Source organism: Larus michahellis, chromosome 11, assembly GCF_964199755.1.
Source record: "Larus michahellis chromosome 11, bLarMic1.1, whole genome shotgun sequence".
In the NCBI taxonomy this organism is placed as follows: Eukaryota; Metazoa; Chordata; class Aves; order Charadriiformes; family Laridae; genus Larus; species Larus michahellis.
This window is the reverse complement of record NC_133906.1, coordinates 12205889-12277068: the sequence shown is the minus strand read 5'-3', so window position 1 is coordinate 12277068 and position 71180 is coordinate 12205889. Positions and strand designations below refer to the sequence as shown.

Below are 71180 nucleotides of genomic sequence, written 5' to 3'. Positions count from 1 at the left end.
CTGAGAAGTTCTGCAAAGAATGTTTTTTTTTCCTTCTTACAGCACACAAATAAGAGCACACAGCCCCCCTCTTGGATGGATCTATTCTGGATCCAGTCCGGACTAACACCCCCAGATAATTGCAAGGCTGCACTTCACTCCCGATCGCCCTCCAGAAAGCCCTTGCAGGCACACTGGACGCTCACAAACCACTGTCACCCCACGGCCACTGGCCCGCAGCTGAGGGCACCCCCGTGCTGGGACAGACCCTCAGCTGCACAGACCACGGCAGCCAGGGCATCCCGGACACTGGCATCAGCAGAGGAGCCACAGGGGAGTTCACCACAAAAGAGTTCGCCTCTCATCTCTGGCATGACACGAGCGTCACTCTCGAGCAGCTTGATTAACTGCCGCGGCGGTGACAATCTGCACGCCACGGGCAAGGGTAAGAGAGAGACTGCTAAAATGGTGCCAAGAGAAATAACAGTGATGGGTTTCAGCTGACGGTCCATATCCATCTAGAACATATGGTATGGAGGTGTACCAACGAGACCACGCTATTCTCTGAGGATGGAGAGACTTCAACTGTCAGCTAAAGCCTTTTGCTTACGCACACGCAGAAGGAAACAAACAGCTCTGGTGAGGACGGGGCAGGCAGTGCCGCCCCAGGAGGCACCCGTGTCTCCCTCCACCCTGGAGTCACCTCCCCCTGCAGCCACCGGAGAGCCCTGCCCTGCGGGGTCACAGCCTGGCGCCAGCAGCGGGGTGGGAGATGCCATGGGACGGGGAAACGCTCACTCCCCCCATGTGGAAATTGTCCGAAACAGAAGAATCTGGGACTCAGCAGCTGCTAACACTTCCTATACCTCGACTCTTGGAATACAGCCCGAAAAGTAAGAGACAGTGTTTAAAAATGGTTTAACAGCTGTAAAGTAAAGAATGGATTAGACAGGGCAAAGATCCTCAAAGTTACACAAATGTCATTTTCTCCAGTGTAAAATCTAACAGGAAAATATCGTGTCATTATAAAAAGCTCCCAAGGAACAGAACACGATGCACCTCAGGTAGAACTGAAATCCACTTTCTTCCCCAGACAGCTGGCAAGTTTATTCACAGAAGGTGACATTCACACTCTGCAAAGGACCAGAAAAATAGAGGATAAGTGGCATGGAGCAACGCTAATGATTTCTGCAGACCCCCAATTTTCACCCAAACAAAAGAAACTGCAAACAAGACACGGGGATAGGTTGGTACAATGGCTCCACGCGGTTATCCGCGAACTGCGGCAACTGATAGTTATTTCTGCAGGGAGCAAACGCGTTCATGACATTGAAAGCCTGGATACTGGCGTGCCATGATTCCTTCTTCCTCCCTTGCACCTGCAATATTTGGACTTTTACCAAAGTCTGCTTTTGTTGGAGTTTGGAAGAGGGTTAATTTCACTTTTTTTTCCTCCACTGAAAGTTACATTCCCCTCCTCCCCTTCTCAAAACCAAAAGATTAATTAAAGCAGCATTGGTTTTCCATTCCCTGTGTTAGCTCCTATTTGATCTGAAAGCTTAATAAACTATTTCTGGCATACAATGAAATACCGGGAGTTAAATTCAGATGAGAGTTTGCAAGCAGTGTCTTTCTTAATTATAATCAAAATTGCTTACATAGGAAAACACTGGAGTCGGCATATAATTTCAGTATTAGTGAAGAGTGTGTGGAAATAAGAGAGGCTACCTGGATTGCCAGGGTGGCAACCCACTCACCCACCAGCCTTTCTGCGCTAGTGGGGAAATGCCATCCCCCGTGGAGCCCATAAAACGGTGATGTTCTGCATTTCACCGGCTGCTTCCCAACTCGAGGCACCTCCTTTCATTGGAGATTCCCCGTTTTTCACCTTTTCCATCAAGGGCCCACCATGGCAGGTCTGAGAGGACGCGGCACCAGGCACCGTGCTCCACGGCTGCAGGATCCTCCGCTTCCTCCTCCCACTGCCCCCCGACACCACCAAAAGCCCTTACGGTTAATCAGTGCGGTTAATCATTATGGATTCGTTCCAAAATAAAAAAGAATTCACAGTTTGTACCTCATTATAACGCTCAGGTTCATCTGTATCCAGGTTTTAATCTGAAAGCAACTAATGTAGAAAGAAATCCCTATCAGAAACACAATACATACCTAAACGTGTGCTATAGCTAAAGAAACATTAAAAAATAGAAAATGCCAATTCAAGATATATTTATAAGTAATTTTTTAGTGGGAAAAAATAGTAATTCTTTAATCTATATTTGATCCCTAAATGTTTTTTTGAAAGTGAGCACAAAAGAAACAGGAATATAGCGAAGCTGAAGCTTGATTTTCAATTTGAAAGTACTTCAGGGAACAATTGTCCCACTATCTGCTGCAGCTTCGGGCGTGTTATTTTGTTATCAGTTCAGGAATGTCTTTTTTTTGTTTTTACGCATGTGACTGTTCAGCAAATTACAGTATTTTAAGTTGTCACCCGAAGCTCCGGGTAGGCTGGTTCCGGCTGTGCTGACTCTCCCAGCCCTTCCCCACACCCCAGCCCCGTTCCGCGGCTGCTCTACGAGGCGCGCAGGAGCTCTCAGCTCACCGCGCGGGGCTACATCGGCTGCGGTGACGATGCCCACAGAACCCCTAGAAACAGACCCTGCTGATGCAGCAGGTGACACCAGCCGTCCCCAACGCCCCAGCCCCGCCGGGGCAGCACAAGGGGACAGGGCGGGGGGTCGGAACCCCCAGCCAAGGGTGACACCGGCGGGTAGGGCAGCTCCTGTCCGGGGAGGTTTGTTCTCCAGGCAGGGCTGGCACGCGGTGATGCCTCCCCACCCCAGCAGTCTCATTTCCCTTTGTCAATCTCCTGTTTCCCTTATTTAGGAGTCCCTTCAACTTTTCCACATCAAACATGGGCCTTTCTTGCTCGCCACGCTGCGCTGTCTTCTCATCAGCATGACAGTTTTTGAAGCTTTGTAGAGGATATGTAAGAGGAATATTATGATCTCACCTTTTTATACTTGCTGAATATTTAAAGGTTTTTAGCTCCCTTAAAATAAATCTTTTCCAATCGGAAGGACAGAGGGCTACTGTTTCCATAACAACCGCTGCTCAGAAAATTTTCTTTTGGTAAATACGGCAGAATTAACTGTGTCGCTTTAATGTTTAATCATATTCTGTTAGACATGTATGAAAAAAGGTAAACTTTAGTTCACCTTGCCTCTCTACCGTCTGTCTCATTGACCAAAATATAGCTCCTTTCAAACCAGCGAAAGACAGTAAAAGAGAAACACCTGTGAACTCATTCATTATGCCGTTAAGCAAGCCGATAGGCCCGACTGGAAAAGAAATAAGATTGAAAATTGCTGATGCATCTTCCATCACTGCAATTTCCACAAGGTTAGAAAAAGTCACATTGGATAAAATCTTGGGAGTGCTAAGGCAATGCTCCGGGTAATAAATGCAAAAAGGCATTCTCCGTTTTGCATTAGGTGCGGAGAAACTCAGAGTGCTGCTGGCAGAAAACCTAAAATGAAGGTGTGATTTCCCCAATTTGGATAGGAGAGGAGAGCGGGCAGCCGAGGGGCAGCGTACAGCCCGGCCAGCGGGCGTGAAAAACATTTGTGCCCTTCTCCTGCCAGATAAATGGCACAGCTCGTCACAGGAATGACTGAGGGGTGAGGGTATCTCACCCGACGCATGGAGCGCCGGGCGGTGTGATCGACCGGGGGAGTTTGGGAAGACGCGGCTGACCCTCGGAGCAGCCGGAGCCCGGGTGCATTCCCAGCACCAACTCCGCGAGGCCCCGAAGAAATGATGCCGTGGAGAGCCACCATCGTGGCTGCTCACCACCGCCACCACGGAGACTGTGTCCCTCCTTCCCCATTTCATACAGCAGCAAAAAAAGGTTTTGTCAATAGTCTTTTTCAATCAGCCCAGCTCATTTCTAGGGTGTTCCCGTGTCTTTGTGCATTCGCTCCCATGCCTACTCCATCGAGCAGTTCATTGGCAGAAATGCCTACGTGTAAGAAAAACATTTTTAGAGGTTCCCCATAGAAACCAGCGTGGAACACCGGCCTGAGCGTTCCCACCTGCCGGAACCCAGCGCCAGATCTCAGTTCCTCCAGCCAGAGATGGGAGAGCACCGGACCTGCCGATCAGATCAAAACTGCTCACATCTCAAATTAAGTTCCCACGTACGAATGAACTATGAAATTGAAATTCGCAGGTTAAAAGGTTTCACACAAAACTCAGTAAACATTTCTCACCAACTACAGTTGGAAAAAAACACCTTTAAATTGATCTTAAGCTGCTTTTTGCCCTGCTTTAAGCTATCTAACATATTAGACCTTATGCATTTCTGCCCGTTTTTAATAAGAAGAGCTCAGCACAAACTGCAGTACATGGAGCAGGTAGAATATATTTACCATATGTAAATACATTTGTATGGGCTTTTAATAAAATTCACTGCAATGCTATTCTGACTATTTTTCTACTACAAAAAAGCCTTTGGTTTTAGGCTTAGAAAAGATAAAAAAGCATCTCTCTCCTTACCAAGTAGAGAGAGTACTGCATAATGACCTGAGAAGAAAGAATATTACAATTCATCTATTTTTTAACCTCTCAGAATAATAAATTTGAAGGTCTGACTTGCAACCTCAACTAAAAAGCTTCTTTGAAGCTCTTGATAAAGAAAACATTTCATAAAGGCCATTTCTTCCTCAAGATGCCTCAGTACCACTTATGGAACCTCAGACACAATTCAGGTTGTGTCAGAACATCACTGACCATTACCCTGGGCCGCGCAGCTTGAGTGGAGCCCAGGGGCTTTAAATCTCCATGCATACACCCGCGCTGCCGCGTTATCGCAGAGAAAAGGGAGCCGAGAAAAAAGAAATCAAGAGGCAGGTACCCACTGAAAGAAACGCAGTGAAGTAATTAGGCTCTCTGAAGTTAAAAGCCATTATTATGGCGAATGCTGATAAACCATAAAACGAGATCAAAGGATGTGCCCATCGTATTGAAAGCAGCCAAAAGGAAGAATAAAAACCGTTGTAAGAGCAGGTTCCTTCATGCTGCTTTTGGAGTACATCACCGACAACTACCCAGCTTGTTCTAGGACATGCTGTTAAACCCTGGTTTAAAAGGACCCGGCCTTCCCGAGCCATTGCTTTATGAAACAGCTCATGTAGCTGAGGGTAGTTATTTTCCTAGAAGTTTTCATTGAGAGAGATCTTGCCAGGAGGTTTTTCTCTGATATCAACAGGTCCCTGTGCATAGCCGGGACACAGTCCCTGAGAAGCGAGGGACCTTGGGCATCTTCCAGCTGTACCCCCTCGGAGGTACCTCTGCAGCTAATTAAGCTATCAACTTTTCAGCATTTGAATGAGCTCATACATCTCTGTACAGCATCACCATATGTTGTTTAGACAGACCATTACTGTTCCTTCATTCCGGGCCAAAAAGCTGAAATTAAAAGATATCCCTCTGGAAACACTTAAGCAATTTGGTTCCCGTGAAAACGCGGACAGGTTGTCTCAAGGCCATCAAGCTTCAGGAACTTTCCCTCCCTCCTGAAAAGCGACTCTGCCGCTGGCCGCCCCCTGCCGGGCTCGGCGCTGTGCCCATCCCCGCTTCCCAGGTGGAAAACCAGACAATGTTTCGCCCCATGCAAGTCGGACCACGGCAGCAGACATCGGTCCCACTTCTATATGACACTGAATCTGTAGGACATCAGACAACTCCCAAAGGATCTGCTGACTGAGGATTTCCTTCCTCCCCGCTGAGTCCATCACAGGTGCTTCAAAAATCACTATTCATCAAAAGTCTTAGTCCTGCCTTGACCTCCCCATACCCTCGTGTGCTCACCTCATACCTGCACCCCAAACGGATGGATCCTTCATCCTCCACACACCTGCCTTTACCAAAGATCAAAGTCTTACTCATCTAGTTTGCATTATACACTCCCTCATTGCCCTTGTGCAATTCAGCCTACAGCGGCATTGCAAACCCTCCTAAAGCCTTCGAGACCGCCCACGTTCAACCCACATCCAAGACTGATAGGAGCTTCTGCTGGTGGCAACCCAGCGGTGATGGTGAGGAGGGGCTCACTCAGCCCTGCCTGGGGAAGGGACGGCTCCATCCCCTCGCCCAACAGCTGCCAAAGGTCCCTGCAAAGGAGAGCTACAATTTTACCGAATCACACCTTTCTCGTGGCGCACGTTGACAGAGCAAACGGCCACCAACGGTGTGAAGGGGCAGAAATTGCGCCAGCTGCCCAAGGCTCTCCCGTCCCGCCCCGTCCTGCTCACGGGAGGTGGGGAAATCTCTTCTGGAAAGAGGTGAAAACAAAACCCCGTTCTTTCCTCTCCAGCAGCACCTTTTTGCTGCAGCTTCTCCTTCCAAGCATTAAGTGCGCTTTTCACGTCAAAGGCAAGCAGCCGATCTGGCTGCATTTGACAGCGAAGGGCTTTTTATTTTAACAGGCAGCGCGGGAGGGCTCAGAGGGTACTGCAATCAGGGAAATCCCAACACACCGGCTCCCTCGGTGGAAGCCGCCTGTGTGTAGCGATACCTTGTGGTGCCTGCAAAGTAATAAGCAGTGGAAAGAATTGTTCAAGCTAAGAGAAATGTAAATTGCTGAATGTGGAATTATTGTGCAGTAAAGCAAACCTCAGCAGAGCAGACGAGCAGGGAAGAAAAAGCCTCATCAAAAGTTACAAGACAGGCAAGAGCGAGCCGTGCTGCTCCGTGCTCCTGGAGGCTGACACGTTTCCCAGCCAGCGGTAGCTTTGCACTCAGTTTAGATATCAAGGCGTGCAATGCTTTTCTGTCACTTGAGCACCTTAAAACACCTCCCAGTAATTATAAGCAAATAAAGTCTCATGCAAGGAAAGGATCTGTCATTTCTAGAGGATTCCAGCACTCCCTTTGCCCAGACAGGGGCCAAGCAGCCATTCAAAGTATCGGGAGGAAAAAGAAACCACCCCCAGAAACCAGCACCTCTGTCCCACCCTGGCCTCGTCCCTCTGCCATCGCAGGCATCGCAGCCTGTGAGCACCATGGTCGCTCCCGCGTTCCTTCCCACCCTCCAGGGACACGACCCCCATGGGCACGACGCCAGCCTGTGCCCGATGACCTGAGTAAGAGAAGCCCCTGGTTATGAAGGTGACACAGGGCAAGAGAAGAGGGAGCATCCCAAAGAGCAGTTTCTTCTCCAGATTCACTTTGCCAAGGTGAATTAGACAAAACACATCAATACGCACCATCAAAAGAAAACAATCATTTCACAGGTGTTACCAGTCCTATTTACATGGCTCGCTAACGGAGAAAAATGTGAATTAAGAGGGCGACGCAGAGGGCAGGGGAACGTGTCCTACCCTGGTCCCATGTCATTGCATCACATTGAACTGCTCATTCAAATTCCCCACTCAAAAAAAAAAAAAAAAAGTGTTTGTAAGGCCCTTTAAACAGCAACTTCCAAAAACAAGGGCTCCACAGCCACTTCCCAAACAACTGCAGCGTGACGCAAAAAACAACCGAGATTTTACCTGTGTGTGACATTACAGATGAATGATGAGATTCACGTCAGTTCGGGGCTGTTTCTTTTGGAAGCAAAAAGCTGAGGAAATAACAGCAGAAACAATCTCGTGGCTTACCCCAAAACTGCCCATACAATCCAGCCAAGACTCTGAGGAAGCCGGTAGCAAATGTGTTACTGAAAAGGTTAGACAGGGCCCTGAGGTCAAAGGGAAGGAACCGGAGCCTGGTTTCTGGCTGGGAAGGGGGAAACGTTTAAGGAATAACCATCAGAACCATTAAGGAGCTACAAGAAAAAACACTTTTTAAAAGGCGTCAGTGTAATAACTCCCTGGCACAACACGAGTGGCAGCGGGGCTTCTCACAAGGCAACATTTGGGGACAAAAAGGAAAGGGTTAATGCTAAGGAAGGGAGCCCGAATTCTGCAAAATAGACAAAACAATCTCTTGGGAAGTGCTGCCATCCCTTGAGGAACTGAATTCCTCCCACTTTTCATACCACAGATGCAAATTAAAAATAACTAAGTGTGTGTAAAGAGTTTGATTTATCAAGGGTCTAGGAAGTGGGGAACAGCAGTGAACCAGAGAGGCTGTAAGTCAGCTGTCACAAACTTGGCTCCAGCCATCGATGAGAAATTCAATTCCAGTTTGCTAATGCCATTATTAAGTAGTTTGGCAACACGATGTTACAGGGATCGAAAACGCGTTGTGTAATTGATGATTTTACACCGCCGATACATCAAAGCAGCGGGGACGGGGAAGGCTTCGCAGCAGGGTTCCCCCTTCGCTCTGCCCAGCAGCGAGCGCCGGTGGCAGCGCTGGGAGGCATCGCATCTGCCGGACACCGCCTGAGCGAGAGGAAGCGTCACAACTCTTACACTAACACAAAGGCAGCGATAAGAAGCCAAAAGCACATCCCCCAACCCGATGGCTTCATTAAACTGAAAGGTTGGGTATCTATTCCTACCGATACAGTCGTAAATTTTACTGGTGTTTCATTGCATCCATCCCATTGCAGGCTACATTTTGTGTCAATTCAGTTACACACCTAGCAGAAAGGAGAGGGCTTGGACTTTCTAATTCTGTTTCGATAGAGGATCCAGCTGTGGTGCTTTGCGTCTCCATTTTGGGCTTTCTGTCACACACGAATTGTTTCCCAGGAATGCCATCGCTTTCAGCAATATCCGTGGACAAAGTCACACCAAGATAACAACCTGGGGTAGCGAACGCCTTTTGAGCGCTCCAGCGATGGGGACCTGTTTGTTTGAGCAACACAGGCCCCGTTATTCCAGCAAAACCAGCAGGGTGGATGATACCATTTCACTATGGAACAGTCAACAAGGAAAGAAAGGTTGTTGGGTCTGTGAAAAACGCCTTCTACCCTCAGCATCCCTAAACTCTGCCATAAGTAAAAGCTATCCTGTACCGGGGGTGGGGTGGTGGGGGCTGTCTAGCATAAAAACTGCAAACTTTGCAGATTTTTCCTTTCTCTTCAAAATTTTTCCTGCTTGTGGAGCGTGATGAGGACAGACCACACATGCAGAAGGATTTTTCACACGCGGGCAGAGGGTCAGTTATTCCTCGGGGATGGACCCATACCTGGGACACACTCCTCAACCAGGGCCATCGAGTCAAGCACCAGCCCCGTCCACAGCCAGCGATGGAACGGGACTGGCTTTCAACGCAAGAAGGAAAATTTCATTATGGACCAAGGCACGGTTTGAGCTGCTCACGTGGGTCTTTCCTCTACTTGACCCAGGGGCTCCTGCCTGGCACAGGGGGACGAAAGCCGGCACCCGGGAAAGCCCCATTCCTGTGGAGTGTCACAGGGGACCAAGTGGAGCAGCTCCACTTGTCCGCTGGTGCCACTTACTCTGGGCTTTCTGCAACAGTAAATTTCCAATTTAAAAGATTAAGAAGAATTGGGCTGTGAGGAGATCTGCCTAAAGGGCTTTTTTTCTGTGACTCACTCGCTCCGTTTCCTGACATGATCACTAAGGACTGGGAGATGTCAGATCTGAAGAATTCAAGCCAATACTGAAAATGGCTGAAAACTGGGGGTAGCAGAAGTATGAGCACGGGCAGGAATTCTGCAATTTCAGCATTTCAGCATATTGATGTTTAACTAAAATTATTCAGAGATAATTTTAGAAGCCAAAACTTTCTCCCAGCACTGCGGTTCCTCATTCTCTCCCAAAGACAGAAAAATAAAGAGAAAACGCACATTATGGAGGAAAGTTCTGCAGCACAAACCACGCGCTGGTGCTTTAGAGAGTCCATTGAAGACGCGCCTTGCTGAACGGTGCCAGCAGCTCATGCATAGCATTAATAACTACAGCAAAAACCAGGCTGCCAGTTGTATGTTCTACACCCAAACTGTTGGCCCATATTAAGAGTTCTGGAATCTGATAAAATGTCCAGACATAGAAAATTAAGACAGATTTAATGTCGCCTTGTAAAGTCACTTGCAATGTTTTCTCTTAAACAAGTGTGTGCTTCCAAAATCCTCATTTAGACTGTTTTCAAGTTTTAGTATAAGTTCAAGAGACTTCCGTCATAAAATTAATTGCAAATGATTTGACTTAATTTTCTGTATGCTGCAGTCCTGAAAAGAGATGCAATATCTTTGGTTTAGAAAATCAGTAAATGCTATCGTGCATGATTACAGGCTAACAAACACGGTGACCAGTTGCCTGTCAACATCTTGCAGTTATTTATAACACATAAACAGGAATATGCTTAAGGTAAACTCAAAGTTATTACTACATTATTATGGCATAGAAGGCCTAGAAGTAACACAGATGATATCATGCTGCATTAAGCAGTTAAGGTCATATTAATGGCAACAGTTTCCTTCCTAGGAGCCATGGAATACTTGACACGAAACAGAATGATCCAGTGAGAGAAGAACTTGTGCCTTATGGATGCGGGAAACTGCGTGCTCCAGCTATTTTTTCTTCTTTATTTGTTCTCCTTTATGGGAGGATTTTGTAGACTACTGTTCGCTTGACTGACAAGTATATATGCACAGTTAACCTTCTTATTAGTTAAACATCTCCTTGGGGAAGTCTAAAATCCTTCAATAATGACCAGTATGTATACTTTCTAATGCAGTTGACGGGTTCTGCCTTAAGAAAGGCTTAGGGCTAAAGTGAGCTCAAGTAGTATATTACTTAAAAATCCGCCTTTGCTTTACAAGCACAGGCTTAAAAAAGGTTTTAGTGAGCTCAGACTTAACCGTCTCGCTGGCAAAAATGGGCACATCCACTGTGATGTCCTCAATGGCAAACGGGTGAATATTGCACAGTAAAAATACCAACATAGGGTATTTATGTAGGCGTCTAAATTTGTACTCTGAGCCAATTTGGCTTGCTAAGTCACAAATGCACCATGAAGCAAAAGCGGTTTGACAACGTGAGTTTTAAATATATCCAGGATACAATTTCCAGATCCCGTTTTTCAAACAAATGAAGAAAACACGAGGCAGCGAGGTTTGAAAACTTCACACGTCTTGAATTGCGATGGGAAATATGGCCATTCGTTCAGAGAGCTGCAAGACGCCTTCTCATGAAAAATTCAAAATGCGGTTTATTTAGAAAACAGCCTCTATCATATATCTTTTGTTGTCTGGTTTTCATTGCTTTTCATTATAATTATTCCTTTGACTGAAAACAGAGGACCAGACTTGAGCCTCCGGATTCAGCATCAAGAAATAGGTGTACTATGTATTATTTAACACATATTTAAGTATCTGTGACAAGCAAGTAAGGACAAAATATATTGATGAAAGATATAGAAACTGATCCTGGTTTAGAGCTAAACTGGAAGGTTGTTATGTGGGAGGTGAAGGTAGGTTTTGATTTTGTTGTCTGGGAAATCCGTTCATACTATTTCAGACAACGTGAAGAAGCGAGAATCTCTCTGGATAGTGACTGTGGAAAGCGAAGCGGTACCACAAGCAACGGTACAGGTTCAAGATAAGGAATCAGCACAAGATGAAGGTTTCAGAAAAAAAAAAAAGTACTAGTGATTTATCAAATGTAGTCAAGGTCAAGACTTCATAGCACTTGCCCTCAGTATAGAACAGGGAGTTGTTTTCGCTGGTTGACACATCAGTGATTCCCTCACTTGATCTTAAACTCTACGTACGCAAATTAAAGAGTTCTTTTTAATCTAAGGATTGATTACCTGCATCACGTACGAAAGAATAAAAGCTAGTTATGCCTAAAAGGGAACAGGAAGATGACAGATTGTTCAGAAGATTTCCAACTCTGCCATATAGCATTGGGAATAGAAGACAGACGCCGCAGTGACAGGTCTGTACGCCATGGGAACAAAGGGTTTCTTCCAGGCTGACTGCCTGAGGAACGCCGGGGTTTGTGCATGTTGCAGAATATACAACAGAGGGAAAGAAAAATGGAGGTAACACAATTAGGGTCAAGCATGCAAGAAGGTATTTTAATTTTGCTATCTCTTATGTTCAATTCAAGGTCCAGTAGGAAGATAACACTACCAGATACAGTGCCTAATACAATCACAGGAACTCGCTCTCCGTCCTTTTAAGAGGCCATAAGAATCAGTTTTCTTCACAATTAATTGCACTGGGCTGTGCTCGTATTTACAACCTATTTGGGAGGAAAAATGTTGAGAGGAAGGAAGGTGTCTTTGACCTTCATCTTCTCAGAGGGATGGAGATGGCGCAGCTGTCTGTTTCCTGTTCCGTCCTAATTTCCATGGCATTGCACCGCTCATTTGGGAAACATGAAAAATATGGTTGAGTCAATTCCTCTGAGTTATTCTGGAGGAGTCAGGCTCTTGGTAAGGCAGAAAGTGATTGAAATTCTACGGCTCCCCTTTTTAAGTTATTGAAAACAGAAAACTGTCAGCTGCATAGTACTGAAAACAGTAGAGTATCCTGGCAGAATACATTAGACCCCATTATTTTGCTGCTATTACTTATTGTGTTTTTTTAACCCTTCATATTCACGCAGGAGATGGTTCCACGGTCAGAGCGTACGTGAGCGCGCGTGCACAAAGCCAGCCCTGCAGAGCCGCCCCACCCCTCCACTAGCAGCAGCCACACCGCATCTCACGTCACCTTGGTGTTCCTCACAACTGAAACTACAGGGGCAAACTACGAAAGTTTGGGGCATCCAGGCCCTACAGATGTTATCATAATTGCCAAGCTGCCTTGGCAACCCCTCACAGAAGCAGTCAGACACGATTTCAGATATTTCACATCTCACACAGCTCCTATCTAGAAGGAAAAGCCGGCTGGAGGAAGGGTCCCGTGCTCCATGCTTGGAAAAAGGCTTTAAAACACAAAAAGCCTGGAGGGTAGTAACAAGACAGAAAACAGTGGTCGGGGCTGAGATCAGAGCGCTGGGACAGGCCCACCACGCAGGGTGGTCACCAGGTGATGTTATTACACCTGATGTCACCTCGCCTCGGGACACTCAGGTTCCTGGTTTCACACTCCGGCTCCACTCGCCACCACCACCACAGCGCAGGACAATGCATTTGGTGCCTCAGCCTGTAGAGCTGTTCAAGCCTAACACGGCAGGGACCAGACCTTTTGGACATAAACCGTACCAGAGGAAGCCTCTCCCAGCTTCAGCGAAACCGAGCTCAGACACGTGTGTGTACAGGAGCGTGTAACCCTCCCTGTGGGGAGGGCACCCATGCCCGGGGGAGTCCCGCACCACGGCTGGTGCAGTGCCTGGTCCTCCTAAGTAGTTGCTTGCTTTCGGGAATCAAATTAACACCCTGATCATTTCCAGAGCTCTGAGTCACCTGGAGTTGGCTTATTTGTTATCCATGAGGGCTATAAAATCCTGACGGGTGTCACCATTCATCACTAGTCACTGCCCCTCTTATTATCCTCAAAGTTCCATTCCCTGCCCACTCCAAGCCATACATCATGAATAACTAAGAGCCAATACTTCAAAACTTTAGGATTTTGTTTTCCTGTGAACTTTTTCTGTTCTTACAGCCGGGAACTCAAACCTCAATACGTAGTTTTGCTGTAGCTGAAAACGCCACATGGTTTATTAATTTCATTTTAAAATACCTTCAGTGCAAACCTTGCCTTGCCCCTGAGGACTAGCAGAGAGCCTGAGCTGCTAAAGCTGGAAGTACGTAAGTGAAATTTATTTAAATTTACAGCTGCAGCATGGATTTGTGTTCCTCCAACTAATTTAAATTAGGAAATTAGTAGTCATGATGTATTGAAAAAAGTAACTAATTTTTATATAACACAAAGTCCAAAAGAGACTATGTTAAGGCATCAGCCTAGGATCTGGGAAAGCTGTGCCCAAGATTTAGCTCTCCCCGTGTCTTTCGTAAGCCTGTGCAAGACACTTCGCCTCTCCATACCTCAGTTTTCCATCCATAAGATGGAGATAACAGATCCACCCTCCTTGGGCATGCTGCGGGAGCCACCAGGAAGGCCAAAGTGAGGAGCTACAGAAACAGCAAATTAAATACAAAAAGCTAAAGCTTTCATTTGCTTTGTTATTTAGATTAAAAGTGGTTTACTAGTTTTCATCTGAGAGATGAAGTCTATCAGCAGCAGTCTGACTACTATATTAAATTCCATCTCATGTTCCATTTCTCTGCCTCTTCCTCTTCTCCCTCCAAGACCAGCAGTACACCCAAAATATTAATCCATGCTATATGAAGTATTTACAGCTATCCAGTCAACTATAACAGACAAAATTATCTGTTGGAAAGTTGTGGTGGCAGCAATATATTTTGTCAAGTTTCCAAGCTATTTGAATTTCACACAGATTTAAGATATGTGGTATTTGTTCTCCTTAAAGGAACGTGGAACATGGAGACCTGATCCTGCCTCAGATCACAACTCTCACAGCGAGCCATCGCAGGACGGGGTCCCTGCTGCTCCCGAAGGCAAAGAGCAGCTCTGGTGATGGGGACCTCACTTCGTAAGGGAAGATGTTTTGCAAGCTCCCCACAGACAGAAAGCAAGATTTCACTACTGGAAATAATTCAAGTTCCATCTATCCCTCTCTTCCTTTAGGGCTGACGGGTGGGAGACAGACTTGTCATCATCTTCCCTCAAGCCAGGCGGTCAATCAACTTCCAGCAAGCTGGCCAAGTAGCCGTACAGCTGGAAAAATAAAGTGATGTTGTCGGATACATGAGCTCTCATATACCTTTTAAATACCCGCTGACAATTATGACTAATATGAAACCCTCTCCGTCAGCGCCGGGGAAAGCCTCGACGTGCCGCAGTCTCGGAGCTCTCCGGACAAGGTCTCCCCCGGTGATCACCACCAAGTGCAGGAGGAGACCAGGAGAGCCAAAGGTCTTGCTACAGCTGTATTTACAGGCACATTTTGCAAGAATTGATTATTTTTAGGCGTACATCCACCCTTAACTTGCAGTCTGGGTTGAGCACAGTTCACCAGCCCGGCTTGCCCAAGGCAGCTTTCCACCCTGTCCCAATTTCTGAGCCAGTACCAAAACTGCCTGTTTTGTGCTTCCTGTAAGTTTGGTGCAGCGTCCTGTGCTGCCATGGCTGGAACCACCTAGAAACGGCTCCGAGTCACTCGGTCTGCTCTGGCTTTGACTTTACTTTTGGGAAGACCCTGGGCAGGAGGCAGAGACACAGGACTGCTATGCCAGGAATGAGGAACGTGGGGAATGGCACTGAAGCTCTGGAGTCACAACAGCTTTCAAACATCGTAGGAATTAGCTGGAAATCAGGGACTGATTTGATCCATCCCGAAGTTCCACAAAGTAAGAGATGGAATTCACGGAAGATGACTTGGTGCTGATAAATTCAAGACCACCCCAGTTTTATAATTAGATGTTCTCAAGGCAACCCACAACACAAGTTTCATTTATTTCACTGCATCTGAAGGAAACCGATTGTCCTATCTATGACGACAGTGATCAGATAAAGCAATTAAAGATACACTTACATAAGAAAGCATACTGTCCAAAAGAGGCAAATCGATTAATTGTATCTTGGAATTAAGACAAGCTTTTAACATATTTTTCCTAAGGAAAAAACCCAGCTCTGAAGTAATCCTCCCAAAACACGTACAGCAGAGAACTACTGCAACCCACTTCAGCAACCGGCTTTTTGAGATATTCACGTTACATCGTGCTCACACCCTCTGCAGCTCTCCTATTCCCCACGCAGCCGCTTACTGTTTGTTCAAGGAAAACCCGAGTCTGACCTTGAAAACTGCAGGCAAAAGTGACACGTTATGTAACAAATGACAGCTAAAATTAAACAAATATTACGGGAGTGGGAGTAAGACATGCATCATAGAAAGAAAGGAAAGGTCTTCCACCAAACCCGAATCTGAAGCAGCAGCACTCCCCACGTAAGGTCTACTGTTGACTGTACGTATTTGCAATTACAAATACCAGTGATATAACAGTGATGGAATTAAAACAAACTATTTACTCAATTATTGGGCTACCCAAGCCTCATTCAGCCAAACACAAGTTAACATTAAAACGCCAGGAACCAAACTTAGGCAGACAGGGTCATTAAAATTGCTAGATTGTGATGAGTACATTTGTTTGAAACTGATTTTGCAAGGGCTGAACTATGCCATGATTTATCATCCATAAGCACAGAAAGACAACAACGTGGAAATAACCGTATTAGCGACGCTTTTTTGGGGAGGTGGAGGTGTTGCATTTTGTAAGTCAGCAGAATTCTCGGCACCTGCGAGCGCCTGTTTACTACCACGCTGCTTCCACGGCACTCGCCTCGCTGCTCTGACTCATAAATAGTTATGAAGCCTTGGGAATACCAACTCGTGCAGCCGCCAGCTGGGTTTATTGATGAGCAATCCAGGCACGAGTGGCTGCGTGCGCTGAAACGAGCTTATCGCTGCGCAGAGGCAGCGGGGTCTCCGGGAAAGCAGCAGGGCGACGTGTCACCCCACCCAGGCACGGGTCCTCACCAGCCTCCCCCCCACCCCGCCACGTGTTTAACCACGGCCACCAGGAAGCCACATGGTACTTTGCAGCCCGGTGGCGTTTTGGGGTGACGTCTCTCGGTAGCTCTGTTTGCAGACAGGCGGGCACCCGGCGGTGACGGGGGAGGAGGGAGCGAGATGCGCTGCGGAGCTGGCATCGAACAGCATCACTCCCATCACATCCCGGGAGTCACAGCGGGGATGCAGAGGAGGGGAAAGTCCCAGCCAAGCCAGCAGCGGCTGAGGAGCAGCAGTCCCCATGCAAGGCCTTGTGCTGCAGGGCAGGCTTTCCAGGTTAGCAGACAAAACAGAGTTTGCTAATAAAGAAAATGACTATTTATCTTTTGGAAACACTTGCCTGTAGTTTGAGTGCGGCTTTTTAAACACTTCAGGTCTCTGCTGTATGAGGAGAAGCAGCCGGGGGCTGCGCAGCCTCATCCACTCGGGTCCAAACGCCTCAGACCAGGGCTGGGACCCGGCTCGGGTACCTGCACACATCGACATTAAGTCCTGAAAATGAAACCCCTGCATGGGTTTAAGTGACCCACAAATCACATCCTGGGACTCATCTCCCCAAAAAAAGCATTTACAAGGCGGTAGAAAAAGCCACCCAGAGCGACCAGCTCTTTGCTCCCAGGCGTGAAGCGGTCTGAGGTCTCCACACCTCGACCAGGCGCGGTGACTGGGTGGTGCGTCCAAGAGGGACTGGGAACCACGGGCTGGGCAACTGGGTCACGGGGAAGCTCTCCAACCCGCACTGCGCCAGCATCGACGCCACCTCCCTGGGGCCAGGGCTCAGCGATGGAGAAACCCCTCCTGCCTCCGTCCGTCTCCAAAGTCCTCAGCTATGATAGCAATCATCTGAAGAATTACAGTCCCACAAATAAAAGCGGTGCACAACCTTTAATTAATCATTTGTCTTTTAAGCTTGTAACTCCCCTGACCAATGCCTACAAACCAGCCCGTTCACCCACAAAAGGAACACACAGGTACTTATACGCTTAAAAATAAGGTGCCAAAAATGAACATTACAGCTAAAGTGGCCAGTTTTCTGTTACAAGGTCTCAAATTTGTCTGGGTTTTACCTTCCCTCTAATAACCAACATTTGATATTCACAGAGCTTTTGCTAGGTCTCTGAAGTGTGATTATATATGACAAAGTGCATTGAGATTCTTGTTTAACTTGGTTAATTCGCCATTTCAGACCTTACAGGGGAGGCTGCGCAGAGACAGACAGCGAGTAGCCAGCGATAAGGAACTAATTACACCAAAAAGAAAAACTGTACCCTGGGGAAGCTCTACCGACCATTAGGGGAAATAGTCATGCAGCTGAATGGGCTTCCTTTTTTCTCTTTCAGACCTGGAAGAGCGACGCATACATCACACTAATATGTTTTCCACCTTCGCGCACCCGTCTCTGCTGAAATATGGATGGTCCCAAGGAAGGGCTTCCACTGTAATAGCTATATCAAGCTTTCCTTCTTTCAGAAGGTTGTGTATAAAGAGAGATCATCGTACACTGAAGTGCAAAATGAAGAGCCTGTTGCTGCAACAGAAAGGCCAGGTTCATTTGTTTTGCTCCCTCGCTGCCAAGCGTGCAGAAGCGTGCGAGGGCACTGCTGTACTCTGCAAAGTCTTGGCAGCACACAAAGCGCATAAAGTTTTACAACTCTTTCCATTACTCCAACGGAAATATACCACAAGCAGCACGGGTGCAGGAGGTGTCTGGGTTTTGTGTGAGTTTTTGACAAGCTGAGACCATCGCTGCAGTCCCCTGGGTGGGCACATCCCCTTCAGACATTACTGGCTGACAAGGGCTGCTGGCTTCGCATTAATGTTGTTCCTAGAATCCTCCAAAACCACCATGCCATAAGGAGCTATAGTACTTAGGACTGACGTTGTCTTCACTTGCAAATTGCTGGTTTGGGGTCTCCAGCACTATCCATTAATAAATTTAGGAGCTTTCAGTCTTCTGAACACACAGCTTGAGTCCCTTTAAAATCTTATTTTTCAGTGGTTTCCAGTTTACAATTCCATTAGTATCGATGGGAAGAAACCTTCTGGCTTGTCCATACACAGTCCGCTTCCAACATGTGCTTAGGATATTGGGCGCTGAATGGATGCTCAGCATCTCCAGGAGCAGAGGGTGGAGCAGTCACAGCCAAGGGCTGGGTCCTGTGGTCCTGTACAGGGTGGTACATCAAGTGGTGGACTATCTGGATTTCACCACGTGCATCTCATAGTTGCACCATACCTGCGTGACTGGGTCTACATTGCAACTTTCCCAGAAAAAAACCAAAAGCTGTGAGGAATTGTGCAAGAATAGCAGTCTTATTCCAGAGTCTGCAAACCCTGAGGTCCACACCCCAGCTGTTTTTTCTCTGGAAGTCCCTACAGTGCCCATCAGTGTACAGCCCCAGGAAAGTTACAGTATCCTCAGAGAAACTTCGGGCAGTTCTTTCTTACAGCCTTTGCACCATTGTCTCTAGAATGGCTCTTTTCCCTCCCAGGGACATCGTACGGCTTCCTGCTGCACACATCCCAGCCCTAACGCCATCACCCCGTCCAGCTCCGACCTGCTTTGTGGACAAAGCTCGCTGCGAATCAATCTTCCTGCCCTACCCCCTGAGGGCTTCAACCTGCAGTCACGATAACCCGACCGATTCTCATTAATACCACACTATTTATTCCCAGAGTTTCCAGGCTGCTTTTTGCATCTGTTCCCTTACTGAGAGCAGAAAGCACCCTACAGTGCATTGCCAGAGAAAAGCTAGCACTAAAGGGCAATCGTACTGAAAAGCAGAAAACATGATCAGTTTTTCAGTTTGAGAGCATAACTTTATTCAGCTGCTTTGTTTGAAGGTAGAGTGTTATCCTGGTATTTCAAAATGATTCAAAAAAATGTCCAGACACGTTCACAAATCCAGACAAATTCATCTGGAATGAAGAAACAGAAACTGCAGCTCTTCAAGTCGAAAGGGGTATTTTTTGGAACACTCTGAAGAATGGCACGGGTTTATGGTAGATGAAATAACAGACTCCAGCAGAAGTTGGTTTATACCTCTGGTTTGAGGATGATGGCATAAATATTCATGAGCATTCAGTGAACTGTACCATGTAGCATGAACAGCAGCAGAACTAATTGTGTCAGTAATTAAAGGTGTGTTTTATTGCACCTACATCAGAGAAACTTCGCTGCTGCTGATCGTGCTGCGATAGGACACCGCTGCCCGCAGGACATACGGCAACCACACCGCAACAACAAGCATCACAGACTTTCATATTCATCATCATTGCTGCACATTAAAGCTGTCAGGCCTAATACTATTAAAATTAGTAAAGCTCTAAAAGATACTCTTGAAATTTCCATGTTGCCACATTCATTTGAAAATCACCTAAATTGGATATTGCATTTCAGAACATAAAATAGACCTGAAATCCTTCAAGTACCTTACTAGGTATTTGGCTTCTCTCCGCAACAAGACAGGCCACCCACGGGGAAGCATTCTTTTACACCTACTCAGACTTGCCATTTATTTCAAGCCAGGCAACTGGAAGATAGGTAAAGCCTTACACCAGGAGCTACCTTAATGATGTTAGTGTGTGAATTCCCAAGGAAGAGAAATGCTTCCAAGAAAAATGCTAATAGGAGCTCGTGACCCACCAGCTACTCAAAAAATAGAAGAGATTTTATAAAGGCAGCTACCTGAAAAATAATTCTTAGAAAGAAACAGTTCTCTTAAACCCTTCGCATTCTTTCACTCAAGAGCAAAAACCCCAGAACCATCCCTGGGCGATGACACTCACAGAAGAACGCCAGGCAGGGCAAAACCACAAGTTTTAGCCGTACTTGGTGCGGGCAGTTCTGACGTCAGCTGCGACTGACTGATGGCCCAGCTGCTGCGAGCCCCCAGCAGGTTTTGAGACCAGGGAAGGCAGTTCAGAAGCATCTCGGGGCACCCAACCAAACCGAGCTGCCCTTTCTGCAACAGAGCGGCTGAGCCAAGTGGCCACCAGTAGCTCAAGAGTGTCAGGGCTCCCTCGCGTTAGAAGAGGTCAGTCCACAAGAGAATGATCGACTGGTAGCCACGAAGTAAAACCAGCTTTATACGCAAGAAAAGAAAAGAGTACGTATGCAGCATAAGCCATTTAAAGAAACTCAGATATGTAACAGTTTTTAGGGCCTTTCGTAAAGGCTACGATAATCTTTCAGTGCTTGTTTAAATAACGCAAGTGCTTTTGTACCATAACTGCACTGCTTCGCGTTTAGCAATAACTGATTCATACGCAAAGCACAACATTTACTCAATGAACGCAGTCCCCACGGCTTCCAGGTTCTGCGCCCAGGAGATGTGAGGGAACCCGTCTCTGTACCGGGTTGTGGGGACATGAAGAACTAACTGCGCATCTAAACCAGCAAACAATGACGAAAGGAACTAAGATTGGCTTCCAAGGAGGAAATGAGACCGATTTCTGCTGGGAAAGTGTTAATGTGCGGGCTGCTTAATTGAAATGAAGAGATACCCTCCTGATTTTCTCCATCTAAACAACTGGCATTTTGCCCCAAAAGCACATATTCTGGAAAGCTGCTGACATATTCTTAGAGTCACATCAATTTATGCAGCGTGGATGGCGTTCAGAGACAAGGCTTTTCGGTAAGCAACATACCAAAGCCACCGACAGAGCAAAGCTCCCATGGAAACGGTTTGGAGAGCGCGGCTGGTGCTGCGCATCGCAAGGGGAAGGGGACACACCGCAGGCAGCAGTGGGGTGTCCCAGGTACACAAGGGCTGTGTTGGGCACCAGGCAGGGAAATGTGAGCTCCACTTTCTTGATTTGAGTGGAAAGGAAAAGAATATCCACACAGGTACGGCAGGTTTCCACGTAATATTTCAATATTTCACCTCTCTACACCAGGTCCCACCATTTAATAAACGGGAGCAAGAAGAAGGCACAGAGCCAAGCACAGGAGGGTGGGAGCGGAGCCGGTGGAGGAGCTGGAGCCGGTGGAGGAGCGGGTGCCGCTCACTAGCCACCAGCTCCAGGAGACCCTGCTGCCTCGTCACCAGCACATCATTCACTCACAAAGACCGAGCTAAGCTAAACCCACTATCATATGCTCTTGCTTTTAAAAGACACGCACAAGCCTGAAACACACTGCTGAGAGAGCAGACCGCGGGCCATAAGGCAGGATAAAAGTATCACCCTGCACAGGGTTTTCTTTCTAAATCTACACTAGAAGGAAGCTCCATCAAAAAACTATCCCTACATTTGGCTTCCCACGTTCTGTATCTCGACCACCTGCAGCTCCCCAGCTATCGTGACAACTTGCAGACAGAGATCTCTACTCTCCCACCATAAGGATGCCAGGCTGAGCTCCTTCCCCCGCGCCACCCCAGGACGCGATGGGGTGGCAGACATGGGCTGGCACTGCTGCCTGCACCCAACGCCCTGCCTGCACCCTGCCTGCCACCAGCTGTGGGAGAGCCGAGCTCAAGGAACACCAACACCCAGCGGGATGCGGTTTCTATTAAGCTGTCCAACAAGAAAGCAAGCGCCTGGCTTGCTTGAGCAATCTTCCCTCCCCACTTGGAGTAACCACAGCGCACCAGGAGCTCATGAACTCAGTTAAAGCCGGTGCGTGCCCCAATCTGTGCGTAAATCAAAAATCACACTACTATCATTTGCATGCTACGGGATAAAGCAACCAGCCCATGCCCCGCTTCTAAAGTGTCAGGTATGGACCACTAGGAAAAATAATAATTAAAAAAAAAGTACAACACCAGAATCACCACGTTCCTGCGTGGATGCTAGTAGTTAAAAAAAAAAAAAGACAGATTAATTCATGCTGTTAACAGCTGGGGTTGGTGGTTTGGGTTTTTTCAGCTGCTGTTTCTGAATAAAGTCCCAGGGGGATGTGAGGGACACAGCCAGGGCTGAGGCGCCCGAGCGCAGCAGCAGCAGAGCTCCAGCCAGGGCATCATGAATCCCAGCATCGCCTGGCTCCTGGAGAACTGCAGCAGGACAGGTGGGATACAGCTACATCGAACACGGAGCGCCAGCAGAAATAAATAGGGAATTCATTGATTGCTGTTTCTTATAACTCAGGAATAGGGAGGCGTGAAGTGACAAGTAAGAAGTTAAACTAACAGATGGAGATCCTTTTAACACCACACATCGATAAACTGCGCAAAAGCAATAAAATAAATTTCTGGAAACAATGGCCACCAAACGCCAACGAACCCAACAGCCCAGAGAGACACCCCAGCTTGGGGGCTCCCAAAATCACAGATTTCCCAGGCCAGGAGCAATGCTGAGCATCGCACTGCCCTCGCCCTGCCCAGCCGCCCCCAGGCCCCCCGTGGCACGGCAGGACAGTGGCTCCGGATGCAGAGAGCATCTCCCCCGTGGGCACAGAAACCCCCGCATAAAGCCAGGAGAGGGGCTTTGTGTCAGCAGTGGGGCACTCGCAGATACGCCACAAATACTGGGATCAGAGCAGGAAACCGAGATTTTAAAAAAATCAAACTATTCTCGTATTCCTAATTATTGCATTATAAGAAAGAGCAGTCAATGAATTTCCCATTTGCTGACCCCGTGGCAGATGTGGATGGAAGTTTATTTGTTTCCAGAAGGGCAGGAGACAGAGCCTGGAGATGGGACCGGAGTGGGAATAAGCTGCCCAGAGACATGGGAGCCCCTTGGAAACAGGGGCAGGAGAAGCAAAGGGACAGACCATATCGCAGAGGCAGACTGCCAAAAAAAGAAGGAAAACCTGATTTCACCTCTATAGATATATTCTCATTAGCACTTTGGGTTCACTTAGTGGGTATAAAAAGTCACCGACTGGTTTTGCTCCATCCCCATGGGAAGCAAGCATTCCCCCTTTGCTCGGGCAGGGCGGATGCGGACACGCCGGGATCCACAGCATCCCTGTGCCCACGCAGGAGACGCTGCTCCCGGCCCGCGTCCCAGTCTGGCCACGGGAAAGCATTTCCAGAGAGCTCACACCAAACCTGTTTTCCACTGGAAAAAGTCACTGTATTAAAACTGCTTTTAAATAAGCAATTGACAACTTTTCATTAAACACTGTCAAAAGTGTCAAAACAAGGCATTTGAGTATTAGTTTTCTAATTTCCTTGTTTGTTATTATTTTTAATACATGACACAGATTCAGCACAGAAAGAAAACACTGTGATGGATCTTAGATTTTCAACACTTCACTTAAATTCAGCATTTCAATTTAATGCCAAAATACCAGATTTCTGGCCCTGCTTGAGACCCTTTTTGGAAGTACACATGAGCTAGAAGGAACCAGAAACAGGACCTTTAATAACACCTTCCCCCTTCACCGCTCGGCACCGCCTGCCCTCACAGCACATCCCTGCCTTGTTTTTAAAACAAACCCGGACTTGCAAGGGTTTGTTAGACTTTCGGCAGCCATAAAAACAAGAATTAAAAAAAAAAAAATCCACCCAACCCCCAGACTGTACTGCCACCGGCTTTCCCGATCCTGCTCCCTGAACTGTGCAAGTCTATGGACCGCTTCGGTCACGGAGAGCCCGCGCAGATTTAATTCAAGCGTATTCTGTAATAAAGATTAATGGCTTCTTTAGTTATAGCTCTGCATTAAAAAAAAAAAAAAAGAGAATGAGTCTCACTTTGAGAATGACTTCAAGACTTATGCTCTTCCAGCCTGCCCTAAATTAAAGGGTCTTTTTCAAGAGACTACTTGGACGAATTAAAATATCATTTGAAATATAAACCTTTCTTCCACACCACAAAAGCAAGGCAAAAAGAAATCATATTCTGTTCTTTCCTGGTAATTGCACGAGGGCTCGATATTAACCTGGTCAATGAAATTCAATCAGCTGATCATGGCAGGTAACGCCGGCCAGACCAAGACATTCTTTCTCGGGGACATTTTCCTGCAAGTGAAACAAAGGAGCTTTTATCCCATATCCATCCCTTGCTCACACACTTCCAGCTTTCTCCGAAATTGCATGCTTAATGGGATTTTGAACGATCCCCCGCTACTGCTGGAAATAACCCCCCGCTCCCAGCCGTGCTTTTACAAAGCCTGTTCTTGGAGGGTGCGCTGTGGTCACTGGTCATTAACAAGGGATTTTGATTTTGTGGAAGGAAAATGGAAAACTGAAGATAGAAGAATTGCTGTTTAATTCATGATCTTCTGGGCCCTCAGTTACAGTGATATTAAAAAGCAGAATAATCTTCCAATAACAGAAAAAGAAAGTAATAATTTCAAAGTGATGGGAATTCTTCCTAAAAGAACAAAATAAAGAGTTTATTAGAGTCCACAGCAGCAACAAGTGCAGAACCACCATAAGATGAAATGGCCAAAAAAAGCCCTACTGAGAACGCCAGAATTTCCTCCTGCCTCTGGAGACACAAGTTCCTGAAGGAGCGAAGCTGTCCCGGGCACGGCTCGTGGCTCTGGGCCAGCACCGGCCCTGGCAGAGCCGGCGTCCCCCGGGATGGGCTGCGCTCGGTGACAGCAAAGGGGAGAAACGCCCCGGGGCGAGGGTGCATCCCCGGCACCGGCGCAGGAGAACCATGCTGCCGAAATGCCTGCGCTGTCTGTGCATCTGTCCTCAGCCACGTTACCCTGCCCTCTGTCTCCGCTACCTCCGCTCGTCTCCCGTTACCCTGTGTTTGTCTCTGCCCCTGTCCAAGAGAGAAGGGGAAGGACCTCCTCAAGGCAGCTGCATACCAACAGGCGCCAACGAAGCAGGCAGTCCCCACGGCAGGGACCAAAAATAACTATCCCAATCATCCGGCTGAGGAACCAAGCGCAAAGCAGCTGGTTTTCGCCGGGGTCTCAATCTAGCTTTCATCCCTCACACACACAAAGAGCAGAAAAGCCACAAATCCCGCGCCCAGGCACAGCGACACGCTGGGAGGCTCCACGCAAGGATGGAGCGGCTGGGAGGAGACCCCAGGACAGACCTCAACACGAAGCTCATTGACCTGGGACATGCAGCAATAGGGTTAGAAGTAAAATGTGATTCAGAAGCTACAATTACTCCCCTTACAGTCAACAACAAGAAAAAGCAAAAGAGGTGCTTTGCGTTAGCTCCAGGCTGCAGGGTCTTGTGCTGATACCAGACTCACAGAGTCCAGGATTCTTCCATTTGCAGAATAAGGCTCGAAGACACACACTAGACATAACCCTTGGGCTCACCCCGTCCACAGGCTCCCGTGGCATCAGTACCTGCGCACAACGGGGGCTTTAAGGAGGCAAGGTTTACTGCTTTCCAGCCCGCAACGCCAGAGGAGCATCTTTGACGCAGCAGCCCCGTGTCCCAGCGAGGAGGGGGCTGCCAGCCGGGAGCCCGCGGCATCACCTGGACGAGAGATACAGACCAAGCTGGTCCTCACCAGGCGGCACAGGGCACAGCCCCTGTCATCTTGGGGGCTCTATTGAATTTTATTCTGGTCAGAAAACATAGCAGCGAATAGCTTATCAAGAACTTTGTGTATTTTATTTTTTTTTTTTAACTCAAAAAAAGAATCTACTTGCTAAGGAAAGAGCTGCATTTTCCTTCTTCTCACTAGCAGTACAAAACACCAACAATTTATAATAAGTTTATGTGAGCGCCACACAAAAATTGAATGAATTTACTCACTGCAGGAGCGGTTTGTTGTTGTTTCCAGCTGAGGGGGGCAAAACTAAGCTATTTTATCCTGGCTTGCTTTTAAGGTGCAATTCAGCACCAACTTAACAGCTGAGAGACTTGCTCTCAGAAGGATAACGATGGCTGCTGGTTTCATATTTACCGGTTTGCCAGCTGGGCGTTAGATACCGTGCTGGGAGGCAGCAGAAGGGAAAGCTGGATTTGGCCTTTTTCAAATCCTCCCTTTGTTCACCTTTTAGCAAAACTGAAGTCCCAAACAAGAGGGCAAAAGTGATATTTTGGTGACATCTGAAAAAGGTATTTCCAACCACCCGGCCAACCCCACAGCCTCCCCCACTAACGCAGGCGACAGCCCCCTCCCAGCCCGGAGCCACCGTCGCCACCGACCGCCTGCGCGGCCTCCACTCCCTATTTCTCCAGTGAAAAAAAAAATCATGCACAAGGGCCCTCCATCGGCATCAAATCAAGACTCAGCCCTGTCTCCAAGCAGCTCATGTCAGCGCGTTTGGCCTCATTTCATTAAGCCAGAAGTGCTCCTTCTTGCTATCGATGTGATCAGAACAGGAAGTTCTCAAACCTTTTCTCTGAAAAAAAAGCACTAAACAGCAACTGCTGCACTCAGAGCACTGTCACGGTGTTAACTAGTTATTTCTTACAGCAAGCTGAGAAGGGGATAAATAATTATCTGTTGTACGACTGGAAGAAACCAAGATGTTGATGCTGAGGGACTCGCTCAGCACCAAACCACAGAGCAATTGGTACGACCAAGCCCAGCTCACATTTACTCACAACCCTCATTTCTGCTCCGTTTTTGAGAGTACACCACCCCCCATTGCCGAGCCCTCTGCTCAGAACGGCTATCCCGCTTCCCGAGGTCAATCCAGCGTTTGCCCATCCTTGCTCAGGAAGAAGGAGTGTGGCTTTAGGCAACCTTTTTTTTGTTTTTTCCCCTTCTCCTTTTCCTGGTGTCTCCAGGGACTTGTTTTGCTCCTGCGCTGGGTCGGAGGGATGCCCCAGCTCCCCCGGCTCTGCATCCATCCACCAGCAGTTAAAATGCTGCACCAAGAGGTCTGGATCTTCTCCCATTAAAAGTCACCAGCAAGACTCCCACGTCCCAGTGTCAGCAGCATCAGACTACGCCGAGACTGAACGTAAAGCTCTCCAGCGCTCGCCACGGCACACAGCTTCTCTGCAGAGCCCTGCGTGACCCAGAAGGCGTTGCTTTGCTTTTAGCAGCTCGAAGGGTAGGACCCAGAGGGCCCCCCATGAGCCTGGTTTGATGGGAGGTGTCGGCACCTCGGGACCAGCCACGAGCCACACGCCCAGGGTTAGCGACATCCCTCCGCCTTAAAATTTAATTTCATCAAAACTCACATGGATCACCATCGTATTGATACTTTATACATTAAAAATATCAACCACACCACTTCGTATCCCCACCTGTACCTGTCAGTACGGAACACCGCTTTAGCATCCTGCTGCGTTACTCCTGTGTTCCAGATTTATACCCTTCCCGCCAAAACCACCCCTCTGGTTTGAGCTGGGCACCGCTCTCCTCTGCTTGATGAGACCTTGCCCTGATTTCTGCAGCTTTCGTGAGCTGGCAACTACATTGGGTTTCTTTCCATTTGCGGTGTTTTAAACTCCAAGAGGAGAATCTCACTGCAGTAATGCAATAAAAATTATGAACCCTCTTTTGTTCTTTCAGGACACCAGAGCACCGCTAGTGCACTGACACCAGCGCAAGCGATGCCATCGTACCTTCCTCCAGGGTCAGAACAGGCACCCGGGACACATGAAATGCTACTGCTTTAATTAACGTGATATTTTGTTTATGCTTTTTAAATTAGGGAGTTAATGAACCTTGGATCATGAATGAAACACCGATGAGAAACTGGAGATGCAAAGTCTTGGGTTACAGTAGATACCTGTCTGGCAAAGCCTTTCTCTGACCCATATCTCTCTACTGATGTATAACGTATGTGACAGTGATCTAGCGGGTAGGACTTAGGGTTTTGCTTTTTACTTCTCGCAGTCTTAGTGTAGGTGGAGATACAGCCCTGGATTTCCCTGTATTTTCCAAAATGCCAACCAGCAACGTGCAGCTGAAGCTTCGGTTGGTGGCACAAGAGCGAGCGGTGCCCATCAGGTCCACGTCCCTTCACCTGGTGATGCTGGTGGTGGCAGGGGGGCGGGACCCGCTTTAGGAGGTGAAGAAAGAGCAATTCCTCGTTACAGCCCGCAAGGCAAAAGCCTCAGCCAGAAGGCTGATGCCCACTAAAGGTGCCGGTAGCACAGACCCCGAGCATGAAGCAGGCATGTCCCACATCCCGCGTGGCTGCGCTGGTGCCGGGGCGGGGGCACCCTGCAGAGCTGCTGCTACAGCCACGGGCTGAACAGAGCAGGGGCAGCTTCAACGCACACCCACGGCTCTACTGCTGCCCGAATCTGGTACAGCCATCGGCACACTCTCTACAGCAAACAAGTGTAAACCCATACACAAAACCAGAAACCAATCACCAAATTCTTTTCCTTCAGCCGCTCAGACCTGGAAAGGTTGGGATGGAGCCTGCAGGCACGGGGCCACGCGTACTCTGTGAGTGCAGGGAGACGCAGAGCACCAAGCCATCGACTCCTGTAACTGCTCCACGGGGGATGGATCCAAGTCTGGCTCAAGCCCCAGGGCCGAGCAGTGGAACAGCAGCCACCGCACCAGCAAGAAAGGTTTCTTTCTGGAGGTATGGGGGTTTTCAGTCAACCCAGCTCCAGGTGCCCACTCCCCTGCCCAACACGTGGCCGTCCCAGGCAGGAGCCGCCAGCCAGCGCAGGGACTCCCAGCAGCAAAGGGACAGAGAGCATCGCCCAGCCCAGAGCGTCATGGAGTTGCCTAGGCTGGAAGGGACCTTTCACATCATCGACTCCAACCATCAACCTAACTCTGACAAAAACCGTCACTAAACCACATCTCTATCATCATCCTGGTCCGTGACATCACCCGCGCCTGACACTGTCCCCAGGGGAGCATCGAGCCCTGTGCCCCCCCAGCCAGCACATCATCTGCATCCATCCCCTGGAAATGGCCAAGCAATAGACACTGCATCCACTGACACTATCGAGGTGGGTAGAGCCACTGAACCTCATGTAAATACATTATTGATTTTTTTTTTTCTTCCTCCAGATGGTACAATTCAGAAAAATTGTTTTTAAATTATGCCTTGCAGAAACACAGAGAAGTGCAGCTAATAACAGGCATATTTCAGGTGAACGCTGACCTCCTTTTCTTCCCCATCAAGCTAAAGCATCCAAAGCACTGCAAGCACTTTGTATAAATTACCTGCAGCCCCTGAACTCGAACAGAAGGCACTCTAATTGGAGCTACAGCACCGCAACCTCTTCCCTACCGCTCATTTATGTTTCCAGCAGGATTCAAAGATGGCTACAGAAAACAACGCAGATTAATTGCGGTATTCGGTATAATCCTTTTCCTTCCTTTTAAAGCCAAATAACGACGTGCACCTAGGAAAAATTAACTTGACTGATGAGCCCAACTTATTTCTACTTTAAAACGGTGAGAGAGACTTCAGCAAACAACAGGGAAAACCAGCCAGGAGCCGAGTGCCGGCTCCAGCTTCCACTGGCCACAGCATCCCCTCACACAGAGCGGCGCCGGCACCAAGGGACCAAACGGCCCTTTTAATGAGTCATTAGTTACGAGTTCCGACTTTTGTTACCAGAAGTTGGTTTAAAACCGACAGGTGAAAAGCCTGGTAAGGCTCGGCGGAGCCAAGGCTGCTGCGCTCAGGGGGTGGACGGTCTCTGCCAGAATTGGAAATTGAAAAAAAAAAAAAATAAAAAAAATTGTATCAGCATTTCCATGTTGTGAAACAGTGAAGCATCACTTCTGGCCCTTCCCACCAAAGCTGACAGAAAGATCCCGACTCCTCCAGCAGAAGCTGGAATATGGTTTTCCACAGAAAACCTCAGCATCCCAGTGAGCGCGAGGAGGTTACAGCTGAGGGTGACAGCTGGGCACAGAGAGGGGGAGAGAAACACCTTGTGTATAGAGACATATAAAGGAAACCTCCTCTTCATCAGAGTAGTTGCCATGTGTCAAGAGTCTCCACCTGCGAGCGCAGAGAAGTCCGTCCGCCTTCAGGCTCCCATACTCATGACCGCCACAAATAATCAAGGCCATTGCAGGTAAAACAGGTTTGAGCTTTTCCCCAATAAATTCTGCTCAAGAGGAGCTGGGGCACCCGCGCTGCCTTTTCCCAAAGCTGGGGCACCCGCTTTTCCCAAAGCTCTCTGCCAGAGCTATGCATAATAGAGCAACAGACCCTGTAGCTCCAGTGATGCTCCACTACGTGAATGCGTGCATGGAGCTGATCTTACAGAGGAAAACAGATTAATTAACAGGGTCATTTTTTTAAGCCAATTTCAAACCCAGGATTCTTTACCTATTAAAAGTGTGTTCCTGTAAATCCACCTCCTCTCAGAAAAGCTGACCGATATTCTCATCTCCAGCTCTCGGTCAGCGCAGGCTGGACCAAGTCAGGAAGGAGGGATGAATTTTGAAGTCACAGCTCCTCGAGTGGAGCGTCCCCCACAGTGTCAGGCAGCGGCACAGGCCTGGGTTCCCCCGGGAGCCACGCTCCGGCCACGACCCACCACCCGCCCCGTGCCAGTGAGGATGGGCAGCAGGTAACGGGCCAGCTGCAGAAAAATTAAGACTTAACTCTTTGGCAGTTTTCCCAGCACTTTAAAAAAAAAAAAAAAAAGGCTGTAAAGTAGGTCACTGTATAATATGGAATTTCCCAAGTATTTGCACCTTTTAGTAGAAAGATAAACACTGGAAGGGATGAGTTCATGCCGCAGGTGAAAAATGGGCTCAGAGTTGCATTAAAACACGAAACGTGGGTTCTGGCTGCCAGCGTGCTCGGGGAGCCTGTCCCCATCCTGGAGCAACCTGTCACCCCCCACACACCCCTCACCTCCTGCTGCTTGAGGCTTCACCCCATCACTCTCCCAGCCACAACCAGCCCTTCCCGGCTAACAAGGGACAGCACCTGCTGGTCATCTGGACAATGGGTCAGTGGGGGCACAGCTCGCCCCGGGCACGCCAAGGGGCAGGTCCCCGCTGGCCACCCTGGGCTACTGCTCTGCCCACAGCAATAGCCATGGACAGCAGGCACTGCCCACAGCACCAAGAGACTTTAAAACCACCCAAAGACAGCTTGATCCTTCCCACAGCGAGCAGGGCACCAGTGACACCCCCGGGCTGGAGAACAGCAGGCCTTCGTCTGGCTGGGGTGTGGGCAGCGCTTCCACGTTGGGGCACTTCTTCCCGGAAGGGGGGTGGCAGCGCAGGGAACAGAGACGGGACAAGATGGGGGGAATGGTTTTACGCTGAAAGAGGGGAGATTTACTTGAGATCTCAGGAAGAAATTGTTTGCTGTGAGGGTGGTGAGCCCCTGGCCCAGGTCACCCAGAGAAGCTCTGGCTGCCCCATCCCTGGAGGGGTTCAAGGCCAGGTTGGACGGGGCTTGGAGCAACCTGGTGTGGTGGGAGGTGTCCCTGCCCAGGGCAGGGGGTGGCACTGGGTGGGCTTTAAGGTCCCTTCCAACCCAAACCATTCCATGATTCCATAAGCCACTGAACAGCAACTCTCACATCCGATCTTGTGCCCAACCTGTGCTCCATCCCAACGGGTGCCCTCCGTGAGCCACCACTCGCCCTCCCGAGGAGGTTCCCTGCCCTTCACCTGAGCACAGGGGCCGGAGGGGCCAACACCAGCCCTGCCGCTGGGGAACAGCCCCACACCAGGTGCCGCCAGCCCCGGCAGGGACACGGGACAGTCTTTGTGCAGCAGGGATCGGGGCTGGCAGCCAAGCGCTGCCCTGAGGACCCGGCCCAGGACGGGCACTGCAACGGATACAGCCCCAAATAATTCCCAAAACGTCCCTGAATCTCTTCCCAGAGAGCTCCTATTGTCTATATTTATTTTATAAAATAAAGGAAGCAGGGTCATAAGAGAAAGTGTTGGCAGGATGCTTTTGTAACATAACAAAGACAAAAACACTACATTAGGTCAAAGACTAAAGAAAAAACTAATTAAAATCCACAAGTTTTTTTAAAAAGTAGTAATTGTTAGTAATTTGCTGCTGTGCTTTGGAATACAATTGCATTCCTCCCTCCCAGTGGTGTGAACCCAGCTGATGTAGGAGGAAGAATTTACCTGTATTTAAATACACTTTTCTGCCCGAGAGAAGAGTTTTAGCCGTGCTGGGTCATTGTTGATTACAACCCTGGTTTACTTTATATTTCCTCATAGTGAAGTGCAACTTGTGGGTCTCTGCATCTCCTGCAGAGAAAAGCGGTTGTAGCCTCACCCTCGACAGGTAGAGGGGAATTTGTGAGTTTTTCAGATTAAAGTATATCATGTTTACTTGTTAACGAGATTTTTTTTTTCCTCTAGTATTTCATTTTATTTATAGTGCACTGACTCAGAGCCTTCACAGCCTTTATGCAACAGCTTTTATCTGACCAGTTTTAAATATTTAAAGTCTCCTTTCAAAAGCGTTACGAAGACAAAAAAAAAAAGGGAAGGAAAGTAAAGTTTGCTTATAAACCTCATACAGAAAGTTACTTTAAGTCAACTTTATTTTAAACGGGAATTAGGCTATTCAGGTTTTCCCTCATCTCCAGAGTAACACCTTCCTTCATAATACATATTAGCGAGCACATGCTGGGTACATACGCATATTTTTGCTGAGGTCTGACACGGCGTGATTCCCAACAGCCATAAATTGCACCCACCCCCCCCCCCCAAATAAAGGGCTCTTAAAGCTGGAGCCCAACTAACAGCCGGACGGGGGGAGCGCGTTGTCCTCGCAGCCTGGGGGACACCCCAACCCGCGGGGACCCTCACCCGGGCGGCAGCGGTGACACACCGACTGCCCCCGTCCCGCTGCCCTCCGGCGGGGCAGGGTGATGGTGGTGGCGGGGGGCTCAGCCCCCTCCCCAGGCACAGCCGCCACCCCAGGGGCCCGCGGGGACGGCAAAGGCCCCTCACAGGCGCAGCCCGATGGGGAGCTTGGCCACCCCCTTCGCTCGGAAACCCTGGAGAGCGGAGGCCTACCTGCGACGGGACCCCCGGGACAAGCGATGGCGGGGGGATCCCCGGCAGCACCCTGCAGCCCCAGCAGGACCTGGGACGGGGAGGGACAGGGGCAGCTGCTCCCTATTGAGAGCAGCGACCCCATGGGCCAATTTAGAGGATTAACTCAAATGGGTGGGTGGGCACAGGGCGATGCCCCCAGGTGCCGCCATCCCAGCCATCAGCCCCAGCCTGAGCCCCCCATCACCGCACCGCTGCTGCCCCGGGGCTGCGTGCGGCGGGGGGGTGGGTGCGGAACAAACGCCCTCTCCCCTCCACGGGCTCTGGACAAGCGTGTGACACCTCAACCCACCACCTGCCGCAAACAGCTGCCCCTCCTTGAACCGGTCACAGGAGCTACAGCCACGCCAGTACGTCTAATTCTTTTGTAAATGGGATTCATTACCGTTTGATCCATTTTCTGGGCATAAATATTTGCAGAAGCTCTTTATCATCTTTCTCAGAGCTGCATCTTTTCCCCCCCAAATGCTCAGCCAGACAGCTTTTTTTTCATATTAACCGTGAAGAAAGTGCTGCAGGCAAAAAAAAAAAAAACAAAACAAAAAAAAACAAAACCAAAAACCCAGCAAAGTGTAGGAAGGTGAGCAGTGTTATTAGCAGGGCACAGGCACCTGGCGATGCCTCCTCACGGGCGCTCTGTGCTCTGCCCCGCCAGGAAGGAGCCGTTTCGCGTGAGGTTCCGTGTTACAGCTCCATTTGGCCCACAGAGATCAGCAGTTGGGTCATTAAACCGTTCGTTTGTGCCAGGGCTGGGCCTCACGGCAAATATCAGACTCCAAAGCTGCGACATGCAGCCGTGTTGCTGGGATCCACGTTGGGAACAGGCCGGATCTCTGAAAGAGTGCTATTTCCAGGGCAAAGCCTGAGGAATGTATAGACTTCCCCCCCCCCCAGCTTGTCTGATGCTCTGCGTGCCCAAGGATGATGTGGTGATGGCACTGGAGAGCAGCCCCAGCAGCTGGGGGGGGGGCTGGGGGTGCTGAGGCCGGAGCTCGCCCAGCCCCAGCCTCAGAGCCCCTTTCTGCTGGCAAACGGCAAGAAAAGCAGAGTCAGCGTCTTGTCAGATGATGAAACCAGCTCTCCATGTCCGCATAAATGCTTCCCCCTCCCCATGACACACAAGGATAGCAGGGAGCTGACAGCCTGGTATAGATTAATATAAGGATAATGTTACTTTTAACCATGAAAGAGCTTAACGTCGTGTGTCCACAGGGGACGCTCCCAGCAACAACCAAAAGAGCCCCGGGGCAGGACCGAGCTCCGGGACCAGTACCCACAGCATCCTGCTGCTCACGATCATTACGGAGAGCATAAGAAGCTCAACTAAAAAAACAAAACCACGTTACATAAAGATATAAATCAGGAAAAGTGTTTGTTCAGCTTTTAAAAGGAAACAACAACATGAAAAAAGTCTTTTCTAGACAAGTACGTTTTGTTCAGTGCCCAGTTTTTGTAAGACTGCGCCACAATAGAACTGAGTCATCTCGTGGCATTATACCACCATTTGATCTAATTTTCCTAATGTTTCCCCCCATCTGTTCCATCCCTGCGGGACAAATTCCCACCCTGAGAGGGAAGGACAGAAAGAAATGCAATAGGTATGGATTATTGTAATTTAAACTTCATCTTGTTATTTCAATGCAGCGGCCAGCACCAGGGCGGAACAGCCGGAAGAAGGATGCGGTTGTTCGATGGCTGAACTCAGGGAGGCACCAGCAGCAGTTCTGTGGCACTGGAAGCCCCGGTGGTGAGGGACCCCTGGGTGGCGCTCACAGGGGACACCCCGGGGGTCCTGCCTGGGACCCAGCTCCACCACAGCCGTAGCCGCTCCGGCTCTGTCCTGTCCCTGGAGAAAATCAGGCAGCGGGGTTGAGAAAAAGCCGGGAGGTGACGCTGGTGTTGTCCCAGTGTCGGCTCAGGGGGTTGGCGCCGTGGGGGACGTGAGCTGGGAGGCTGCAGTCCCTGCGGGGACGTGTCCCCACACGGGCTGGGGTCAGACAGGGCTGGAGGCCGGGGACAGCTCGGGGACAGGCTGGAAATACTCAGAAAGGATAAGAAAAAACTGCCTGTTTTTGAGGCCATCAATCCGTTTATCTTTCAGAACAGGCTAAAACAGCGCCTTGGCCACAACGTGTCAGTACGGCCCCGGCGGCGGTGCCCCCGTGCGCAGGTCTGGCAGGGGCAGACGCCGGCGGGGAAAGGCTGCGAGGGGACGCGGGGCTGGGCAGGAGCTGCGTGAGCGGGTCCTTCCGTCACCTCCAGGAGCTTTAAATCAAACGTTTTCTCTGAAATCTGCTCCCAGCCCAGGCTGACCTCGCAGCAGAGCTCACCCAGGGGCTGGGGCACCCGCGGGTCTGACCCGCTGTCCCCGCACACTCTGCTCCCTCCACCGGAGTGTCTGCGGAGCCTAGAGCTGGGGACAAGTGAAACGCATTTTCCAGGACCTTGAAAATGAGATCTTTGTTGTTTTTTTAAAAAAACACAGGTCCTGGGCCTGGCAACCATCCCGTCTTTGCACCCACTGCTCAGGCTACCCTACCTCATACACACCGGTCCGGTTTCTCTCCTGCTCCCGTCCCTCTGCAGCTCCGCCATGGGAACGCCGCAGCCGCACGGGAGCGGGCGGAGGGATGGACGGTGGGACCCTGCAGCCGGATTTACTCCTGTGCCCCTGGGAACCCCTCTGGTTTTCATCTTCCCGCGGAGCCCGACCAGCACCATCCTTCCAGCTGCCCCGGCGCCTGGGAACCCCCCGGTGATGCCAGGACAGACGGGTGAAGCGTCCCAGCCGCCGGAGCAGGGAAATAGATTTGTCTTTTCTGTTCTCTTTAATTTTTGAAGCAAACAATTTATCCCCGTGCTGTGCCAGTCACCCTGGGCTGTCGGTTCAATCCCCAGGAGCCCGAGGGAGGGCCGTGAGGGCGGCAGCGGGGTTTTCGGCAGCCCCCGGCATCAGTCAGCTCCACGTGTCACACGCTCGCCCGAGTGGCCAAGGATCACCCTCCGCCTCGGGAGGTTAAAAGCTTTTCCATTAGCAACTTCACTGGATGCATTTTGTAAAGATAAAGCACTATGAGAAAATAAAGCCTTGTCATTTACCTCTGCAAATAATTCAGGGCCGATAACGAGAAGGAATCAATCAAGGCAGAGCAATTGGACTGCAAGGTCTTTCCGAGCGGTATCAATGGGAAAAGCATATAAAACCCTGGCACTTTAACGGCCTCTCGGCATCGCTGGCAAAAGCCCGAGACTGCCAAAGGCAGCCCAGGCTGCTCCTCTGCTGGGGACTCGCTGCTGTTCCAGACGAGTGAGAATCGACGCAAAAGTGAAAAACCGGGCGTGAGGGAATTCTAGAGGAACTGGAGAACAGGCGCTGAAATAGCAGTTTGTGCTGGGAGACGGAGTCCGTGCGGCGCAGGCGCATCGCCTCCTCAGGAGCGGGAAACCAGCCGCCCCGCGCAAACCTGAGGGACCGGGGCACAACCTGGGAACAAGGGCCGGCAAAGAAGCTGGGGCTGGGAGGCTGAAAGCAGGGGGGCAGCTTCGCTGTGTCAGGTGGGCGGTGAGGGGCTGCCATGGCCACGCGTCCCCCCGCAGAGCCCAGAACCTCTGCAGCTTTATGGATCCTCTCGAGCACCTGCTTCCCAGTGGAGGAGCTGCCACCCCAGGGAGGAGGAGGACGACAAGGAGGAGAAGGAGGAGGAAGAAGAGGGGATGCTCCACAGGCTCCTGCATCCCGGGTCCCAGCAGCACAGCGTCACCCGGCAAGCTTCCCCGCGCCGCCCTCCCGCACTGAAGGCCAACGCGTGTTCCTGGAAACCCCACTGTCACCCTCGGGTCCATAACCCGCGCTGGCACCTGCCTCCACGCAGCAGCAGCGGCAGCAGCAGCAGGGGGACAGGCCGAGGGCAGCGGGACATGGGGGCCCGTCCTCGGGGAGCGCCGGCCACACTGCGTATGGAGCCGTGTCTGCGCCTTTGAAGAACAAAACATTTGATTCCTGCAGGAAGCAGAGCCCGGTCCTGACATTTGGAACAATTTCTGTTTCACACGCCTGGAGTCTGGCAGTTAAAAAAAAAAAGAAAAAAAAAAAAAAATCAGTGGAAATGTACTGTCTCTTCCCCCAAAGACAGCGTTAGTGACCTCAGATTACAGTGCTGTCCCTTCAAATGTCAGAAACATTTACACCACTTTCTGTTTACAAGGCAGCAGCGAATGTGACAGTTTTTTCAATGCTCTGAACCGCATCGTGCCCCCCGATGGCAACGTCCCTTTTCACAAGCCTTTCCTAATTGATCGTGGGAGCAAATGAAATTATTTTCTCTTTGAAAGGATCCAATCATGGGTATTCTTTATTGCCTTTGAAAATATAATGGGACTTTTCTTCTAGAAGGAAAATAGTGTCCACCACATTCAGCACTTTTAAAACTTGATTTCTAAAGAGTACAAAAGATTGGTGCCAGTCCACCGAGCCCGTTTATCTGAGCACTTTGTTTCCTTAGCTAATGCAAACTAAAGCATAATGGCATCAGATGGATTTAGAGTGTTCCGAGTTTAATTGGCCTCTTGTCTGTGCCTGGCTCTCGCCTCCCGGTGTCGACTGGTTTAGGCTCTCGGCCAAGCCAGGTTTCCAGCCGGTAGCCAAGGTGAGCGGTTTAGTCATTGGGGAAAAAAAAACACAAAACACAGCTTCGGTGGGATTGAGCAAAAATGTTTTGACTGCATAAACACCCACGAGGCAAGACACTGAGAAACAGCAAATGAGCGTAAAAGGTTTTTTAAAAAAAAAACCGTGAGCGTGACGGCAGGTGACTGCCTGCCTGTGGGGTCTCCTCGACCCAGCTGGAGATGCACCAGGCGCCCAAAGGTCTGACCCAAACCTGGTGGCTCTGGGGCGTGTGTGCCCGCCCCGGCGTCCCGCTGCCCCCCCGCACACCAGTTGCGTCCTACGGAGCGTGGATTTGGGCCTGGCGGGCTATCGCAGCGCAGCGCATCACAGCCCTTCCTCTGCCCCCGCCCGCCCACCCCCGCTTTAATGCCCCGCTGCCTCCCAGCCCTCCGCGCGGTGGAAGGCGCTGGGCAGTGGCAGCACAGGACAGTCCATCCCCAGCTGCCAGCCAGCTCGCCCACGCCGTCCCTCGTGCCGTGCATCACCCTCCACGCCGTGCCCGGCCTGAGCCACGCAGGGGCCACAGCAGGACCTGAGGGGCTCCTCCAGCTCTGCCCCAGAGAAAGGGGGCTGGGGGGGGGAAACGCAGTCCCTGCCCGTCTGCGCCCGGGTCCCAACAGCCGTGGGGGCTGTGAGTGCCACACCGGATCCCATCCCCGCGGGGCGAGCGCTGCCCGCTGCAAAGGTGACTAGAAATGCAGTTTTCCCCGAGGGCCCGTTACCACTCCAAAGCGGGCAACTGATGCATATTAAAGCAGAGAAGTGCTGTACCTCTTGCCGCTCTTACTGAAATGTTTGTCCCATTAGTGAGGCAAACATGAAACGGCATCCACAAAACAAGGAATAAACACGGCAAAAAAGATCACACACCTGAAAGCTGGGAACAAAGAGTTTTAAAACTATGGGCTTATATTACGGCAAATCTATCATGAATTTAATTAATTTGTGTACACAGAGCTGTCAGCTCATCGGGCTGGAACCGAGCGTCAGCCCCAGGGAGGGCAGAGGGCCGAGGGCCGGGCGTGCTGGACGTCGGAAGGCAGCATGGCAGCAGCGCCCAGCAGGGCTGGCCATCGCTGTGTCCCACCGCACCACCGCCGCCGCACCAACCCTGCAGCCCTTCCTCCCCCCTGCTCCGGGTTTACTCCCCGCTCCTCCGCCTGACGCACGATCCAGCCTCGCTCCTCGCAGGGTGAGTTTGTGTAAAGCTTCGCTTTCCCACCTTCGCCCCCTTCTCTGCCCCCCATGCCACAGCCCCCACCTCAGCCCACCCCCACACCAGGTTTCTCAACAGAGCCACAGAAAGTTCAGCGCTGGGGTAGGACGAAACCCAGCGAGATGACAAACAGATCAACTGACTGGTTTTATACGTATTCTATAAACAGGGAAATGAATTGGGCTGACACCTGGCTCACACCACTGTCAGGGGTAAGGGCTAGACAGGAGACAATTAATGGAAACGTCCAGAGATGAGCTTTAATGGGACACTACAATACAACAAATAAGAGAATTAAATACCAATTTTCTTAATTTTTAAATTTAAACTTTGCTACAATTAAACAAGTTGCGTATTAACTAGTTTCATAAAACAATCTGAAAAACAGTATTTCCTTTTCAGCCACCGTCCCCGTACTCAGAAACGGGCTGGCAGGGCTGGGAACACCGACTGCTACAGGCCGACGCTGTCACAGCTGCCACTGGCCAGCCCCCAGAACAGCGGCAGTCAAATCATCATTTCAACCACCGTGACTGCAGTCAGTGAAAGTGTTAAACATTTGAAAAATTACATGAAACTTAAAACAGGGAGCTTTTTCATTTTTTTGAGCAATTAGAGACTCTATGCCTAGAGATCAGTGCAACAAGACACCCTCTCTGACAGACGGATCGAGAGCACACATCTGGTCAGTTTATTTTCTGTATCTGGAAACATTTACCTTCATCTTCCTATGACAATACATATCAGGAAGAAACATACAGACACAAAGAGAAAAACAAAAAAAAAAAAAGAGAAAAAATCAAGTTATTTCTGAAAAAAAATTAGATGGGTGAATCCCACTGTGATTGACCTGTACGCTCGATATCGTGATACCGCACATGGGCAACTCGGGCTTTGAAGAGACTGGGTTTTACTGGACTGTCAGTATTCAAAGACTGCTTCTACTTTAGGGGTGGGGGAGGACGCAGAGGCTTCCCATCCTAATTCCAAAATCCAGAGGGATGCGAGAATAAAAATGTTAGTCCTAAAATTGTACAGAGCAGTTCAAACAGAAGTAATTTGATAATTTCCTCAGGCACACAAAGCAGCAACTCAGTAAAAATAAATATGCTAATGAATGTATTTAGTCTTGGCCATTACATGTCATAAATATTTACTGTTCAGCATTCAGAGTCCAAATTCACAAGAATCAGTTAACAACCAAAAGAAGAAAGATGAAGGAAGGTATTTTGTTCCGCTGGGCCAATACAAAAGATGGTCATTTCCCGAGGACCGTGCCATGGCTCTCATCACAAGGGACGGGCCAGTGTTTCCCCCAGCACAAAGCCGTAGCCCCAGCCACGGACACAGAGCTCCATGGATTTACAGTGCTGGAGAGCCGGCGCGTGGCCACGGACTGGGGCTGAGCTCATTAGCAGTAGATTCATTTAGCTTCAGAACAGGATGGCTGAGACCATTAAATATTGAAATAAGCAGGACCGCAGCACTCAGGCATAGCATAAGGAAGAGTCCACCGAGAGTTTACATCACATTTCAGAAAACAAAACACAACCCACCCTGAAAAACGCAAAGCTGATCGTTTTGCTTTAGGGCAATCAAACAACTGGTTCAAATCTCCACAAAGCACAAACGCTGACTTCAACGGGGCTATTTGTAAAGTGTGGTATTACCCCAACTCAGTAAAGGGAATCAAAGACAGCTTGTGTTTATCTGAATTTTAAATGAAAAGCTTAAAATAAGACTATCCTGATGCGATGTGTGGAACGAAACAAGGAAAAGAGTATGAGCCAATCTTTGTCAGGTACTTTACTTGCACTTGACAAATTCCCCTCCAGGTTTCTCCCTCTTCCATTTAGAAGCACTACAAGAGACATACTTTCTGGAAGAACTCAAAGATATGCAAAACTTGTACTGAGGCATGTCTTTACAGCTGAAAAGAATCATGCTGGCAGGGCACAATAACCAAATATTTCCAGCACAGCAATCGGCACTGAAGTAACGAGTGACTCAGGTGGGGAACAGCGACCCGACTCAGCCGCTACAGCCGAGCTCCGTTCCTGCCAGAGGAAGCCTCTCCCCCCAGCATTGAGCTGGGGGATGAACAGCACGGGGTGTGCTCGCACCTCCCCTGGGAAGACACAAAGCAAGGGCTTGACCAGGCAAAGGGGCTTCATAGCAACAAGGGCTGTTTCTGTTCAGTTTCTCTGTGTTCCCTTACCCAATTCTCTGTCTCTAGAGATTACAGCACCAATTCACAGGAAGATGCTGTTTCCAAGCTTACACTCATTCCTCCCCGATTTTCATAATCAACATCCCCTTAAGTAGTACGATTCCTTAATCTTTTGTAAAAGATTTGCAGTCTGTGGTCCTCTCTTCTTCCAGCTGTGCACATTAAATGCTAATTCCTCACTAAAATGGTACCAGTAAAGTTCGGACAGCAGCCATGGAATTCCGATGCCAATTAAGATCTGTGGTTCCAAGGAAAGTCTACGAAAACACATTTTCTCCTGCAAAAGCAGAGAAAGCAGGTTTTAGAAGAACATTTATTAGAGGTAATCGATAGCCATTTGCTCTTGTTCTGAAGCTAATTTAAGAGTTGACCAAATCTTCCCTCCACAGATAACCCCTGAAGATACTACTTTTGAGTAAAAATCCTTAGATAGAAGCAACATCTTATTTTACTAAGACTATCGCACACTCGAGAGATTAACAGGGAGGAAAGGGTGAAATACAGGACACAGAAATCTTAATCAACAAACTATTCAGGAACTCCAGACTAGTATTAAGCCTAACCCCGCAGTAGAACATTATTTTTCTTGAAAATTCCTATAGTTGCATGCTATTTATAATGGACAAGAAACCCCATTTATTTATAGAACTACAAGGAGCACAGTGTGCAACAGTACCACGATTTTTCCTTATCTGTAGACAGATGTTGCACTTACAACTGCTCGCTAAGAGCACGATCACCCACACTGCTCCTGAAGAAGCTTCTCCATTATTTTAATGCCCTGGAAAAAAAAGCACAAATAAATAAAAGTCAGTTTTATACCCAACTTAAGGATTTCACAAATTAGAAAAGGTACCCCACGACAGACCAGTTGGGCCTTAAAAACAAAACAAAACCAAACCAACCAAACAAACAAACAAAAAAAAAAACAAAAAAACAAACTGCCTTTTACAGTCCGGCACTAGCTCTGTGTGGTTTGAGGAGCCCCACGGCACAGGCTGCTCGGGGGACCTGGAGGGGCAAAGGACCCGCACGGCGTGCACGCTCTTCCAGCCCGGGCTGCAGGAGGCCAGGCACCCGACCAGGTCACACATTTTATTCCAGTTCTGCCGCTGCTGTGCTGGGACCAAGCCACTTCTCATCCCCGCACCTTGGGACATCCCTCCTTAAAATGGAGATCCCATCACTCCTGTTCTTCGCAGGCAGTTGGGTGTGTGAAGATGAGAGCTCCCCATAAAAGCCAGCACCATTATTTCTATAAGGAAGGAAAGCAATACTGAAATGGAGTAAAAAACGCCATCAGATGACCATGAATGTGAATATTTCTTCTCTGAGACTGATGCGTGAAGGAAGGAGGAAGTACTAAACAATGAAGTGTTATTAAAGCAAGGGTTGAATGGGGGGTTCTATGGGTCCGGGAGTGCGCTGCGGGCACTCCCCAGCAGCCGCTGAACCCCGCGCAGCAGGACAGCCCTCGGAAACTCGGGGAAGCTCCAGCCAAGCACTCCTCCCACCTCAGGGCTGCAGACTGCTCCCCTGCCAGGTTCCTCTCTGTTTTGAAATGAGTTTAAGTTCAAGATTCAGTACAAAGTGAGAGAGAAGAAGTTTGTATTTGGTGAAAGGCAAAACCCATCCACCATAAGAAAACCTAAAACATCCCTTCCTCCTCCACTTTTGGCTCCATGTACTGAAATGGTGACAATCTGCCAAGCCTACCTCTAATGTTTGGTCAGACCGTCTGGTCTGAAGCCAGCCTGGAGCTTCGATACACCCTGCGCAGGGCCGAGGCTGACCCTAGCAGGGTCTCTGTTTGTCAAGATAAACCAAAAAGGATTTCTCAGTTTGAGTCCCCATGAGAGGAGGAAAAAAAAAGACAATTAACTTTAACAAACAGGTCAAGAGAACTCCTTTTCACACCTCTACAAAAAAACTGGACCAAGTATTTTATATATCATGAAAACCAGTTCATCTTCCATGCCTTTCTTTGTAGATGGCAATAAACTGACTACCTTAGTCCATCAGTCTAAATTAGACGTGCCACTGTTTACAGAATAAAGCACTAATTGACATAAGTGAAGACTCAGAGGTTCATCCAGGGAATTTAAAAATGTTACTTATTGAATCAATTATGTTCACAGTGTGACAACTGCTTTCTCTTTTATTTCTCCTCATAGCACCGCATACTTTTAGGCAAAATGGTGTTGAGGAAGAAAAGGGGAATGAGAAGGGACTCCACTAAACAAATAAAATACGAAAGGGCAGGTACAAGTCATTACCCAGTATCTTTTCAGCAAGGAACAACTAAATCAAAGCCTAATCAATATATTCCTTTCAACTAAAGTTCAAACACTTAAATCTCAACCCCAGGAGATCAGGCTTGAAGGAGCTAAATTTACTCTGCTCAGAGTGCAATGATGCACTCGAAATGCAGAGCAAACCTTGCCTTCCCATTAAACGCTGCACCTCTCAGCTCCAGCCTAAAAGCTTCTCCGCCGGACAAACCACGGGACAGGGTGGTTTCCCAAAGGCGGAGGTGCTCTGCTGCTGTGAGAAGCCATCCCAGCAAAGTGCCTACACGCTCCTACCTCACCAGTGCAACACCCCACAGCACGCAAACGGACGGGAGCCCAGCAGAGTCCCTGTTCGGGAACAGCCAGGGGTGACTCCTCCAGCCAGTGGCAGTTTGTCACCGCAGCAGTGCCCTGGCAGCAAGGACACTGACCCAGCAGCAGGGTGGCAGGAGGTTCCTGCCCACTTGTGTATCTGCAATACCTGCTGGGAGCCAGCCTGGACTCCCCACTGATAGGGACAGAGCGAACATATCACGTCTGTAACACACTCCACATCTGTACCCAACACTCTAAGTTTTAAATAAGAGGTTAAGTGACGTACAGGAGAAGTATGTGTGAATGTGATGAAGGCAATGCATGTCACAGTGCACACACTGCCATCGCCACTACAAAAGCAGGGTAACATTTTAACAAATTAGCAGAAAAATTTATGCTGTCTCTGAAAAGAGCACCTAATGCCTTTCATCCTTTTTGTAACCATGACAAAACATTTTTCAGGTGAATATTTGTTATTTGAGCTCAGCTCCATCGTTTAACAAACACTACATCATGGCCTTTAAGGAATCTAAAAAAGAAACCAAGACGTGAAAATGAAAGAAACGTTGCAATGTTTAAGAGGCAACAGATAAAACATCTACCAACATAACAACATTTTCTTGCTACAATTGCTCCTTTATTACTTGGCCTTAAAATTGCTTATAACTTTGTCATCTGTACTGCTTCACACTGGCAGGGATCATCATAACTTAAACATGTACAAACTAATTAGGCTACTTCAGAAACAAATGTTAAAAACTCGCACAGACAGGGCTGACTTTAGAGGCCACCACCACCCTCCTGGGCTGGAAACTCCTCCCAGACTTCGCTCGCAGACTTGGGAGCATCCCTTCCCCGCTCCGGGGGAAGCCAGGCTCCCACCAATAGACCCAGAACCGGCTGTTCTGGTAGCTGGGATTTACTGGCATACCTGCTCAGACTTTTGAATTATCCAGGAGGCAAGTTTTATTGGCAATAATGTGGGTACGCATCATTCATTAATACCTTTTCTGAACAGGTAAGAAAAAATAATAATCATAAATGCTGTAATTCCCACCCATATGCACTATGACTTCTACAAACAAAAGCAGGGCAGGAGAACTTTATCTCCTGTATGTTTGTTCAGCGTTGGAATAGAATAAGAGAAACGTGACAAGTACGAGGAGCCATAATATGTCACTGTCACTGTTAAGCATTAAAAACACCACCTACCCACAGAATAGGCTCCTATCTCAGTTACAAAAATAAAGATTAAAAAGATCAGTGCCTTTGGTGTCCATCAATAGTTTAATGAATAGTAACTCTTCCCTCTTTTTCTATAAAATAAAGTTATTTAATATTGATTGTGTGAATACATGAGCTTTACTGTCGTCATTCACAGAATTTAATATTCATAAAATACTTTCTCCTGCTCTTCACGCAGCTCATCCCCTACTCCATTTCCCCTGCCCCTCACATCGCTGCCTCCTGCTGGTTCCTTGCTCCCTTCCCTCACCTGAGCTCTCCAAACAGAAGGATGAGGTGCGCTGCTGGCAGGACCGAGCAGAGAAAGCAGGAATCATGGTTTGGCTTTGAAAATAACACCCTTACGTATTCCAGCCAATTCTACCGGGCGCAAGAAAAGCAATGCCCTTTTGGCCAAGCCATTAGGAAGGATGCAGCTCAGGTATTGGAAGATAAGTAGTAAATGGAAGCCTGGAGAACATTTATCAAGCACTGGCATTCATGCAACATATATTTTAAATATTTAAATATCATCTTTCTATTGCCATTTATTACATTTGGGCAAGAAGGGCCTCAAAACTACCTAGCCACAAAAGGAAGCCTATCTAAGAGCTTAGAAGACACAAAGTGCCCAGACAGCGCTGCCACCTCAGGGACAGGCAGGTTTTGGAGGTGGGGGAAAACCAGGCCGACTGTACATGGTCTGGTGCGCTTGTATTTTTCTTTTTCACACGTCTGCAGACATAGCCAAAACTGCTAAAGGATTCCTAATGCAGCATTGTGGAGACACTGGGAGCTAGTTTGTTATATCCGCCAGCTCTGCGCTGTCGTAAGGCAGCAAAGCGCGTTTCGTTGCTCACGGCCACTGCTTACACCAGCAGAGCTGTCAACTTCTGTCTTCTTTTTTTTTTTTGTTTTCTTTTAAAGCCACAACAAAAAGATCTTGCAGTTATCAAGAATAAGCAAATGACATGCCATTTGGAATACATTTCCATCTACAGCTCTGGGGGCACAGATTCCAAAATCAGCTTCTGAAGCACGAAGGGGAGGTCAGGGCTGTCGGTGCCTGTGCCAGCAGAGAGGACTGTCCTAAGGGATGGCGGGTGCTGCCCTGGCTCCAACACCCACCCACTTCAGTGGGAGAAGAGACAGAACACTGCCAAGGCCACTTAAAAACAACAACAAAACAAAATAAAAAACCCAAAATAAAACTTCAACAGCATTAACCACTGGGTCCTCACAAGCAATTAAAGAATGACATAAGGCATAATCGGAACTGTGGACATCTAAGTTCATCTGAAAAACAAACTTCTCTATTAGATAACTAAAAAGCGATAAATACTGGTAGATACAGGTTCATTATAGTCTTGCAGTATGTCAGTTTCATGAACTGTGAAAATACCAGGTTTTCATACACTTTCATTCATCTGAAACAAGATACAAACTGGAGGAGGGAGGGGGAAAGTAAAAAAAAAAGGGGGGGGCAAAAAACCCCCTCTTAGTTTCTCATTAAAAATGTTTAATTAAATATTCATTCCTTCCTTCTCCTTCTTGCTCCTTTTTCAGCAGGTGTAAATTTTAAACACTCTGCACAGCACAACCCAAACCCCCAAATTTCTTCAGGGCACAAACTTTCAGGGAAGGAGACTTCCCCACAACTTCACTTCCCCACCAACGCTTCGGGAGCCGCTGCTGTTAAACCCAGTTTATCAATATGCCATGACTCCCAGAAACGTGAGGCCTTTGAACACACGCTCCCCTGGGATGCTCTGCTGGGTAGCTGGAGAGCTTTTATCCTTTTTCATAATTCTCACTGAAAGACAGAACTATTGAAGTATATAGACGCGCTACAGGGAGATTGACTGTGGCTATTGTAAATACATCAAACTGCCAAAAAAATCTAACATTACTGGAGAAAAATGCGTGACATGATATAAATTCATGTTGACTGCTTTTGACTATTTCAGTCTAAAGGTGCTACAGAACTGCAAATTATTATTACAGTATTAGCTGGTACAATGAGGCATTAGGAAGAAGAGCTGTTTGAATGCCTGGGGGAAATCAGGAGTAAGAATGAATTACAGAAACTGATACAGTCATACATGCCGTGTTTCAAAATGTATTTGAAATAAAACTATTACCATAATAAAACTAAATCCATTTTTGTTCTGCTTATTCTCTGTAGACAAAAGAAAAGGTCAAATATTTTTTTCAACAATTAAAAGATGTAAAGAATCCAGACTTAAAACATCAATTTAATTTTGAGCCCAGATGCTCTGGTGATTTGAAAAGAAATTAGAATATAATTCAGGGAAGAAATTCAAGCAATAAATGACTTACCTTCTTCACACCTTGTTTTAAAAACGATTGAGCAAAAGCTTCCAACACACAGTTGAGCAAACCTGCCCCCGTAACTGATATTCTGCCTTTTTGGGTGAAGTCTGTCCTAAGAAACAGGAACATAACATCATTTTATTTCTCTGTCCACTTAGTAACCATTAAGTGTACACTCTACGTTAGAAAGTTAGTGTTTGACACTTGAATAAGGAACTCATCTCTTGCATTCACATATTCTGTATGACAATCTCAAAGGCAAACGTAACGAGACCCGGGAAGCTCAGCGTGAGAGGCTGGTACCGAGCATCCCCACGGCCAGCGGTGCCGAAGGTGCAGCCCGGCTCTGCTCCAGGGGCAACACAAAGAGCAGCAACACAGAGAGAGCTCTGGAGAGGATGCACCAGCTGCCTCCAGAATCACGAAAGCCAACTGCAGAACAGTGAAATACGTTCGTATGGTTTTATAGAGTCCCCAGGACATCAGCCCAGCCCAGCTGGTCAGAGGCAGTGGGCACAGCAAGGCGAGGATCCCCCTCCATCCCCGCAGTACCCGTATGCCAGCCCGGCACCACTGCTGCCCTCGGCGGCTGCGGCTACTGGTCGTTTCTGTCTATGCCATTCAGTAAGAAGTCAAATGCCTGGAGCTCAAGAGAAGGAGCTGGAGGACATAAGAAGCTCCCCCCAACCACAGGATGGGTGTCGACAGTAAAGATCCACCACTGAACTCGGCTGCTCTGGCTGGGATTTATTGATCCATTTTGCAGTTTCACCACTGTGGGAGACGAAAAAGGGAGGCTCAAGGAAAATATTGATCTCTGATTGATTTCCGTAGCACGCAGCTGGCAATGCCACATCATTACAACACAGTCACAGGGAGAAGTCTATTAATGAGATCCAACTACTAAATTATTGACTAGTTAAGTACAGCAAATTTGGTCTAATTGTTTTCATGATGGGAGCTTAATTAAAGTGTCTTTAGTATAAAAAGTCTAGCAATATTCTTATTCAGAGAGCGTCAGGGAGAGTTTCCAAAGCCTGCATGGCTTTCAAAACTAAATTAAAAGTTACATCCAGTGCAAAGCTCTTCAAAAGAGGGAGCTTTTGTATGGGAGATCTTTTTAATTCCCATCTCCAGCTGACGAGCACTGCTCATGCATCACATGCATCTCTCCAGGTCAGGGGGACATCTCACCCACCACACTGCGAGAGACAGCAGCTCCCTCGGGCTGTAGGAGTGGAGGAGAAGTGATGGCTCATAAAGGGGCTCCGATGGCAATTGATGGATACAAAATGAAAAAGCAAAGAAATGCTCCTGGCAGGGAGCAGGAAAGCAGTCCTACCAAAACACAGAGGGACAGCAAATGACACCGGAGACAGAACTCAAGCTACAGGGGGATTCTCCACTGAGGAAAGACAGGTATAACCCGCCCGGACACATAGAATCATAGAATTGTTAGGGCTGGAAGGGACCTTAAAGATCACCTAGTTCCAACCTCCCTGCCATGGGCAGGGACATCTCCCACTAGATCAGGCTGCTCAGAGCCCCATCCAGCCTGGCCTTAAAAACTTCCAGGGATGAGGCTTACTTCCCAGGATGGGGCTTTGCCAATACACAGCCTCCACATAAACCCAGGCACTTACAGGGGAGTTTTGCCACTGACTTTGCCCTTCGGTTTGGCACTGCACACAGACAGCTCTGCCCAGAGCCCTCCTCCCTAACACGGAGGCAGCCCGGCTCAGCTGGGTGGGAAGCAAGCTGAAACCTAATGTACGTCACACGCGCTTTTAGGGTAAGCACAAGCGAATCACTCTAGACACTGGCCCTAACCCAAGCACCGGCGCAAGCTAGCGGAGGGGCGCAGCCAACAGGATTCACACTGCGTTGATACACAGGTAGCGAAAGCTGCGAGTCCCGGAGCCCTCCAGAGCAGCATCCCACGGGCCGCGCCGGCAAACACTGGGACAGCACTGGCAAACCCACATGGGGACAGTACCAGCAAACACCGGGACGGTGCCACCCAGCTGCCCCAGACCCTCTGCAGGCAAAGGCCGCTCAGGTCTGGACCCCCCAGGCTGCAGCTCTGTCTGTGGCCAGGCCTTGCCCACGGGGACTAACTGCTTTCTTTGGACTTCAGACGTCAAGACAAGATATGCTTGTGCATAACAGCAATTAAATCATGGGAACAAGGTAAAAATTGTCATGAAGGAGTTCAGCCAAGAGGATAACAGAAGTGCTTTCTGGCCTCTGAATATACAGATACATTCATGCCTCATCATGCCTCTTTCAATGGTTTATAATTTATTTATAGTAATGTTTGTTTGCTACTAGATCTTTTCAGACATTTCTATGCTCTGCTTGGAAGCACCAACAATAATTCACTTGCAAGAATACGCAGCAGTTGGCATCACTGCGTTCACATTTATTTAGGACAAAATAACTACCTGATGTTAAAAGCAAGAACTACGCTGTGGTTAAATGGACTGGTTGGAACTAAGGAAGCAGCACTTCAATTGCCCCAGTTCCATTAGGGACACCAGGGAGGTTACAGTCTCCCTTCCCCGACTTGCAGTTCTCTAGCTGAAAAAAATAACAGATATAACAGCCAAACTCAAACTGGGTAAACTAACCCATACCCTATAGGTGAGGTTCTGCTGAACGTCAAAGCCACAGGTCCCTGCAAGGACTGGATTCGTGGTTTGGTTTCTACAGCATATTGGTCTACCATCAGAGTAGCTAGGCTTAGGTCAGCCTGGGTACTGTAACTTCATCTGACAGCGGCAGCAATGTCCTGCATTACCAACTGTGGGGAGAGGCAAAGGCAGGGGACCTGCTCAGGCAGCTGATCGAGATGCCAGCCAGAACAGCATTGCTTTGCTTGCACTTATCAGCATCCTTAACAATGCCATGTTAAAGCTAATTAAACAAACAGCCCGCTACAACGTGCACATAGTGCCTGACGGAGATGCAGGGTTTTCTCATTCTCTTCATGCTTCTAATGCCCTGAAGAGTTTCAGGAGGTTGCTATTGAAATCTGACCAGCAGTGCTTAGTAGGGGAGAAAGACAAGTTTCTGTCTGTACTCAGGTTACCATCGCTCTCATAATGTTGTTCTCTCTTTAGGGGCATAATGTACAATCTTCCAACTAATCAAGATCACTTGAGCCTCCTCATTGTGTGTTTTCTTATTTCTCTCCAGTGCAACAGTATGTTGCTAATGTTATGCCCTTTGCATAATTCCTTCATCTATTCAAATGTAAATGTCACCGTACCTACACTACTTGCAGCTGAAATTTCATGCCTGTTTTGCCAGCCAGCGGTTGTTAGATCCAATTACCTCCATAAGATTCCTGAAGAGGTGACGGCGGAGTGCGCAGGCACAGCCAGGTACCCCTGAACCTCCCTGGCCAGGGCAGCACGGCTGAGGTCTGCAGGATCCTGCTACTGCACACCTGCATCGTCACCCAGGGCACCTCCAGAGGCACCGTCAGCCCTGCAGGCAGGTGACAGCCGGGGCAAGTGAAGGCTGCAACTGCTGTCTCGCAGCCCACCTATGCCTCCGATTTAAACTCTGCTCCTCTGCCTTCCCGATGCCACAGTACGCTCTAAGGTCAGAGTGAGCGGCAGTGACACCCAGCTCGGACAACTCCCCTGCACAAGCCTGCGGCAGCAGAGGTAGCACGCTGAGGACAGTGTCCTTCCTAAACTGGAACTGAAAAGCCGTGACAACAGGGCGTGAGTGAGTGACCAGCTGCGGTAGTTAAGAGTTTCTACACCAACAGGACCAACACCCGCAGCTGCAATGCAACTCTGATATGGAGGAAGCCTCAGTAAGGACAGAGGGTCCCAGTAAACTTTTGAAACAGAACAGTTTAAAAATCCAGAGGAACGTGTCCTTAAACAGCAACATCCCAGCGTGGAGCTTTCAAAAATGCCTGAGCTACAAGGAATTTAATTTCATCTGAAGCTGGTGGGTTTTTTCTTAAACATCCTTAGAGATTTCTGAAGTCACATGGACCTTGCTGGACAACCCTGCCATGCTTCCCACGGAACATCACAAGGCAAAAGTAACAAGTAATTACAAGAGACACCAGAACAAAGTAAGAATTAATGGGCTTGACATCAGCTCAAAATAAATCTTTTTTTAAAGACAGTCACATGTATCACATACCTGCTCGTTTCAATGCTACGGGAATTAGAAATTGCCCTCTGATGATGCCGTAGATATGCACAAAGACATTTCTAGGCTCCACTTTGCATCAGCACAAGCGTGTGTTCTCCCAAGAAGTCCCACAGCAGCTTACATCTCTGGGGCACAGCGGGCCAAACACCAGAGACAGAAAATTGTTTGGGAACAAGTATGCTTCATGCCAATGTCTGGCAAGCAGAAGGGAGCTGATAATTTTTAAACTGCTGCCCAAGCATCTGTTGGTAGACGTGAGAGCAAAACGAACACTCTGTCTAGGCCTGCTGTGCAGGAACAGCGGAGCAGCCTTCTCTGACTGCAGAGCAGCACACAGAAAATTCATTTCCAGTAATTATTTGTGCTCTGGCCAGAGAGCCCAACCTCGCGTCTGAACAAGCCAGAGGAAAGCTACAGAACATCCACAGTAGCTGCCTCAAATGCATTCCAGACATACCAAAGAAATTATTATTATTCAGACCCCTCTCGTTCCAAGCACTCAAAAGGCAACAGAAAAGCCATTTTTGGGGCTCTGGGCCTGCAGAGGCAGCCCTGAGCCAGTACAGGGGCACTGCGGCACCCAGAGGCCAGCACTCACCAGTTTGGATTCTCCAAGCTCTCTCTGAAGACAGACTCCTCGCTCAGAGATGCATACTGTGTCCATGTAAGACAATGACTTCTCATAGCCATGTTTCTTTTCTCCATATTAAGCCAAGATTCCTCTTCCAAGTAGATGTCAGGCACTTTTAAGACACTGACCTGGGAAATAGAATTATGGCTTTTTAAAAAAAAAAAAAAAAAAAAAAAAAAAAGGGCAGCATCACTTCTCAGAATTTTGAAAGTATTACTAGCCTCAGAGGACAAGGCTGAGGATTCAAGGGATGGCACACCAGCTGTGGCTAGCTCTGATGAGAACACAACTCCCTCACAGCAGCTCCTAAAGGCCATGCAAACACTCCAACATTAAGGGAAGCTGCTCGGTGCCCAGCCACTGCAGCCAACTTACCTGCCATCACTCCATGCTCTCTCTCTTGCTGCTGATGGCTGATTTATGACAATGAAGGATAACAGAAAACACTAAACAGTTACATGCAAGGCAGCCAAACCCACCAGCTAACCCACGAGGGCAGGAGAAAGGCTGGCACCCCTGCAGGCTGCAGCTGCCTGGCACAGCAGCTGATGCCCTGCTCCTGCTCCTCTCTCCTGGGAGGCCACCTCCTCCCAGAGCCCACTTGTCACCCTGAGTGACCCTGATCTAGCAAGCGTGGGCCAGAGAAGGGAGGAAAATCTCACCAGCGGTTTATTTACATTCTGCCTCTATAGGGCAATGGTGTGTTCTCCTTGGCAGGGGAGGCTTGGAAGAGACAAACACATGTTTAGAGGCAAAAACATACAGTCATCAGCCCCAGGAAAAGAGCACATGTATACTTTTCAGCATGCAGGCTGTGAAATAGGATAGTTATTTAACCAGGCAGGAATGTAAATGTACTTTTCTGTATACAGACTATCTGCTGCAAGATACTCTGCAAAAAAAACAAATAATAAATTAAGGCTAATTCTTCTCCCATAACAAACTATGAACAAAGGACTGTCACTAAACGAGACACGAGAGAAACTGAAGGATTGCACAAGCCAGGTCCTTACGTTTTTGACAGCTTTTAAGGAATCATGTTTTACCTTCTTTATAGGGACCCTACAATGCCATATTTAACTTGTAACATGCTATAGGCCCATTAAGTCTTATTTTAATTCCCTCTGAATTCACTTACAGAATGGATTTGTGAGAGATTACAACCCAGTGTGCTCAGGACCAATGATCAGCCATCCAAAATACACGAGCTCAGCTTAAGAGATAATTACCTACTGTTTATTACTAGCTGCTGCCTTCTTGCCGAGTTCTGCAAGACTGGCCTTTTAGAAAAATACCATCTACCACACAAAAATCATGAGCGCTGACAGCAATAAGATTATGATATTGGGGTGGGGGGAATGGCTGTACTTTCACTGTGGCCCAGGTAACATTTTAAAACAGCTTTACTTTTTCCAGGTACAAAAGTTAAAAGCCCATCACTGCGTTTAGAACAAACACCACCACCAGTTACATCTCAGTGTGCTCAAGGCTACCATTTTGTCCGTTCAAGTTAAATATAAAGTCAGTTCCTAAAGAATTTTTTTCTCTTAACTTCTCTTTAAAAGTAACTTTTTTAATTTAAAAAAAAATCATTACAAAATGTGATCCTTTTAAACAAGATAAAACACAGTGAAGCATTAAGGTTTTACAACTTGACAAAATTTCTCAAAATGTAGTTACCTTTCTTAAAATTTCAGGAATTACATTCTGGCACGTTGCAATTCTTCTCCGGTAAATAATCCCCGTAGACAAATCTGATGATAAAAGAAAATCAGAAGGGAAGAGTTACAGCAGCAAATATTACCATTTTTCTAATAAAAACAAAGTAGTTGGAAGACTTCACAGCACAGCAAGTGTGCAAGCAGAAACGCTGGCAAATTAACAGAGCACTGAAGGTGGGGCTGGGGGGGGGTTGTTTCGGGTTTTTTTTAAAGTATAACCCAGTACTTCTGCTGCTTTGCCAGACAGAGGGCTGTCAATCAGTCTGCTCCGGGCATTCTGCGCTCTGCCCGAGGAGGAGGGCACCTGCAGCCATCACTGCAACCCAGACCGCCCTCACCAGCACGCGGTACAAACATTTCACTGGCATCGATACTGGTGCTCCTGGGTAGGGAAGCGCTGCAGGCAGTTGTGGGTACCAGTGCGGGGCTGCGAGGAGCACAGAGGACTCGGGCCCACAGCCCACACCGGGCCTGGCAGGACCCACCAGGGAGCCCTGCTCCGGCTGGACGATGACTGGGGTGAGGGAAAAGCTCAGGCAATGAGCTACCAGACCAGCACAGACTTAAGTTTTAGTTTATTTCTATCCCCACCCCAATTTACATTCCCAGGCTCATTCGCTGGGCGAACACACTATGTACGAGATTTACAGAACAGTCCTGTCTCATCACACATTTATTTTTGTATTGAGTTGGACCCAGTGACAAGGACAAAACTATCTATTAGGAAACAAATTACAGTTATTTAGTATCTCAAAAAAACGGTTGGCTTTTAGAATCACTTTGCCTTTTAATATTTAATGACCCAGATCAAGAACAGAATGCTACCGAAGGAGAAGCCAACTGGCAGGCAGCCCAGGTTAAAGACTTCTCCAGGATAAAAGAGTACCTTCTCGAACAGTTGCATTTGGTGGGATCTGTGAAATGAAAACTTCATGGGGTTTGGTTTTCAGGACTCTAACGAACACATCACATTAATAAGATGAAGCATCTCCACACAATATAGAGCAGAAAAGCACTCTCCAGAAAGACTGGTTTACTGCCTTTGAAGAAACCAGCAACAGCAGCACTAATGCTTGGCCTCCTGGAATCTCAGGGCGGCCGCACTAATGACTGGCTTAGAAAGACAGCATAAACCTGGAATTAAGAGCCACTGTTAAACCTGAGCTGCAAGACAGAGGACATCTAAAGGTACAATAAAGAATTTAGGGACTAAAGCTTTAGGGATTACAGCATTTGGGACTAACAAAGTCTCTTAAGTTCTTATTTCACCCCAAATGAGTATTTGATCACAGTCCCCACATTAGGAAGAAAGGTGGTTATTTCCACACAAAGTCCTATGGTGACTGTTTCCCGTGTGGTGCCATAACTGTTTCACACATCCTCCGCACAGCCATGGTACTCTGAGTGCCTAATTGCAAGCACTTCCTGCAAGCTCAGCAACTGGAAAACAAAAATCCACGTGGAATCAGCAGACCTGATCAGAGAACTGCGCTCTGACCCAAGCAGATTTATTTTCCTGTCAATATGATTGGGAAATGGTAACGGTATTTCAGGATTTGCAGTATTTCAGGAATTCTGACTGATACAATGAGAGAGACTGAGGATCTGTGATCGCTTTCTGACTGTCAGCATCCTACACGGCCACCGCACAAGTCTCTGATTCCAGGTACTACCTCCACAGCTGGGAAGTGAAACGGCAAGCGATCCCTCAGCAGGCAGGGATCATGAAAGGCACGTAGTGTGATGCCTGTGGAGCGCCCGAGGCTCAGTCCCCACAGCTCAGAGTGCTTCCTTCAGGGGTCTTACATCTGATCTGTAGAGCACTGCAGATGGGAACCATCACAGAAACACCACAGAACCGTAAAACAAAAGAACATACTACAGAGAAACCAGGCGTAACATGTCTAACAGCCTCAGAATCCGCTGAAAATTCAAATACTTAATGCACTTAAAACACACACATTGGGGTGGGGGAAGTAATATTTTTTTGGTCTTTCTTACACCATGTCCAGCACACAGGAATGCCAGGCATGTCTGCAGTGCCCCCGCTTCTACTGAAATACACCTATTACTTAAATAATTTTAAAGGTTATGAAAAATTTTATTTAGCTCTGTAAGAAAAGTCAGGCAGCTTACCTGTTTTCTCTTCCACTGTTTCTACAGCCGTGACGTGTTTCTCCATGGGACTGGGATACTGGGATAAAAATGCATAGAGCAAAGATTACCACTTCTCACACGGGTAAAAGAAAATTGCTACCTGTCGTGAGTCAAGTCAGCAGCAGTTCCATGGCTTCTCTCAACAGGTACGAGCTGCCCAGTATTAGCAATCTGCAGTCTCCAGGTTAGCAGAAAGGAAGAATTTAGTAAGATTAGCTCAGTAAGTAAGATTAGAAAACAAAGAGAAAACCCACAACACTGCTGTAAGAAAAATTGCTTGAAGGGGAGCCACTGGCTCTTGCTGCAGCACACAGACATCTCCCACACACCTCCACACCACAGAAAGGAAGCCGTGAGCTCTTGACCGGTATCATGTTTTTCAAACAAGGGCTGAGCAGAGCTTTCGGCGGCACGGCAGCTCCATGGGCGAAAGCCCCCCGCGCTCCACTCTGCAGAGAACAACGGCGTCCTGAGTTCCGCAGCAGGTCACTGTTGCTGAGCACCTCCACACAACCCATTTCCTCAAGCAAAAAGCTGGAAGGGTGCAGTACAGTGGCACCCGAGTGCAGACTGGGACGGAATATTTCACTGTCCTGCAAAAGTTGCTAGGAGAGCGTGACAGCAGGAGGTCACTCTGGACCGCAGTGTAGGTCCCCCCTGGCATGAGGACACACTCCTCCGTTCAGGGGCTGGCCGGCAGCCGGGGTAAGGGACTGTCACTGCCTGTCCCTGCTCAGGGTAACCTCATTTCCCGCAGCCTGGAAAGACGAGTCCCTTCAAGGCTGGAAGAAAGAGATTCTCGCACCAAGACCCCCACTGAAAAGGAATTATGCCAAAATTGTATAGGTTGCCTGGAGGGCAACATCCTATATAAGAAATGTATGTGCAAGAACAGGACTTCTAAGGATGACTAGTCTATTGTGGAACTTACAAAACTCCCCTGGCTAGAAAAAAGGTGCAGAAGGCTACAAGGACCTCATTCTCCATTGCATATAATGAGCTTGAGATTGTAAAGCGCAAGATAATTTACTGAACTCAAATAATACTCAAAAGTTACTGTAACCTCCATGCTAATACAAACGCCAGAGTGAAGCGATACTGACCACCAGATTGACATTAAACAAAATGCGAAGCTTTAAGAAAAGGTGGGGAAATTGCATTTTAAGGCTAATTGCATTTAGGTAATGCAATTATGATGTGCAGTAATAGGTGCTCCACAATTCTGATACAAAAGAAATCTTGGGTTCTAAGCTAAAAAGGTCGACAGCTCCAGAACAGGCTGTTCTGTAATACAGCTCTACTATTTTTTCTTACCGCAGAATAAAAGTTGATTTTAAAAGTGCAAGGTTTTCAAGTCCTATTCTATACAGAAATTGGAGGCTTCTCTCCACAACGTGCTGCTTTGAAATGGCAGTACTGGCATAATTACATTATCGATGTAACTTACACTCTGTAAGGCCCAATCGTGTGAAACAAAGAGCCATTTACATAAATCTTTCACTAAATAGCAGGCTCTATTACCCCAGTATTTAAACAGAAATAGACTCAATTTCCTACACAGCACAGAAAAAGAAATAACATTACGAGCCTACAAGCAGAAGTAATGGCTAGGAGCGTCTAACAGCCACAAAAATAAGAGTTTCCAGCCAGCCACAGCCTCCCTGCAAGGTTTCCGTTCCCCGGGGAGGCCAAAGCTAACAGCAGAGAGAACAAAGAGCTCTCAGCCTGGCTGGGATTTCAGCCCTGCAGTAACTCAACCCCAACCCTCCTCCCCAGCACCAGGGGCACAGGAGTCCCAGCCCCGCCTGAAGGGCTCCCACTAGCCCAAGGGCTTCAGCCCTGCCCTGCGGTCTCCTTGCCCGGGAGCACCAACGCAAACTGCCCTGTGTCACCTCTCCTGCTCAGCAAGGACACAGGGCAGGCGCTGCCATTCCTTCCAGAAGTCACACATGACACCAGGTCCAGCATCCTCATCCCCAACTCTTTGTGTTGGGCCATCAGACAGAGCAAGGACTCCCAAAATCTGGAATTGCCTGAAGAGGGGTGGCTACTACTGCACTGCTCACCCGCGGCCATGCCCAAACATCGGGGCACTCACTGAGACCACAACGGCTGGCCCCGCCGCCAAGGGCACCTCTGCACCTGGAGAGAGGGTTGGGGTGCTGAGACAGGGCTGGGCTGGGACCTGCTCTGGCCATACATCCCTGGGAGCTCTCACGGCACAGCCACCGTGCCCTCAGCCTACAAACCAGCACCAGAGAGCGTGCAGGGCTGGCCGGGAGAGGACGGGCAGAAGCCAGCTGGGGAAGGGCAGCTCTCCTGCCTGCTGGCAGGGCAGCAGGACCGGCAGGCTCTGTCCAGGGCTGCCGGGGCAGAGGCGACATCCCCAAAGCACCCAAGGCTGCTCCCGCCCCGCCGCCAGCGGCTCCTGGCGAGCAAGGAATGCCATCTTGTGGTCCAGCCTGCGAATGTGCAGCACCGGCGGCAGGGCGGGCAGCGCGGTGGGCACGGCCGGGACGGGCAGAGTGGGGTGGGCACAGCCGGGGTGCTCTGCCCGTCCCTCGGCTGAGGCAGCGCAGAGCTGGACCCCCTGGACCCCCTCCTCAGCCACAGCCCCTAACCTGGCATGTGCCAAGCTGGGAAGGGTCCCCCCCAGAGGGGACCAACACAACTCCGTGGTGACTCTCAAGACCCCCAGACCTGTCCGCATACTTGACACAGGAGCAAATCTCGTCCCTCTCCCTGCGGAGGGACAGTCCTCGCACCCTCCTTCCTTAAACCCTCCCCGGGCTGCAGCTGACACGCTTCCTACACCTCTGCACCTGGGGATGTACAACTCCAAACGCTGTTACCCAAAATGCTGTACTTTTATGAAAGAGAAAGTTATCCAGATGAAGCGTGCATACTTTTCTTAACAAAATTAAATATTTCCAGTGAGTTCCTGTAATAAATTTCTTTCCAGATACATAGATTTTCTTAAAGACATTTCTTCTCCATCACACTAAGAGGACCCCAAACAAACTGGCGACAGCAGAAGCCACGAAGCTGACTTTGCCTTCAAACTATCCATAGCTTTGAAATTAGGTTTTTCTACCCTGCCTGCCGGTCATGAGTGTTTCCTGCAAACATCAGAGCTGTTCTACAGATGCGGAGACGCAGGCGCGAAGCAGTCTGGAACTGGGGAGACCCCCATGCCCCCAACGTGGGGGTACCTGGGCGATTATAGGGTCACCTCGCATCTCATGCCTGACGGAACTGACCACTCTATTCTCCCCTTGCAAAAACCTGATAATTAAGATTAGATAAAGAATTCCTGTGCTCTCATTCAGTCTTCCTGCAAATAGATCGATTGTTTTCTACAAATAACAACAAGCAGAATTGATTGCATTAGTCATTATTCTGAATCCAGGGAATTAAGATCCCACATTCCTTTCCTAACTGGAATGTGTAAGATCATTTATCAAAAGCAGCAGTTTCTTACCACAGCGATGTTTCTTAGAAGTTATTTGAAGGAAATAGCAGGCCTCTAAAAGCGGCACTGTGTTTAGCAGCAGAGAGAAATCACTCCAGGTTACACGTAATGATTTGTATAAAAATGAAATATTTCAAAGCAATGAAGGGCTGGTTTTACATGCAAGATCAAATGGAACCCACATAAATCAAAATGACAGCTTCAAAGACTTGCAAAAAATAATAATATTTAAATTCATAAATAGTCTGATTCTTTCTTTTTTAATGGCAAGGAAATGAAGCAGTGACACCACAAAATCAGCTAAACCTTTCCAGATTCCTCCACTTTGCTATTGGTTTGGAAAGGTGGTGGTTGTGGATAAACATAAATTTTAAAAAAAAAAAAAAAAGTCTAGCAAAGCCACTGCACAGATTACTTGCTGTGATAAAGATCGATAAATACAAAAGCCTTTCACATACAGATACACTTATTTCAAGTACAAATCAATTTGTCGTACTTGAGCTAAATGTTTGATTTACAGTTCTCAGGCTCACTTGGAAATGACACCTGCGCTAACCTGGAGGCCACCCCAGCACAAACCGCTGTCCCTTCTAGGGAGGGGGGTCCAAAAAAAAGCCCACACTGATGCCTTCCACAGCCCGAGTGACTTCCACGCTCCATCCTCCGAAACCATAAACTGCAGCTGATGGGGGAAATGCCCCGGTCGAGGCAATACATGGGATTTCTGTCAGGCAGGAGATGTCTCGGCACAAACATGCCCTTGAAGAACCCCGACTGCTTTGGCTTTGGTCTCCTCTGAGAGCTTGTCTGCTTGCACCTTCCCACCCTACTTTACAACATAACAACATTCAAAGGTTCAACTGCAGAGTCGCAGCAGAAAGAACACCAGCAAGAGCCCTGAAGTCAACTTTAGCTATGGCATTTATGAGTAACTATGGCAATTATTTTTTCAATCATATCAAATTCCTGGTTAAAAGCATGTGATGCACTTTGCTGCCACATACAAATGAGGATTGTTTTAACCTTTCTGCTCTGCGCTTCTGGCTGTCGTGATTAGCCTCACTATTCACCTCCAACTGCCCTTCTCAAGTCACATGGAAGGACACTGCAGAATACAATTTCCATTTGCGTTTCTACTCTGGTTTAAATCTTTCACAATGAAAAGCAGTAGCAACTCTCCTTCTCCTCTCACCTCTAACAGCCAAACACTCCAGAAAATCAGCAAAAGGTGGCCCTGCCTTCTCTCTTCTAGATTTGTTCAGTTTTCAAATGAGTATTTCAGAGCACATCCATTGGTTAGCCATAGTGTGGCAGTCTACACTACACGGTTAGCAAATCTGACTGCCCAAGCTTGCCAAAGATATAGCTCAGGATTTCTGCAGCAGGGCAAGACAAAAAAATATCTGGTTTTTTGCCTGTTTTGGGGTTTTTTTTTAATAAAACCTTAAATGTATCTTTGCACAGTCCTAGTCTAGGGCAAAAAAAGGGAATAGTTGTAGATGCTTAACAGGAACAGAAGAGAAATAGAAAGACTCCAGACTAAGCATCTTTGCCTGTATTTCCTGTTCAAAGTTATGGCACTTCGGCTTCTGAGGATATTTTGGGTTTTTCCTTTGTAAAAGAATTTCACACAGAGGACAGTCTGGTTTCAGTACATGGCATGACACCACTACAGGGATCCATTTCCATGTTGTACTGAGCCATCAAACACCAGAAAAAAAATAGGCAGTCAACTAAAAACATGCCAAAGCATCTTTTAGAGATTCACATATCTCATCAGCCATTTCCTCAAGAGATAGATGCTGGAGAAGAGAAGCTGACCCCACCGAGATCGTGTGGAGAAGCCTGGCGACTTCAGCAAGACCAATGTCATCTTTACAGGCTTTCAGCAAACAGAAAAACTTGTTATTTCTGGGTAGATGCACAACATATCTTCTCCCACTCCTACTCTAACCCATAAAGCCAATTCAGTTTTTAAGGATCTGACAATTTTTAATAAAAGGTTACTTAGCAAGAGGCATTCTCTGCATCCCAGTGCCCAGGACAGCAGCAGGGGGAGCAAGGCTGCACGCCGCAGGTCGGCATGCCACCACTGATGCATTAGAGCTGTTGGTGAGCGCGCGGGGCTCTGTTCCACCACCTCACCGGCCCGTGCTGCCCTGGGCGTCCGCAGCGCAGCAGAACTGGGCAGGTTCAGCCTCCAGACACAGCCGCTGCCCTGCCTTGGGTGCCAGAGCCGGCCGTGCGTCTCGCAAGCGGGGACACTCCGGGCTCCTCTCAGCACTGCCTCTGCCAAAGCCAGACCTCTGCTAACAGGAGACAGAGAACTGGCAGCTGGCTGAGACAAAAAAAACCTTCCTTGTGTTTTAAGTTGGCTGCATCAAGGATGAATTTAGCCCAAAGTCAACATTTGTTTAAACATATTGTCCTGCTGAGAACATTCACAAACCCATAGGGTTTTGCGCCAAGGAAATGCCCTGCACTATGCAGCTGCTCACTTCTATCGTTAATGTTTAAACACACGCGGCCAAAACAAATATAATGGAGCCCACTCTGTTCTTCACCTTTCTTCACAAAAACCAGTCACAGCTAGAGGGCAAAAGCCTGGCATCAGCTTGTAATAAAGATTAGAATTCATCCCTATTTCTGTGCTACTGTTCAAAGGAAAACACCAACATAAAGGACAGTTTTGAAGCACAGCTTGGAGCTTGTGTCTGAGAGACAACAGTGCTCAGAAGGAAAATTTAGCCGGATGCTGTTTTGCCAGGAGCAGGTATAACACGGAAACACTGTTTACCTGTCATTAACACAGCCTTCTGCAGCTGCAAAACAGTTTCATTTTAAAGTCTACTTAAAAGTCTCATAATTGTTGCACTACTAGGCCAAAAGCCGTACTGCACCAAGCAGTGAGGCTGGGGTTAGCGTTCTGCAGGGACAAAAAACCAGAATTAATTTCTACTGATCTGGTCTTTCTTTCACACAAACCCCAGCCACCCCGGGGAGCCCCTGGAAGGGCCGGAGCCGCCGTCCCGGCTGTGCTGCCCCGGCTGTGCCGTCCCTGGTGCCGTGGGAGCAGCCGTGCCGTGCCCCGCCGAGGCCATCAGGCGGGATTCGGTGGCTGTTTACAGCAGCGAAGTCCCTTTCGCACGGTTCGACCCCGCCAGCAGCAGCCGGGCTGTTTCTGGCCAAGGAGCACGGCCGCCCGCTCTCCGCCACGGCCCGGGCACAGCCCGCCCCGTCCCGGGCACCGTCCCTGCCGGAGCCCACGGCACCCCGGGGCCGCGCCAGGGCGAGCGCTCCGCTCCGGAGACGCCTACACAACCGCCACCTCGGGCACGGGAACTTAAGTTTTCATCTAGGCATGAAAAAAGCTCCGAGAAAGAGGAAACCCGAGCTGCCAGCGGCAGGCAGACCGGCAGCCGGCCGCCATGAGACCACGGGCAGCGGGGACTGAGCAGCCAGGCGGCGTCCGCTGCTGGCCCCGCTCCGGCGCGTCCCCCACGCCGGCTCTCCCTCCCGCAAACAAAAGCTTCTCGGTTTTCCACAAGCGGCCACAGAGAGAGGGAACGCGGGACCGGGCTCAGCAGCGCGGCTCCGGGGCGGGCACACCCCACCAGGCCCCGCCGCCGCCTCAGGCGCGCCGGGCCGGCAGCGCGGCGGGAGGCGGGCCGGGGTAGCGTAGGCCCACGGTTACCTTGCGGAGGTAGCTGGCCACCACCTGCTCGAAGGGGTACCGGTACACGCGGTGCACCTCCACCGTCACCCCCATGGCTGGCCGCGGCCCCGGGCCCGGCCCCGCTTCCTGCTCGCCCCGCCCCGCCCCGCCACCATCTTGTGTGCCGGGCGCGGGGAGCCGCCGGGCCGCGGGGGTCTCGTTAAGCAGCGGCTCGGCTGCAGCCCCCGGCTCTCCGCCCGTGGTGCCTGACAGCAGGACCGGGCGCGGCCACAGGCCCCGGGCGGGTTTGTGCCTGTCTGAGCCGGTAACGGACCGGACCGGGCGGGGGCAGCGCTGACACTGGGCCAGGGAGGGCCGGGCCCGGGGCCGCACCTCAGGCTGGGCCCGGGCCGCGCGCCGCAGTCTGAGCCCGGCGGGACCGACAGGAGCCTCTGGCTGAGGGAGAAACAGCAACGTGTTAAAAGTAGCCCATTGCCTCAAAGGTAGCCTCACCACAATGACAGCTCAAATGTCTTTTTCATGTAAAATAAGAGAGGATTTATTGGGTAAATCATAGGATGGTTTGGGTTGGAAGGGACCTTTAAAGCCCACCCAGTGCCAGCCCCTGCCCTGGGCAGGGACACCTCCCACCACACCAGGTTGCTCCAAGCCCCTCCAACCTGGCCTTGAACCCCTCCAGGGATGGGGCAGCCACAGCTTCTCTGGACAACCTGGGCCAGGGGCTCACCACCCTCTCAGCAAAGAATTTCTTCCCAATATCTCATCTAAATCTCCCCTCTTTCAGTTTAAAACTGTTCCCCCTCGTCCCATGGCTCCCCTCCCTGATCCAGAGTCCCTCCCCATCTTTCCTGGAGCCCCTTGAGGGACTGGAAGGGGCTCCAAGCTCTCCCCAGAGCCTTCTCTTCTCCAGGCTGAACCCCCCCAACTCTCTCAGCCTGTCCTCACAGCAGAGGGGCTCCAGCCCTCCCAGCATCTCCCTGGACTCCAACTCCATATGGGAAGATCTTGGCTCCTCACTGCAAGCATCGCCCCAGGGACATGTTGGGATGAATGGGAATAGCTGACAGCCAGGAGGAGAAATAGTGGTTGAGAAACACCCTAATTATTGAAGAACAATAAATATTGATTTCATAAATGCATATTTGCGTCTAGTTTTATTGTAAACATTAAACTATCAGGCAACAATTTTCCCTGGTTGCTTTTTTTCCTTATCTTAAGCCAGCAAACTTTTAATCAAGCCCAAGAAACTATGAGGTCCAACAGGTCAAATTTGCGGGAAGAGATCCACTTGACAACAATTTCTCATTTGCGAGGTCTCACCTGCCGTCAATGAGTACCCCAAGGACTGCATTTTTTCATACTGCGGATCCTGATATGATAAATGAAGCCAATCAAGTATCTGCTATAGTTTTATGCACTTTTTTTGAAAAATAAACCCTCAGTACCCACTGAACAATTTCAGTAGGAGACACATGGAAGTCTAAGAGCTAAAACACCATTATTTCTAACCATTTAAGTATTGCAGAGAAATCTTATAACCTACCATAGGAAAACCGAAAGTTGGCCATAAATTACCCTGCCTGGGCTTGCAACGTCAGCATGGAGCACATGCGAGCAGTCTCTTAACTCATCAGAGTCTCAGAGGTAATATGCAAGTTAAGGCTGCATTAACATTACTTGTAAATATAAAGTGTAATAAGTTAATGCTTTGGGGGAGAAATACTATTTCCCCTGTTTGCCTCAGCCTCTTGAAGCCGCTGTGTTCTGTGCCACCAGTGGCAGCCTGCAAAGTATCCCACGTCATTGCCTCCCCTCAACTAATTAGAGTTTACCTCCTGCAGATTACAATATGGGATTAATTAATATTAAGCAACAGAAGTCCTGCTCACCACCAGCCTGATCCCGAAAAGTGCTGAGCATTGTACAGGGGAATTTTAGTTCAGCACTTCCTCGTAAGTAGGCTAAAAACTTAATAACTTCAATTTATAATAATAAATTATTGTACATTTTTCATAGCTCCAGGTTTGAGAAGGGTTTTCAATTTCTACCCATAAATCAGACCCCAGAGGAATCACTGTGTCCGCTAAAGCAGATGTAAGAATCGGCAAAGTCTTCAGGAAACGCTTGTGACACCGCAGGGCAAGTACAGAGTTAACTAGAAAAGACAGTATAATTTTAAAATGTTCAGCAAGTGAAAACCTAGGGGAGGCACCGCTCTGCTGTTGTCGTACAAACAGACTCTACACCCTGACGCATTGCTGACGTGCCCAAACTGCACCTCCTTCTGCCACTTTTAATGGTGTGGCTGGAGCGCCCGGTGGGTCAGGACGCAGCTGTGCCGGGCACCAAATACCGAGCTGAGCGACAGGGGCAGGGAATTCAGGCCGAGTTCCAGATGCCAGAGGCATTTACGCAGGCGCTTAAGTCCCGAATGCTGGTCATTTCCTCCAGCAGTTTGCTCCTCCTGCACCCACGGGGATCTGGGCTCGTTCCAAAGCAAAAAGTGGATGTCGCCAACAGGAGGGACAGCTGGTAGCAGAGCCAAGGTATTCACATTTACAGTGACATGTGTACAATGTGCCTTGCCCATCTTTTAAAAACTTGTCATTATAGCGAGGCTGCTTGAAGGTGAAATAATCCCAAGTTTTCAACCCAATATTGCTGTGGTGGTTGTTGTGTGGCTCAGGCAGCACAGATCCGGCAGGGCTGGAGGCCGCTCTCGTTGCAAGCCGGACATCGGAGAGCCCGGTAGGACTCTCGGAATCTGTTCGCCAGCATCGAAAACTTGCTTCCATGGCAGAGTGAGCAAGGCGCAGAGCCTGACCCTTTACACTGGGAACAACCGTGTTCAGCATCTCCCTCCTGAAAGAGATAGATCAGGAAAAAACCTGTTACTGGGTATCAGACACTCAAGTCAGTAACATAGTTGAAAGAGGGAAATTCTGTCTTCTTTTAAGCAATTGTTGCTCCCGACATGCCACTCTGCCAATAATACTCAGTTCTCTACAGCCAGATCTTCAAGAAAAAGGCTCACGTATGTTTGGTGACAATTTCTGGATATTTCTAGAAAATGAGAAGTTAATGTGACTGGGCTTATAACACAATACTTTCAAATACATCTTTCTCCTCCTGCAAGGGTCTGCATAGCTCCATCCATCCCATCTTTCTGTCATTTCTTAACACATCCACTTCTCCGCCCTGTATCCTCACTTTTGAGACACGATTCATTTCTTCAAGCGTCTCCCCTCGCCCTCTCCCCCCGAATCCCTCATCACCGACAGACACAGTTCCTTTCAAGCTGTCCCTCATGCCTGCAACTCTCTCCCAGGGTGCCAGATAGCCTCTTCCAAATCCCAGCCTAAAATTCAGTGCTTCCACGGAGCCCAGAAATGATTAAAGAAGAAGAATGTGGCACGGCGTAGGTTCCTTCTTTTGATGTCAGGTTCAGAGTCCTGCATTGTTCCTGTGCAGCGGCTCCACTTCACATGGCACCACAGAAGGAGGTTTTCACTAAGAGTTGGTGCCAGGTATGCTTCACATTGGTGCCTGCTTATGAATTTGATAGTCCAAATCAATCCACTTCTCAGAAGGATAACCTTCCGGTGGTTTGGTCATGTTTAAATGAATGTTCACAATACAGTGTATAGAAAGTCCAAAATTATTCTAGAAAAATAATAGTTTTAGGACCTTCAAGTTTTACTTTTTGTTCCTAAATATCAAGAACAGAAGTACTTTGCTGAGTTCTTCCAAGGTTAACAAATTTCTCTGCAGCAGTGCCTTACTGGAGCTGTTGTCCTTCTCCAAAGCGTGCTCCTCCAGTGAGGGCGACTGGAGGGAGGCGATCAGTTGCCTTGTGGAGTTCCTTTCTGACACACATTCCCCCAAAGGCCAGAAGTGATTTTTTTGGGGCGTCAGATAAGTGTCTGCCACTAGATGGGATGAATCTTTTCTTTTACGTGAAAGCCCTCTTACTGAAAATCGAGTTTATTTCAAAACTGACAAAGGCCAAAATTCCTGCTTAGTTTCTCAGGGCCGTTTGCAGTTTTCATGGGGTCTTTGTGGAAGCGAGCCGTGAGCAAGGCTGGTGGTTGCAGAAGGACCAAGGTAACCTGCCCTCCGCACAGGTCGGTCTCAGATCTGCAGAACTGTTTCATATTTGCCCTCCACAACAACATTATGTTTTGTGGGGTGAGATTATGGTCAGACTAATTGGGATTCTGACCAACAAAGACTAACCCGTGAGAAAACAAGTGGAAGGCACAATCTTATTTCAGCTGATATTAAAATTTTAGCCTCTGGCAGTCTCAACCACAGAGCAGCTGTGTTTAGCCTTGTCAGGCTGGAGAAACTCTGGCCTGCTCTTATCCCACTGGGAGACGGTGACGAAGGGTGGACCTATGCCAAACTACAGAAACATCAGCCATCTCCAGGGGAAGAATCAAGTGGGAGACACGAGCATCTGGAAACAGAAGAGCAGTCCCCAGAGCGCAGGCTGCAGCACAGCGCTGATCGGTTATCTCCCGAGTGGGAAGAGGAACAAAGTGATGCTTTTAATCCAAATTTAGTCAGGTGCCAGATACAGACAGTGATGGGGCTTGGGTGGGAATGCTCAGTGGTCTGACTAGGGCTGTAAGACCCAAAAGCCCTAGGGGGAAAAAAGACACTTTCCATTTTCTCTTACCCGCACATGCTGATTGCAGGCAACCTTTTTTTCCACATCTTTTTTATGTCCACCACCAAATCTTTCCTTCCTTTCCCGGTATATGAAGGCCCAGTCATTTATTCCCTCAGTCTGGATGACTCTTCTCATGAGCTCTTTCTGGTCCATTGGTGCACGGATGATTTTCAGATTGTTGGTGTAGATGATGATCTTGCCAAAATCTAAAATTGGAGAAGCCTGTAGAAGGATCTCATCAGTGTCTTGCCTGTATAAAGGCTCTACAACTACAACCCTGGGCTCCCAGAAGGATGTCTCCTCTGGTCACCTGCTGGGCTGGCTCTGCAACACAGGGCGGCCCCCACCACCCCCGGAGCTCTGCGCACAGCAGTGGGGAGAGACGGCCCCAACAGGCCACGGGATCACACCAAGACTTTGGGTCAAGGTTTCAAAGCCTTGCTTTAAGGTCGCGTTCTGGATGGGATGTAAATTCTCATTCCACCCCACATGCAAGAAAAAAAACGTGGCACGATTCTAAGAGCAGCGGTGTTGGCATGTATGGAAAGGCAACCTCTGCCCTGGGGACTGACCTGCGTTTCTTTGAAGGCTGCGTAGTTGGAGAGGGGTGGAGAGGGGTTTTCATGTTTTTGGCCAGAAGTAGAAATTCCCCTGGTGACCTATTCCGCAGCCTTTGATGGGGTTTTTCAGTTTAAAAGAAAGCTTTCCTTTGTAATTTATTAACACTGGCAAAAGGGTCAGATGATAAAAACCCCCTCATTTTCTAATGCTAAATTGGTTCCTAGCAGTGAGGAGCCAGTCTAAATAACCGTCTCTGGCACACTTGAATTTGTATTCTTTTCTAATGATTCTAAAGCTAAACTTTGTATGGTCAAACATTTCTCTGAAAGCTGCACTTTGCTTCCCTGCTCCCTTTTCCCCCTTGCACTAGGTATCAGATGGCAGTTACCATAGCCTATTGTTTTACACGGTCTTCATATTTCGCTCTGTTTAAGTATCTGTGGCAGAAGCGATGCACAAGGAGACATGCTCCTAAGGAAGCACGCTGCCAGAGTGGCATCAGCTGAGGTGGGGTGGGGTGGTCTTCTGCCCCTCTGGGGGGAGAAGCGGGGGGCAGGCGAGCACAAACCCTTACCTTTTCCAGAAGGCAAACCCTTCCTTATCTTTTCCAGAAGGCAAACCCTTACCTTTTCCAGAAGGCCTCCAAAGCCTCGGGTTTGTTACACAGACATGGTGTCTCCAAACACCAAATGCATGTTGATAGCAAACAAAACCGGCACTGGCTAGCGTGGTTACTCAGGGTATTTATGGTCAAGGAAAGCAGGGAACAGTGATGAGCGTTACCCAAGAATGCAGAACAAATTAATGGTATGGATAAGATCACATTAGTGCTCTGTCTTCAGGCAGGAGAGATTCAGCGTGGTTTGATGTTTTCAGTTAAACTAGATGTCAGGTGTATCAACTAAATATAGTTCAAGTATCAGCCATCTGGGTTTCTTACACGCAACTTTGATTAGCACCAAGAATTAGTACTTTTAATGTATTAATTTACATTCAGAGTTTGTGTATCAGTGTAATACGGCTGCGTTATCAATAGTGCCGATAAGCCAGCGTTGTTATATGAATTGTTTAGTTGGCACATCTAGATTTGATAAAACCAAATAGCAGTTAAAGATACATAAATCTAATTCGACAGGGTAAGAAAATGTACATAATCCCTGTGTATTAATCAATTTAACATATATTACACACGTACTGGCTTTTTATTAGGACGAAAAGAGACACTTTATATCAATGGCAATAATTATATGTTAACAAAATACCCAGTGAAACTAAGCTGGGATTTTAAACGCAGCGGAAGGGTAATTCTGACTTGCCAGACGATGTGGACGCCTCGCTCGGAGGCTCACTGCTGCACTGCCGGTGGCACTGACCCTTTTGCCAGCTGAAGTCATGCAACTTTAATGCCTTAAATATAACTAATTAAGATAATACCCACCTTACATTTGACTGCTTTAGATGCATTAGGATTACTATGTATAGATATTGATATATATGGAAATATTATATCTTATTCTACAAAAGGGATAGATGCAAATCATGCCAGTGAGAAGCTGGAGCACAGTGAGCAGATGCCGGTCACACAACACGCGGCTCCAGCCATTTGCAGAGTGAGCGGAATACAGAATTTGTGGGATAAAGGCTGAAGATTTACAAACGCCTTTTAAAATCCCAGACTGACAAAACTGAGCTTTATCTGAACGAGGTTCCAGTTTGAGACTCCCGTTACCATAGTTGTCCAAGAATGGTTTAGGCTGGAGCGGGTTCCCTGGCAGGGTGACAGCCCCGGGCAGGCCGTGACTTACCCTGCAGTGGCTGTCGCTTGGCTGGCAGTCCCCGAGCAGAGCAGAGTTACTGGTGAGACTGTATTTCTTGTCCTCTTTGAATATGCTGATCCGCTGGGCACTCAGCTTGGCTGGCGAGAAAAACCTGTTTTCTGGCATTTCCCCAGCCCCACAGAAATGGTCCCCTGGCTCGAAGCTGTGGCGGAGAAAACGCCGGGAGTGCTCTTTGGCCGGGGGCTCCAGTTCCTGCCCATCTTCATAGACTTGTTTTAACACTCGACCGCTGTAAGATGACGATATTTTGAACCTCACTTTGCGGGGCCTTCCCTCATGCCGCTGATTGAGTTTCTTCTGGTGCTCGTCCATTATTAGGATTTCAGGCTGCAGGTCCCAGAGATCAACTCCAAGAGCTTTGGGTCCAAAAGAAAACTCTCCCCAGCTTCCCCCAGCCACACAATGTATAATTCAAGGTTTCTAGTAGTTCCTCTCATCTTACAGCAAAACTGACACCGCTGTATTAAATATTGATAGATATTCACAAAGAGAAAATATCGATGGTAGAGAAATATAAGGCCAGTTGGTGAATGGTGGACAGGCTGGCTTGCCACCAGAGGAAAGGAGTTAACTTGGAGAGGATAGGATTAAATAGGAAACTCTGCCCGTGTTCTGAAACCATGGAAATGTTTCTGTTATGTTCTGTGATAAGAACTACCCCAAATACA

At 48.5% G+C, this 71180-nt stretch overlaps 2 protein-coding genes across 2 annotated transcripts; both read right to left on the bottom strand.

Moving 5' to 3' along the window:
- Positions 1 to 39445: 39445 nt before the first annotated feature.
- On the bottom strand, positions 39446 to 63614 carry PRELID2 (PRELI domain containing 2). The gene is made up of 7 exons (XM_074603990.1): positions 63457 to 63614; positions 56270 to 56327; positions 54093 to 54166; positions 52380 to 52540; positions 47606 to 47711; positions 42151 to 42216; positions 39446 to 41712 (listed from the first exon to the last, which is right to left on the bottom strand). The coding sequence occupies exons 1-6, from the start codon at positions 63529 to 63531 to the stop codon at positions 42172 to 42174; spliced, it is 519 nt and encodes a 172-aa protein (XP_074460091.1). The 5' UTR covers positions 63532 to 63614; the 3' UTR covers positions 39446 to 41712; positions 42151 to 42171.
- A 2506-nt stretch (positions 63615 to 66120) lies between these two features.
- GRXCR2 (glutaredoxin and cysteine rich domain containing 2) lies at positions 66121 to 70825 on the bottom strand. Its single transcript, XM_074603449.1, has 3 exons — positions 70480 to 70825; positions 68120 to 68335; positions 66121 to 66300 (listed from the first exon to the last, which is right to left on the bottom strand). The coding sequence occupies exons 1-3, from the start codon at positions 70822 to 70824 to the stop codon at positions 66121 to 66123; spliced, it is 741 nt and encodes a 246-aa protein (XP_074459550.1). The 5' UTR covers position 70825.
- Positions 70826 to 71180: the final 355 nt, after the last annotated feature.

What these genes read in the sequence shown, in the direction of transcription:
- GRXCR2 (XM_074603449.1), bottom strand. Translation starts at nt 70,824, where the DNA reads ATGGACGAGCACCAGAAGAAACTCAATCAGCGGCATGAGGGAAGGCCC. An exon ending in CAAGCGACAGCCACTGCAGG is followed by an intron (nt 68,336 to 70,479) that starts GTAAGTCACGGC and finishes ATCCTTCTACAG; the next exon opens with GCTTCTCCAATTTTAGATTT. An exon ending in CCTGCAATCAGCATGTGCGG is followed by an intron (nt 66,301 to 68,119) that starts GTAAGAGAAAAT and finishes TATCTCTTTCAG; the next exon opens with GAGGGAGATGCTGAACACGG.
- PRELID2 (XM_074603990.1), bottom strand. Translation starts at nt 63,531, where the DNA reads ATGGGGGTGACGGTGGAGGTGCACCGCGTGTACCGGTACCCCTTCGAG. An exon ending in TTCCTGAAATTTTAAGAAAG is followed by an intron (nt 52,541 to 54,092) that starts GTAACTACATTT and finishes TCTATTTCCCAG; the next exon opens with GTCAGTGTCTTAAAAGTGCC. An exon ending in TAAAACAAGGTGTGAAGAAG is followed by an intron (nt 42,217 to 47,605) that starts GTAAGTCATTTA and finishes TTTTTTTTCCAG; the next exon opens with GGCATTAAAATAATGGAGAA.